At 34.6% G+C, this 72,089-nt stretch overlaps 3 protein-coding genes and 1 non-coding gene across 5 annotated transcripts; 2 read left to right on the top strand and 2 right to left on the bottom strand.

The window, feature by feature from the left end:
* Window positions 1-2,022: 2,022 nt before the first annotated feature.
* On the bottom strand, window positions 2,023-2,129 carry LOC141722869 (small nucleolar RNA R71). The gene has a single exon (XR_012575868.1). It is a non-coding gene; the product is annotated as a small nucleolar RNA R71 (small nucleolar RNA).
* Window positions 2,130-32,160: 30,031 nt separating this feature from the next.
* Window positions 32,161-37,551, top strand: LOC141719366 (protein MRG1). The gene is made up of 11 exons (XM_074521739.1): window positions 32,161-32,375; window positions 33,568-33,621; window positions 33,753-33,766; window positions 34,341-34,486; window positions 34,699-34,734; window positions 34,854-34,894; window positions 35,332-35,436; window positions 36,269-36,357; window positions 36,480-36,649; window positions 36,808-36,892; window positions 37,218-37,551. The coding sequence occupies exons 1-11, from the start codon at window positions 32,235-32,237 to the stop codon at window positions 37,306-37,308; spliced, it is 972 nt and encodes a 323-aa protein (XP_074377840.1). The 5' UTR covers window positions 32,161-32,234; the 3' UTR covers window positions 37,309-37,551.
* A 681-nt stretch (window positions 37,552-38,232) lies between these two features.
* Window positions 38,233-48,418, top strand: LOC141719365 (putative cadmium/zinc-transporting ATPase HMA1, chloroplastic). 2 transcript variants are annotated; one of them, XM_074521738.1, is made up of 14 exons: window positions 38,233-38,927; window positions 39,909-40,059; window positions 40,156-40,340; window positions 41,686-41,832; window positions 41,992-42,187; window positions 42,608-42,720; window positions 43,192-43,430; window positions 44,287-44,392; window positions 44,924-45,091; window positions 45,870-46,086; window positions 46,398-46,585; window positions 46,662-46,748; window positions 47,936-48,133; window positions 48,229-48,418. In XM_074521738.1, the coding sequence occupies exons 1-13, from the start codon at window positions 38,436-38,438 to the stop codon at window positions 48,113-48,115; spliced, it is 2,469 nt and encodes an 822-aa protein (XP_074377839.1). In that variant the 5' UTR covers window positions 38,233-38,435; the 3' UTR covers window positions 48,116-48,133; window positions 48,229-48,418. The 2 variants fall into 2 exon arrangements, with proteins under 2 accessions (XP_074377839.1, XP_074377838.1); XM_074521737.1 differs by having other exon boundaries at window positions 38,234-38,927; window positions 47,936-48,417.
* An 806-nt stretch (window positions 48,419-49,224) lies between these two features.
* Window positions 49,225-50,495, bottom strand: LOC141719363 (transcription factor MYB44-like). Its single transcript, XM_074521735.1, has one exon. The coding sequence runs from the start codon at window positions 50,391-50,393 to the stop codon at window positions 49,458-49,460; it is 936 nt and encodes a 311-aa protein (XP_074377836.1). The 5' UTR covers window positions 50,394-50,495; the 3' UTR covers window positions 49,225-49,457.
* Window positions 50,496-72,089: the final 21,594 nt, after the last annotated feature.

Genomic DNA, 72,089 nt, shown 5'->3' with positions numbered 1-72,089 from the left:
TCTTATTGTAAGTACATTAGATTAGTTTTTATTTTTCATTAGTTTAATTGATAAGTGGATTTTATATCTACTTGGAATGCTTCATTACAAGCTTAAGTTGGTGTTTTGGACACAAGTTGTTGGTATTTTTGACATGTTTTTGTGTTATTACATTTTAGGCATTAGTTAAATGAAGAAAGAATTTTTTCAAAGAAATATGCTGAAAAGAGATCATAATTGGAATCCTAGGCCATTCTAAAGTTATATGGAATCTCGTTAGCTTCGCGTGGGCAGTTGAATCGCCTAATTCTGACGAGCAGAACTCAAGATATGGCCAAAAGAAGATTTGTCAGAAAAAGTCCAGAATGTCAGCGCGGCCGCGCCAGAAGGCAGCGCCCGCGCCGCTAAAACACTATTTCAGCACGGCCGCGCCCGAAGGCCGCGCGCTCGCGCCCGGTTTCTGCACCAGAATCCTGATTTTAGTCGAAATTGAAGATTTTGAGAGTGCTGGTCATCCTGGAGCCTATATATACCCATAAAAAGACGTTTTCAACAACAAGGAGGCCTGGGAGAGCAATAAGAAGACCTAGAGAGCATGAGATGGCTACGGAGAAGAAGACTTTTATTTTCTTTGATTTAGGCGATACTTGGATGCTTGTTTTCGATTTGTCTTTGAACCCTAGTACTCTTATATTATTTATTATCATGCTTTCATTCGAACCCATGGTGACGATGAGTTCGATTATGAACTAATCGTTATCGTGGGGTTCTAACGAATTTACTTATGTAATTCTATAGTTAATTTGTTCTAATATCTTGGTATGTGGTGATTGATTGATATCCTAGTAGTGGTTGTGCTTTTTCGTCTTATGTGTGTAGCTAACATATAAGATAGCGTGTTAATCTCTATTGAAGCGACAATGAATGTAGAGATTTAGAACTTTCCATGCTAGCATAGGTTCATGTGTTATTGTTATGCATGATTCGTAGGTAATTTTAACCATCTTACTTGCCATATGTAATCGCGAGAGATAACTTGTGCATTAAACCGTTATGTTGTCAAATTCTATAGACATATAGGGTCCCAACATAATTGGTGTCTATTCAGCTTCTATCTCTTTTGTGGATGTCTGGTGGTAGGGTATTCGTGCAACGAAAGTTGGCGTTTACTAGTTTCGTGTTATCTGATTAGTGTCATCACCATCACATGTTAAGGTTAAGAACAATGACTTTGAATGAAGTAGTAATGAAGTTAGAATCCCATGTTTGTCTCATATAAGTAATTTAACCTCAATTCTCTTAGTTAATGTTAATTAGTATAATCTCTTAGTTTAATTAAAACCTAATTTGTTATTTGTCTTAGCATTGAACGATAGCCATATCATTATTGCATAGGTGCATAATCTATAATTAACCTAAACCAGTCTCTGTAGGAACGAATTTGATTTATATCTTATACTACTTGTGAACACGTATACTTGCGTGTAATTTTAGCGCGTGTTTTCTCCCTAACAAGTTTTTCGCGCCGCTACCGGGGACTCGGTGTTGTTAATTTTTCATTTATGTGCTTGTCATCAGGGGTCGTTAAAGTTCACTGACTCGGATTCTTTTACTTTCACGGTTTATTTGTTTATTTTTTAGGTACTCATTATAATGAGAGATTCAGCAGCACGAACGAAAGCCTTGATGGATTTTTCTCAACCCAAGATCAATGACATTCAATCTAGCATTGTCAAGCCAGCTATCACAACTAATACCTTTGAGATCAAGCCTGGCATAATTCAATGAGTGCAGAATTCAATCCAGTTTGAGGGTTCTTCAACGGAAGATCCCAATATGCACATTAGGGATTTCATTGAGATCTGCGACACCTTCAAGTTCAACTGTGTTTCTGAAGATGTTGTGAAGCTGAGATTATTCCCATTCTCTCTGAGGGATAAGGCTAAGAGCTGGTTACACTCTTTACCAGCTGGTTCGATTACTACTTGGGAAGATCTTGCTCAAAAGTTTCTCACAAAATTCTTCCCTATGGCAAAGACAACTGCAATCAGGAATGCTCTTACTCAATTTGCGCATCAAATGGGAGAATCTTTTTGTGAAGCTTGGGAGCGCTACAAGGAGATGCTTAGGAAGTGTCCTCATCATGGAATGCCTAATTGGATGATCATCAATGGCTTCTATAACGGTTTGGGAGCACAGTCAAGACCCATGATCCATGCGACATCAGGTGGAGCATTATGGGCAAAAAGCTATGAGGAAGCTTATGATCTAATTGAACTGATGGATGCTAATGAATATCAGTATCCAGCCCAGAGATTGACACAGGGCAAGGTAGCAGGAGTTCTTGAAGTGGATACAGCTACGGCTATCACTGCTCAACTAAAGGCGTTATCTATGAAGATCGATTCTCTGGCTAACTATGGTGTTAATCAGATAACCAGAGTTTGTGAGTTGTGTGCAGGTTCGCATGCGACGGAGCAATGCGCTATATCTAGTGAATCAGCTCAGTTTGTGAGCAACTTTCAAAGATCGCAGCAACCAGTTCCAGACACTTATCATCTTGACAACTGGAATCGTCCTAACTTCAGCTGGAGCAACAATCAGAATGCGGTACAACAGCCTTATCAGCAGTTTGGGTCCAATCAATTCAATCCTCCTGGTTTTCAGCAACGATTTGCACCAAGACAACAACTCCAACTTCAACAACAAACTCATGATGCAAGTCAATCTTCGAATGAAAAATCTGAATTGGAGGAGTTGAGGCTTATGTGCAAAAACCAGGCTCTTATATGCCAAAGCCAGGCTGTTTTTATCAAGACTTTGGAGAACCAGATACGACAAATCGTTAACGTCTTATTGAATCAACTACCAGGAATACTTTCTAGTGATGCAAAAGTTTCAGGCAAGAGGGAAGCAGAAGAGCAAGTTAAGGCAATTACATTAAGGTCTGGGAAGGTTGCAAGCCCTGAAAAATCTCAAGTTCCAGAATCTGAAGTTTTGGCTGAAGAAGATGTGTAGAAGGAAGCAGAAGTGGAATCAAGGAAGAAAACTATGGAACGCACTCCTCCTGAGGGTAATATAGGGGAGAAACGGGTCTATCCTCCACCTCCTTTTCCTAAAAGGCTGTAGAAGCAGAAGTTGGATAAGCAATTTGCTAAGTTTCTGGAGGTGTTCAAGAAACTTCATATCAACATACCTTTCGCTGAAGCTCTTGAATAGATGCCTAGGTATGCGAGGTTTATGAAAGGTATTCTCTCTCAGACAGTGAAGCTCGATGACTTCGAGACCGTTGCTCTTACGGAAGAATGCAGTGATGTGCTGCAATAGAAGTTGCCTCCAAAGCTTAAAGATCCTGGAAGCTTCACTATTCCTTGCACCATCGGAAACTTGTCATTCGACAAGTGTTTATGTGATTTGGGAGCTAGCATCAATCTGATGCCCTTGTCTATCTTCTAAAATCTTGGTCTACCTGATCTGAAACCGACATACATGTCATTGCAACTAGCTGATCGTTCCATCGCTTATCCGCGAGGAATAGTGGAGGATGTCTTGGTTAAGGTGGACAAACTCGTCTTCTATGCTGATTTTGTAATTCTATATTTTAAGGAAGATAAGAAGATTCCCATCATCTTGGGAAGACCATTCTTGGCTACAGGCCGAACTATGATCGATGTGCAAAAAGGAGAGCTTACGATGAAGGTTCATGATCAAAAGGTCACTTTTAATGTGTTCAAAGCAATAAAGTTTCCCACAGATAAAGAGCAGTGCTTTAAAGTAGAATGGGTCGACTATGTCGTGAATTCGGAACTTGAGCAATTGCCAAAGTCAGATACCTTAGAGAGAACCTTAATAGGGAAATCAGTTATTGAAGATGAAGAAGGAGTAGAACAACAGCAGGTTTTGAATGCACCACTGTGGAAGAGGAAGTTGGATATACCATTCGATTCTCTTCGGTTAGCAGAGCTGAAAATTTCTCAGGAGCGTTTTGAACCATCTATTGGAGAAGCTCCCATACTTGAGCTCAACCAACTGCCAGATCACTTGAGTTATTCATTCTTAGGTGCACCCAATGATAAGAGGTTGGGATATATTTTTGATGATGTAGAGAGTGGCTGGACGGATCTTCCCGTGCCTATAGAGGGTTCTTCTCATGTGCAGCCGGTAGTTGATAGGACTGGTGTTGGTGGTGAGCAGTACAGGAGAGTGACTAGGCGTATGGAGGCCATGCACGACATTCACCGTCGTTTTGCTGCAGATTTGACACAGGCTTTGGGCAATATTTTCCGAGCCACTGGTGTCGAGGTTGATTGGCCATTTGATCCTCCACCCGAGGAGGGTGATCTTTCCAACGACTAGGTATGCTTGGAATCCTTATTATTACCTTCAATGAGGACATTGAAAATTTTAAGTTTGGGGTGATAATGTAAGGATTAGTTTGTGTGTGTCCATATAGTTCATATAGATTCATGATTGCATATAGTTGTATTTCATTCATAGTATTGCATGATTGTCGTATAGGACATATTTGTTTTTTTATGTGATTTCATATAGTTGCATTTGCATGCATATTTAGCATGATCCCTTAAGATGAACTATGTTATTTGATAATTTGATGTTGATTTGAGTATGGTGATGACGAATAGAGGGATGTTTAAGTCCTAATGAATTGATTTGTATGCAAGAAACAAATATTTTCACAAAGTCTTATAGGGTTGCTTTTGATCTAGATCATGATCATACTTGTTTGTTGTTGAGATTTAATCACTTGGTTATATTTAGAATTTCTGGTATTCTCGTAATGACGTAAAAAACTGATTTTTTTTATCTGGAGAAAAACTTGGATTTCATTACTAGTTGTGAATAAGGCTAGGCGTCAAATGGCTAGTAGCCGGCTCATATTTTTATGAGTAGTCTAAGGTTGAATGAGATGGAGCGAAACGCACTCATTCAGAAATTGTTGAAAAAAAGAAAAAAAAGAAAAGAAAAAAAGAAAAGAAAAAAAAGGTATGTGTTTATGCATAATTGATCAAGAGTGAGCTCTTTAATACTCGAGTTATTAAGTTTTAGGTGACTTTGTGCCTAGTGACCTAAGGCTTTTATAGTCTGGGATCTATTAACCTAACGCTCGCTACATGGGTATTATTGCAGAGTCTTTTGAGACCTCACTCATTGCACGGTCAAATAAGCATCTTTGTTATGTGTTCAATAATAGCGTGAATCATTGTATAACTCTAGTAGGAAGGAGGTGTTGCGAGTCATTATGCGTTTAACGTCTATTCTATTTATAAGCTTGTGATTTTTTTGATGAAAGATAAGTTATGGTTATTGATCTAGTATCGAGAGTATATATGTTAAGCATCCACACACGCACGTTTCCGGTTTGTGAGTTGGTTTATGGGATTTATTCGAGCTCTATTTTGAGTCATTACATTCTTAGAGGCATTGGCTTATTCATTTGGTTATGGTTATTCTGAGGGGATCGATTTATCATTTAGTTACATTCACGTAGTTGCATTCATGCATTATGATTGTTTTGTAGTTTTGAGTCTGTTTATGCTTGAGGACAAGCATCGATTCAAGTTTGGGGGTGTGATAAGTGGATTTTATATCTACTTGGAATGCTTCATTACAAGCTTAAGTTGGTGTTTTGGACTCAAGTTGTTGGTATTTTTGATGTGTTTTTGTGTTATTGCATTTCAGGCATTAGTTAAATGAAGAAGAAGATTTTCAAAGAAATATGCTGAAAAGAGATCAGAATTGGAAGACTAGGACATTCTAAAGTTGTAGAGAATCTCGTTAGCTTCACGTGGGCAGTTGAATCGCCTAATTCTGACGAGCAGAACTCAAGATATGGCCAAAAGAAGATTTGTCAGAAAAAGTCCAGAATGTCAGCGCGCCCGCGCCGCTGAAACACTATTTCAGCGCGGCTGCGCGGCCGAAGGCCGCACTCCCGCGCCCGGTTTCTGCACCAGAATCCTGATTTTAGTCGAAATTGAAGATTTTGAGAGTCCTGGTCATCCTGGAGCCTATATATACCCATAAAAAGGCGTTTTCAACAACAAGGAGGCATGTGAGAGCAATAAGAAGACCTAGAGAGCATGAGACGGCTACGGAGAAGAAGACTTTTATTTTCTTTGATTTAGGAGATACTTTGATGCTTGTTTTCGATTTGTCTTTGAACCCTAGTACTCTTATATTGTTTATTATCATGCTTTCATTGGAACCCATGGTGACGATGAGTTCGATTATGAACTAAACGTTATCGTGGGGTTCTAACGGATTTACTTATGGATTTCTATAGTTAATTTGTTTCAATATATTGGTGTGTGGTGATTGATTGATATCCTAGTATTGGTTGTGCTTATTCGTCTTATGTGCGTAGCTAACATATAAGATAGTGTGTTAATCTCTATTGAAACGACAGTGAATATAGAGATTTAGAACTTGCCATGCTAGCATAGGTTCATGTGTTATTGTTATGCATGATTCGTAGGTAATTTTAACCATCTTTACTTGCCATATGTAATCGCGAGAGATAACTTGTGCATTAAACCGTTATGTTGTCAAATTCTATAGACATATAGGGTTCCAACATAATTGGTGTCTATTCAACTTCTATCTCTTTTGTGGATGTCTGGTGGTAGGGTATTCGTGCAACGAAAGTTGGCGTTTACTAGTTTCGTGTTATCTGATTAGTGTCATCACCATCACATGTTAAGGTTAAGAACAATGACTTTGAATGAAGTAGTAATGAAGTTAGAATCCCTTGTTTGTCTCATATAAGTAATTTAACCTCAATTCTCTTAGTTAATGTTAATTAGTATAATCTCTTAGTTTAATTAAAACCCAATTTGTTATTTGTCTTAGCATTGAACGATAGCCATATCATTGTTGCATAGGTGCATAATCTATAATTAACCTAAACCAGTCTATGTGGGAACGAATCTGATTTATATCTTATACTACTTGCGAACGCGTATACTTGCGTGTAATTTTAGCGCGTGTTTTCGCCCTAATAGTAATGTAAATGAAGACTTGAAGATTTGAAGATCAAGGAAGGGTAATCTCACATGGAGGCCATCCAAGGAAGCAATACAAGAAAGAAGGCATGTAATAGTTAGCTTGTATTTATTTTTCACCTTAGATTGACCTAGATCTTTGTCATTAGCTTGATGAAGATCACATAGGATGAAGCCATAACCAACTACGTTTATTAATTGCACTTTACATATATATGCGCATATGATGAATGTATGTGATGAGTAAAGATGCATGCTTAATTAGATTAAGGATGTATGTATTAAATACGACACCCATGTCATACTTGCTAAACAAGATAAAATCTGTAATGACTCAAGATTTTAAAATGAACAAACGATTATGAGATTCTCGTGTTTATGAAACACAGAATAAAATACAAATTTTCTTTGTTTCTGACATGGGGCGATTTTTTCAAAAGCGAGTTCATTGAACTTGTAAGGTTATGGGTTTTAAGCGAGACCGTTGTGACTCCCTCACTACCTGGAAATCAAACCATTGACGAATATTGTTTTGAAGTATTTTATTCAAGGAAAAATTGGGAATCTCTTTATGATGGGATCATGATCGTTTTAAAATTAACAAAATCCTAAAGTTAATACTAAGTTAATCAGTTGCCTTCCAATGAGTCCAATAGGTTAACCCCTAGATCGACAAGGAGTGGGTTCGCCAAAGCGAAGTACGCCCATCTATCATGGGAGATGTGTTGAAGTATATTGATACTTTTGACTATTGGGTTTGACTTAACTAAGTTACCACAATAGGATTGTGAACTTTGAGGCATAGAGTTTGGCGAGATTTATTAGATAAATATGAACAAATGTAATTCCATCAAGCTATCCAAGAGTTATATAGTTGATATAATTGACAAATGTTGTATACCTAAATAATCATATTTTAGGAGAAAAGCCAAAGCTAACCTAACGCATGGTGAAATATGGATCTTGGCTCACTAAAAAGTATATAGAAGATATTCTTTCCGAATTAATAGTTAGGGCTATTAATTTGATAAAAATTGTGGGAGATATATATTGTGAATATATATGAATAATCACTTGAACATAATATAATGATCATCTGTAGACTAAGTCATCTTATGCACTTTAATATTGTAGATATCAAATGACAAATAACACAAATAACTTCTCTATGTAATAGTCCTTGAGAAGGACAAGCTGACATAAAATAATTTCCTTAATTGACATGGGAACTTGAGGATTATCCTCAGGTTCAAGGATGTCACTCAAACCTCTCCCTTATTTCTTCTAGCTGAGAATGAAACATGTGCTGAACAAAATGCTTACCAGAAGCAAATTGATTATGTAACTGATGTTTCATATCTCATGCTTGTAATTATGAGTGCTGAGCTTTAGAAGCAACAAGAGTATAATGATGCTTATGATATGATTGAGCATCTTCAAAAGATGTTTGAAGGATAGGCTCGTCAGAAAGATTTGACAATTATAAGGCACCATACTTTTGCATCAATGGGAGAATGATATCCGGTTGGACCATATATTCTAAAGATGATAGGTATATGTACCTTGACATTTTTGGGTTTCAAGAATGGTCTACAGACTCAGCTTGATTTGATCAAACAATCTTTGAACAACTTCTATTCTCGGTTTGTTAAGAACAAAAGGAATGAGATAGATAGAACACTCACTGAGTTGTTAGGCATGTTTAGAACTGCCGAAAATAACATGGTAAAGGCATGAATTACGTCCATATTGATGGTGTTTACATGGAATGCAAATGGGAAAGCAAAGTGGACAGGCAAGGTGAAAATTTGATCTTATTCGGTGCTAAACCAAAGTTCAATCCCAAAGGGCCTTTGAAGCCTGATAGTGGTGTTGCTAAAGGAGATGATTGTCATTTCTATGGAAATAACTGGATGATTGGAAGTTAAATTATCGAGCTTGTTTGGAAGATCTAAAGAAGAAGACTAGCAATGGTCAAGCTTCAGGTATCGGGTTAGAATTGGAGCAAAAGTTGTTGCTCTAGTTGAAGGAACTTGATACCTAATTTTGCCCATAGAGGCGAGATTGAGAACTTGATAAATTGTTATTACGTGCCTGCCTTTAGGGGATACATTAAATCAATTTCTTATCAGGACAAGAAAGGTTTTTATTTTAATTAAATAAACAATAGTTGTTTATTTTATTTTTATGATAAGGCTTATAATGTTGCACAATTAGTTAACAATTTATATGTTCTAAGATGACTCAAATCAAACATTACCTCTACCGTTGTCGTTAAGCCATATTAATAAGAAACGCATTTCTGAGTTACGTATAGATGGATACTTGGATAAGTTTGATTTTGAATCATACGCAAGATGCGAACTTTGTTTCATTGGAAAAATGACTAAAGTTTCTTTTACCTGATCAGGTGAAAGGGCCACCGAACGATTATGACTTATACATAATGATGTATGTGGTCGAATGCGTATGATGGCAAGGGATGGCTTATACTACTTTATAACATTTACTGATGATTTTAGTATATATATGGATATGTGGTTCTTATGAAGAACAAATCCGATTCTTTTGAAATGTTCAAAGAATATAAGGCCGAAGTAGAAAAGCAAATAAGGGAAAAGTATAAAAGTTTTACGATCAGATCGTGGAGGAGAATACTTAAACCTCAATTTCAAGAGTTTCTTGAAGGAGTGTGATAGTGTATCATAACTAACTCCTTCTGGAACACCTCAATGGAATAGAGATTTTGAGAGGAGAAATTGTACCTTGTTGGACATAATACGATCTATGATGAGTCAAGCAGATCTTCCATTCAGTTTTTAGGGTTATGCTCTAGAAACGGTTGCATATACATTTAACCAAGTTCCGACTAAAGCGGTTCATGAAAGAGATATGTCCTAAGTCCAATCATGTATGAGGATTTAGGAATAACTTTTATGTAATCTGTTTTGATTTCATTGATATTAATAAAAGACTTGTTTTGTTTTTTATTGCGGGCTCTATCTATTTAAATATTTAAATAAGATATACCACAGTTTAGAGTAAAGCTTTTTATGGATTGTGATGAGATCATAATAATGAGACCTAAAAGATGATAACTTTAAACTTAAATAGTTCCTGGTCGTAGGATTTCTAACTGGTAATTAATAATCCGCAAAGATCGGTACATACTATGCTTGCTTCATTATGAAGGATGTTTGTTCTCATAGACATTTGTGTGGTGACACTATAGTTAGTATGTAGGTGCTTATTATAGAATAAGTTCACTGAACATGACTTACACAGCTGAACAACTGATGAAGTTCACTCACGTGTCAGCAGTTGTTCACATAGTGATAGTTGTACAAGTATCCTTGGACTTGAGGTCATCATAGTCATCTTGTGTACACTGAACTATGCTTTGGTTTAGTTCTTAGTCTCAAGGGACAATTATAAGGGATCTACTGGGTATAGGAATTTGTACACGAAGATAGTGTATGATCAATAAAGGATCTACCCCTTCCAGTGTAGGAAGAGAATGTTCAATGCTGATCCACTTATGTTAGTTTAGGAATCTCTGTCCAGAGTGAATGAAATTAGAAAGGAGTTTCTAATTTACATTAAATAGAACTAAGCATAGTGAATGGGAAAGCAAGTGATTAAATAAGATAGGCTTGACACAAGTTCCATGCCTTGTATTTAATCGTTACATTGCAGGGTAGAAGGAATTAATTGTACGGTAACTACTCACTGAATAGGTTCTTGGTATTCTAAGCAGTGAATTCGTATTATCCGGATAGTCGCGATATGCTGAGAAGTATCCCTCACGATGTAGAATAAATATGATTAATTAATTAATCATATTTAATGAATTAGAGAATTTATATATAAATAATGATAAAATAGTTTTATTATTATTTATTTCTACTACCGGCTTAATATTGAACCTACAGGGTCACACCATAAAAGAGAATGATTTAATGGTGGAGGAATTAATTAATAATGGCTGATAATTATTTATTTATGAAATAAATAAATAATTGGAAAATTTAATAATTGATTAAATGAGATTTAATTGATTATAAATTAATTAAGAAAAGGTTCTTAATATTATTAATTAAGAATTTAATTTTTGGAAATTAAATCAAGTGAGAGAATTATTTCTAAAGAGTTTAGAAAAAGGATTAATAATTAAAAGGTGTTTTAATTATTAGTGAGAATAATAAAGGGTTAATACTAATAATATTTTATGGGAAAATTTTCAGCTGAAAATTTTGCCTGTAAATATACTATTATAAGCCCTATTTTTGTCTCAAACCAAAAAGATTTACAAAACCCTAATTCTCTCAATCTCCTCCTCCTTCATTACATCGTTTTCTTGGTGGATACCGGTGGAGTGCTTCACACTTGAGGAGCAGCCGCTAAGGATCTTCGTTCATCGTTTTTGGATCGCCATTAAAGACCTCCATCTTTCCATTAATAAAAAGCTTCTTAAGGTAAACATACTGAACTACGAATTAAATATAATTTTTCGCATGGATCCTGCAGAGGGTTTCTATTTTTTAAGATTTAAATTTACGTTTTCGCTGCGTTTATGTGCTAAAAACCCTTCAATGGCATCAGAGCTACTTGCGAAAGGTTTTGAATTCATTTATGTGTTTAACTGTTTTCGATATATGAGCCTGTACGTGATTCGCCATGATTTGATGTTGATATAATATGCTTATATATGTATGGTTTTGAATATATGATATTCATGTGAGTTGTATAATCATAAGATGATTATGTAATCAGTATATATACTGCTATATACATGATTTATATTTGTTCTAATTATGAGAATCATATTAGATACGGATTCTGAATTGGCTGCTGTAGATTTGCTGAAATCTGGGTCTGGTGTCCGATTTACGCAAACGAATATCCTATTCCATAGGTAAACGAGCGTCTGAACAAAACTGATAGCTAAAACTATCAACGACTCGTCTGTAAGGCGTTTGACGTCGTTTACTGCCCGTAAACAGTGATTCTTGTTTTTCTGATTTGATTCTGATTTTTCTGATTTTGTCATATTTCCTTTTTATGATTAGATCATGGATAATATGATATGTTAAGATCAGATTATGTGTTTTAACATGCTTTTATGTGTTGTATGAGCATGGTTGATGGTTATGGCCTTTCGACCTTAGTGTAATGGTTTTGGTTTTAAATACGACTTGCATGTCGTCAATCTTTGTAATCATAAATCTCGAATGTAACTCGAGTTATTCTTGTAAGTTCATTAGATTAGTTTTACTTTCAATCATGTAATATAATTGAAGACTCAAGAAGGTTATCCAATGGAGGTGATACAAAGAAGAAGACGAGTCATACAAGAAGACTTATGTAATAAGTAGTTGTATTTATTTCCATCACCATATTAGATTGACCTTGATCTTTATCATGAGCTTGATAAATATCACATAGGATGGGGCCATAACCAAATACATTTACTTTATTGCACTTTACATTTACTTGTTTATTTAATTTTATATATGAGATATATGTCTATGTTTACCATGTGATGATAGATTTAGGTGAACTTAAATCAATATAAGGCGTGCTCTAGAAAATCTAGAATAGGAATCGTTTCTTGCCTTAACAATAAATATTATGAATACGATCATGAGATTCTTGTGTTTATGAAACATGTAATTGAATATGAATTTTCAATATTGAGAGAAAGGATGATTCTATCCATATATTTCTATCTGTAAGAAAGGGTTATTAAGTGACGCCTCTTGACAATGCTCCACCCGATCTGGGAATCATCTGATTATCGATTATTGATTTGAAATATTTAATTTAAAAGGAAGAATCTCTTTATAATATGATTATGATTGTAACGTAATATAATCCCTCTAAAATTAAATAATATCAAGTAGTAATTGGCCAATGACACAACGGGCTTGTGTCGGTCATAGTCTTCCAACATGGTAGAAAGTGGTTCTTATTTTTTAAATCATTGTCGTTTCGTGCTACAGCCGAGGGCTTTGATTTCGAAATAAGAAATACTTGTCTATTACATAGAGATGTGTACATTGAATTAGAATCTAAAGGTCGGTATATGCCACAGCTGTGGGCCGTTGGAGACTGATTCAATTGTACGAAATGTTGGGTTAGACTTGACTTAGAATATTGAGTTTGTCGTGCCACAGCCGTGACTCGATTATTCAAGAGGCTAAAGTTATATTAGGGAATAACATAAGATGTAATTGATAAGAGTTGTCTGCCTATTGAACATCACATGACGTTTCGTGCCACAACCGAGGTTGTGTGATGGAATGTAGGATCCCTATTCCCACTAGCATTATGAATGCTTAATTTTCACTTAGGGGGTTGAAAAAATTAGATAAACTGGTGGGAGACGCTTATGAATAAAGACCTAATTCATATAGTGTTTTGAAATGAAATTGAATATTTGCTAAGTGCTGTTATGTGTTTATCATTTACAGATTTACTATATTCGTCATGTCTTCTGTACTATCACTCCGGAGCATACTAGATGCTCACAAGTTGACTGGTCCTAATTTAGCTGTTTGTTTTCACTGTAACAAGTTGGGGCACTGGAAGAGGAACTGCAAGGTTTACCTTGCAGAATTGAAGAAGAGGAAGGGTAGTAAGACTACCGCTTCTGATTCAGGCATGTTCATGATCGAAGTTAATATGTCACTAGGTCAAATTTCTACTTGGGTATTAGATACCGCCTGTGGTTCTCATATTTGCAATTCGTTACAAGGACTAAAGGGAAGTAGGACTCTTGAAAAAGATGAGGTGATTCTACGTATGGGCAATGGAGCAAGGGTTGCGGCCATATCTGTAGGATCATTTAGTTTACATATGCCTACGGGCAAGACTATTATTTTGAATAATTATTATTACGTTCCCTCTATTGTGAGGAATATTGTTTCTATTCCTATGTTGGATGTGGATGGTTTTTCATTTATTATTAAGAATAATGAATGTTCTATCCTTAGAGATAATGTTTTTTTTTGACATGGCATTTTAAATAATGGTCTGTATGTATGTGACGTAGAGCATGATTTACTTCAGATTGAACAAACTAATAAAAGAAAACGAGATGATGAAAATCTGACCTATTTATGGCACTGTAGGCTAGGTCATATTAGTGAAAATAGACTGCGGACATTGCATAAGGAAGGGTTACTTGACCCCTTTGATTTTGAATCATATCCTATATGCGAGTCTTGTCTATTGGGTAAAATGACCAAATCTCCATTTAGTGGACATGGAGAGAGGGCTGCAGATTTGCTAGGATTGGTACACACAGATGTATGTGGACCAATGTCTACGCAAGCCATGGGTGGATTTTCGTACTTCATTACTTTCATAGATGATAGATCTAGATTCGGATATGTGTATTTGATGAAACACAAGTTTGAAGCCTTTGAAAAGTTCAAAGAATATAAACATGAAGTGGAGAAACAAACCAAACACAGTATTATAACTCTTCGATCAGATCGAGGTGGTGAATACTTGAATGGAGAGTTTCTAGATTATCTCAAAGAAAATGGTATAGTCTCCCAGTGGACTCGTCCATATACTCCACAGTTAAATGGGGTATCTGAAAGGAGAAATCAAACTTTGTTAGACATGGTTCGGTCCATAATGAGCTATGCGAATCTTCCAGTATTCCTATGGGGTTATGCATTGGAAACCTCAGCATATTTACTGAATAAGGTGCCTTCCAAATCTGTTCCTCAAACACCATATGAGATATGGAAAGAAAGGAAACCGAGTCTTAAACACGTTAAGATTTGGGGATGTCCAGCTTATGTCAAGAAAGTTGACCCAGATAAGCTGGAATCTCGATCCGTAAAATGTAATTTTGTGGGATATCCTAAAGAGACTTTGGGGTATTACTTTTATACCGATCATCGGGTGTTTGTCTCCAGACATGCTTCCTTCTTGGAAAAGGAGTTTATCCTTGAAGGAAACAGTGGGAGCAAAATTGAACTTGATGAAGTTCAAGAAGCACAAACTACTACGGATCAAGTGGAAACACCTATTCAGACTGAACAACCTTCTGTGGAACAGCCCATTCGTAGGACAGGGAGAGTGTCTCGCCAACCTGAGAGGTATTATGGCCTTGTCATTGAGAATGACAATGAGTTGTCAATCATTGATGATGACAACCCTGTGACCTATAATGAGACTATAAGTAGTGTTGACTCAGAGAAATGGCATAGGGCCATGAAATCCGAAATGGAATCTATGTATACCAACCAAGTATGGACTCTGGTTGAGGCGCCTGAAGGTGTTAAGCCTATTGGGTACAAGTGGGTATACAAAAGAAAGATTGGAGCAGATGGCCAGGTGGAGACCTATAAGGCCAGGCTCGTGGCAAAAGGATTCAAACAAAGGCAAGGGATTGACTTTGATGAAACTTTTTCGCCTGTAGCCCTGTTATAATCAATTCGGATTTTGCTTGCGATTGCTGCTTACTACGACTATGAGATCTGGCAAATGGACGTGAAAACGGCCTTCCTCAATGGGGAACTTGAGGAGGAAGTGTATATGACACAGCCAGAGGGTTTTCTTTCCAAGGGAAATGAACACCTAGTGTGTAAGCTGCTGCGAACCATATATGGTTTAAGGCAAGCTTCTCGTAGATGGAACATCCGTTTTGATGAGACAATCAAAGAGTTTGGTTTTATCAAAAACATAGATGAACCATGTGTCTACAAGAAGGTTAGTGGAAGCGCGATAACATTTCTTGTATTGTATGTGGATGACATACTTCTTATAGGAAACGATATACCGATGCTACAATCAGTCAAAGTATGGATATCAAAGAACTTTACCATGAAGGACTTGGGAGAAGCATCCTACATTCTCGGTATGAAGATCTATAGAGATAGATCTAGAAGAATGATAGGTCTTACCCATGGTACATACATCCAGAAAGTGCTTAAAAGGTTTAGCATGGAAAACTCCAAAAGAGGTCTCATACCGATGAGCCATTGAGTGTCCCTTTCCGAAAAAATGTCTCCTAAGACACCTGAGGAAAGAGAGCGTATGAGTAAGATTCCTTATGCTTCAGCAATAGGATGTATCATGTACGCGATATTGTGTACAAGGCCTGATGTTGCTTATTCAATTAGTGTGACGAGCAGATATCAGTCCAATCCAGGTGAAGACCACTAGAAAGCAGTGAAAAATATCCTTAAGTACTTGCGAAGGACTCAGGACATTTTTCTTGTTTTTGGTGGTGAATCTGAGTTAAAAATAGAGGAGATGTCAACGTCGAGAGAGTTGACACACATAACAACGTAGCAGACCCACTCACAAAGCCACTTTCTGAGAGTCACTTTGATCGTCATAAAGACAAGATGGGTATTAGATACCAGAGTGATTGGCTTTAGTACAAGTGGGAGATTGAAAGAGATATGTCCTAAGTCCAATCATGTATGAGGATTTAGGAATAACTTTTATATAATCTGTTTTGATTTCATTGATATTAATAAAAGACTTGTTTTATTTTTTATTGTGGGCTCTATCTATATAAATGTTTATATAAGATATACCACAGTTTAGAGTAAAGCTTTTTATGGATTGTGATGAGATCATAATAATGAGACCTAAAAGATGATAACTCTAAACTTAAATAGTTCCTGGTCGTAGGATTACTAACTGGTAATTAATAATCCGCAAAGATCGGTACATACTATGCTTGCTTCATTATGAAGGATGGCTGTTCTCATAGACATTTGTGTGGTGACAATATAGCTAGTATGTAGGTGCTTATTATAGAATAAGTTCATTGAACATGACTCACACAGCTGAACAACTGATGAAGTTCACTCATGTGTCAGCAGTTGTTCACATAGTGATAGTTGTACAAGTATCCTTAGACTTGAAGTCATCATAGTCATCTTGTGTACACTGAACTATGTTTTGGTTTAGCTCTTAGTCTCAAGGGACAATTATAAGGGATCTACTGGGTATAGGAATTTGTACACGAAGATAGTGTATGATCAATAAAGGATCTACCCCTTCCAGTGTAGGAAGAGAATGTTCAATGCTGATCCACTTATGTTAGTTCAGGAATCTCTGGTCAGAGTGAATGAAATTAGAAAGGAGTTTCTAATTTACATTAAATAGAACTAAATATAGTGAATGGGAAAGCAAGTGATTAAATAAGATAGGCTTGACACAAGTTCCATGCCTTGTATTTAATCGTTACATTGCAGGGTAGAAAGAATTAATTGTACGGTAACTACTCACTGAATAGGTTCTTGGTATTCTAAGCAGTGAATTCGTAACCGGATAATCGCGATATGCTGATAAGTATCCCTCACGATGTAGAATAAATATGATTAATTAATTAATCATATTTAATGAATTAGAGAATTTATATATAAATAATGATAAAATAGTTTTATTATTATTTATTTCTACTACCGGCTTAATATTGAACCTACAGGGTCACACCATAAAAGAGAATGATTTAATGGTGGAGGAATTAATTAATAATGGCTGATAATTATTTATTTATGAAATAAATAATTAATTGGCAAATTTAATAATTGATTAAATGAGATTTAATTGATTATAAATTAATTAAGAAAAGGTTCCTAATATTATTAATTAAGAATTTAATTTTTGGAAATTAAATCAAGTGAGAGAATTATTTCTAAAGTGTTTAGAAAAAGGATTAATAATTAAAAGGTGTTTTAATTATTAGTGAGAATAATAAAGGGTTAATAGTAATAATATTTTTTGGAAAAATTTTCAGCTGAAAATTTTGCCTATAAATATACTATTATAAACCCTATTTTTGTCTCAAACCAAAAAGATTTACAAAATCCTAATTCTCTCCATCTCCTCCTCCTTCATTACATCGTTTTCTTGGTGGATACCGGTGGAGTGCTTCACACTTGAGGAGCAGCTGCTAATGATCTCCGTTCATCGTTTTTGGATCGCCATTAAAGACCTCCATATTTCCATTAACGTAAAGCTTCTTAAGGTAAACATACTGAACTACGAATTAAATATTATTTTTCGCATGGATCCTGCGGAGGGTTTCGGTTTTTTAAGATTTAAATTTACGTTTTCGCTGCGTTTATGTGCTAAAAACCCTTCAGTTCAAAATACTCCGTATGAGATATAGAGTGACAAATGTCATAGCATATCATTTATGAAAATTTGGGGACGTGAAGCGTTTGTAAAACGTTTAGCCTCTGACAAGCTTGGACCAAAATTAGATTGATGTTATTTTATGGGATACCCAAGTGAAAATTGGGTATAGTTTTTATAATCCTTCCGAGAATAAAGTATTTGTTGCTCGGGCCGCTATATTTCTTGAGGGAGAACTACTTTCTAAGAAAATCAGTGGGAGGATAATACATCTCGATGAAGATCAAGAACCACATAATAATATTGAACCAGATTTGGAATAAGATCAGGATGTACATCAAAATGTTGAAAGTAATCATATCCAAGAAACACAGGATATTCATAGATCTAGTAGGATTCACTATGAGCCCGGGAAAAATTATGAATTTCTTTTGACTCAAGATGGTGATGTGATGCTTACGGATAACGATAAGCCTCTCACCTACCAAGATGCTATGAACAGTTCAAACTCCGAGAGATGGCTAGAGGCCATGAAATTCGAGATGGAATCCATGTATCAAAATAAAGTATTGACTTTAGTTGATCCACTCGAAGGGTTAAAACCTATAGGGTGCAAGTGGGTTTTTAAAAAAAACTGACATGGATGGTAAAGTACAGACCTATAAGACACGACTAGTGGCAAAAAAAAAAGATTCAAACAAATTCGTGGTATAGACTATGATGAGACTTTTTCACCGGTTACTATGGTCAAGTCCATCAGGATTTTGTTAGCAATAGTTGTTTACTTTGACTATGGGATTTGGCAAATGGATGTTAAAACTGCTTTCTTATATGGGAGCCTTGAAGAGGATGTATATACGGTACAACTTGAGGGTTTTGTCGATCCAAAGTTTGCTAAGATAGTTTATAAGTTGCTTCTATCTATTTATAGATTGAAGAAAGCCTCAAGGAGAATGAATATTCATTTTGATGAATAGGTCAAAGAGTTTGGATTTATTCAAAATGAAGATGAACCATGTGTTTACAAGAAGGTTAGTGGGAGCCATGTGACATTCCTAGTATTATATGTAGATGACATATAACAAATAAGGAATGGCATACCTTCTCTACAGGCTGTTAAGACTTGGTTGAGAAATAGTTTCTCGGTAAAAGACTTAGGCGATGCTACCTATATATTAGGGATCAATATCTATAGAGATAGATTGAAAAGATTAATCGACCTAGTCGGAGTACATACATTGATAAAATATTGCATCATTTTAGGATGCAAGAGATAAAGAAAGGATATATTTCGATGTCTCGTGGGATAGTGATCTCAAAAGATAATTTCCTCTAAATCATTAGATGATAAGGGCCGTTTGAGAAAGCTTCATATGCTTTAACAATAGGATCTATAAAGTGTATAATGATATGTATTTATCCTGATGTTTCATATGCTTTGAGCATGACGAGCAGATACCAGTCTAATCTAGGTGAGGGTCACTGGATAATTTTCAAGAATATTCTTAAGTACTTAAAGAGGACTAAAGATTTATTTTTGTTGTATGGAGAAGATAGGGAACTGGTTGTAAAGGGTTACACTGATACTAGTTTCTTAACCTAATTTATGGATAGACAAGGATGATTATGTGTCTATGTCTGGTTTATGTTTTGTCTAAATATAAGTTATGTTAGCTGAAATTGTTCACAGTAATACCATTGATGATTCTATAATGGAAGCTGAATATATTGATACTTTTGAAACATCCAAGGAGACTATTTAGGCATGTCCTTAGGCGATATCACCTTATTAATGAGATTAATGATCAAAAAGATATAAATATAAAGTGCATAGTAGTGATAGTGTTGTAACACTGACTAAGGCTTTGTCGCAGTAGAAGCACGATGGTCATACTAGTTCCATAAGTATTAGATACATGAGTGATTGGCTCTAGTGCAAGTGGGAGATTGTTATTGTTTGTGCCCTAGAAATAACACTATGATGTTTTTTGTTTAAGACATAAGGATTATTAATGTTTATATTCTATCGATTATTCCCTTTATAATTTATTAATTCTTAATTTACTACGATATAAATGTTAGATTAATAAATGTCCTAGGAATATGATATGCAATTCTATATCTCTAAGTACGTGACTTAGAAATGAGATTATTAGAATAGTATCAATATTCCTAAAGGTCCCTAATCAAGTATTATTATTAAGGGACAATAATATTGCATTAACACTGGTGTGTTTATTGACTGATGATCACATCTCATTGATCATAGGTATGATGATACTAAAATCAAAAACACAGGTAGATGTATATGTACATGGTACTGGACAGACCCAATGTGAGATTCTACATGTCTGTTGTGTCATAAGTAATTCTCATAGTGATAATGATGTAATGGTCCTTAGACCTGAAGTCATTATATTTCTATACGAGAATTAATATACATTGATTCCATTAAAAGTTGTCCTTGACCGAGTAATGATAAAAGTGGACATTGGGTATATTATGAATCGTACGAGAAATATGAAAGATCTAGATAAGATTTAGCCCTCCTATTTTAGGAGTGATATTATTGGCCTCTTGTGTGAGCTAGACTATGAAATGCATGGCCACGCTCAAATATTGATTTGATATGATAGTCTATTCATTGATCAAGAAAACTTGGATTAAACTATGATGAGGATGACACATTACATGCCTCTAGTTTAATCTATAATATTTGGTTAAAGGGAATATATTACATTGTACATTATTCACGAAAGGTTTAATCGATCACCGATTTAATTATTATTACTTGGGTAACAATGATGTATTACTAGATGCCGCTCATTGTTTACGATTTTAAATTAGATTTAAATTTTGTTATCAATGTAATAATAACCTATAGGGTCACATACAAAGAATGCTTGAAGGATTATTTAATTTAATTTGGAATTAAATTAAATTAAAGTAATTTGAATTATTTATAATATTAATTTAGTTTGACTTAATTAATTAGATAAATAATAATATTCAAATTTACTAATATTAATTATAAAATTTATTTGTTAAATAAATTAAGTGAGACTTAATTATAATACAAATAGTAATTTCGAATTAATAATAACTCCTAATTAGTTAAGAGTTATAATTCATTTTTCTACTCTCTATATAATATCTCTTGTTTTACTAAAACCCTGGCCACCAAGAGAGAAGATGGAGAGAGCAAGAAGAAACGGGTTTGTGCTAGTACAGTACACATCCAATCCTTGAGTTCAAGCATTCGTGTGGACACCGATAGAGCGTAGATCGCGAGTGCGAGATGTATGGTGATTGAACAAGCTCTGGATCTCCATTAGTCAACCAATTTGTAAAGCTTCTTAAGGTAAACAATCTGATTTACGAATTAAATATCTATTTTTCGCATGGATCCTGCGGTGGATTTCGAAAATTCTGATTTTTCACGTTTTTAATTACTGTTTTCGTTGCGTTTATGTGCTCGAAACCCAACAGGGACCTAGTAGTAGCTCTACTCCTAAGGAGGTAGAGGAACCGAGGAGAAGTAAGCATGCAAAGGTAGTTAAGTATTTTGGAGGTGATTTTATCACTTACAATGTTGAGGACGAACCTTTAACTTTCCGACAAGCAATGGATTCTTCGGAGTCTAGGCATTGGAAGGGCGTTGTGAAGAGTGAAATTGACTCTATTATTTCTAATGGAACATGGGAGTTGATTGATCTCCCTATTGGGTGTTCTACTATAGGGTGCAAGTGGGTCTTTAAAAGGAAGTTGATCCCTGACGACTCAATAGATAAGTACAAAGCTTGACTGGTAGCTAGGGGTTTTAAGCAAAAGGAAGGAATTGATTACTTTGATACATACTCTCCGGTTGCAAGGATGGTAACAATCCAAATGCTTATAACATTGGCTTCCGTCCATGGTCTTATCATCCATTAGATGGATGTAAAGTGTTAGGAGCAATTGCTAATATCAACATAAACTACAGAAGCATCACCGGATGATGACTACATCGACAGATGATAATGCATCGACGGATGATGACTACAAGCATCGGCAAATGATGACTACATCGACGGATAATGATGACATCGACGGATGTTGATAATCGACGGATAATGATATCAACGGATGATGATGACAACGGATGATGAAATCGGTATTTGTCTCATCAGTTGAACTTTGAGGAGGAAAAGGAAATAAGAACTCAAGTCGGTGAAAGACTTTATCTCAGAAGCAATTGTATAGGTTTCCTTGTTGTTAATAGAATAGGATTCCTTATACATTGGGGGCGTTACACTCTCATTCAAGATTCTATTCATGCGCTCTGCAACGCCATTCTGCTATGGTGTCTCTGGAATAATTTTGTTCATTCTAATTCCAAATTTTGCACAATAGCTTTTAAATTTATCACTACTATATTCACCACCATTATCTTACATCAAACTCTTCACCTTTAAATCAGTTTGATTTTCAATTTCAGTCTTTCATTTATTAAAAGTAGCAAACATAATTGATTTATTCTTCAAAAAATAAACCCATACCTTTCTAGTGGAATCATCAATGAAAGTGACATAATAGCGAGATCCGCCTAATAACGCAACTGTTTTTGGACCATATACATCTGTATGAACTAGATTCAACTTCTTAGCCTTGGGAGTCCTTCCTGATTTTGTAAAAGCAACACATTTCTCCTTTCTCAGAATACATGGCTCATAAAACCCAATTTTCACATTCTTCAATTCTGGAATCTTTCCCTTCGAAATTAACATTTTCATACCCTTTTCACTCATATGACCAAATATTTGGTGCCACAAAGTTGAAGACCCAATCTCATTGGAAACTGCCTTTGCTTCATAACTAGATTGTTCAACAATTTACAAAGTCCCCTTTTTCTTTTCACGAGCAATAACTAGATTCCCTTTTGTATCCTTCCAATGTCCGTCTTCGAAAGTAACTCAATACCCTTCGTTATCTAACTGACCTACAAATATCAACATCTTCTTAAGTCCAGGAATGTACCTTACATCTTTTAATGCCCAGCTAGTACCAAAAGAGGTTCTGAGATTAATATCTCCCATGCTTGCAATATCCAAACTCATCATCAGCGAGATGGACTTTACCAAAAATTTCAACTCTGAAATTTGATATCAAATACTTGCAAGAAGAAGCATGAAATAATGCACCCGAATCCTTAACCCATGATTTAACCGAACATTCAACACAACAAATCAAAGCATCGTCATCCATCATTTCTTCAACTACGTTAGCGGAATTATCCTCTTTACTCTTTCCTTTAGGAGCGGCGAGAGCTGTGGCGCCCTCCAAACGCGGGTCAGAAGTTTGGGGTCCACACACACACACACCTTATTTTTAACCTGCTTATAACATTAATAAAGATGATAATAATATGCAGTGACCCTACTTACCAACTACCACAGACCGCAACAGGTTAAAGTATGTACACAAGCCACACACACACTTTATATTACAAACGTCCAAATCCCAACTATTCAAACTCAGAACTGGGTATTTAACATTATTACAAACTTTTACAAACTTAAATTATCCCAAAAGATGCCTGCTAGCTTAACTCGATCAACCTGGACCCCTAGCTCTCACACTGGATTGGGGATCCTCGCTACCAACTGGTTCCTTCTTAACTGGAAAAGAACATAAACAACATCGCACAAATGAGCTAACTAGCTCAGCAAGTCTCAATGACAAGATTGAGAATAATGATCATCAAATGGAAAGGGTTATGATATCAAGTGAACAATGAATTATGATTTAGAATTGGATATTATATTTTTATTTTAAAAACCAAGGTTAGGCTGCTGATCAGTCATGCACTAACCCCGAGCAAAGCACATAACACTGCTCTAACTACTGGATCTAAGGCACACATTGGCCTAACTTGACCATTAATATGGTCTGACCACGAATCTAGTCCACAATTTTATAAAAACAATCCAATTCTAACATGATAACAGAATAAACAATGTAAAGCAATAAACAGAATCATAAATAGCAATGGATGTTTGATAATAAAATGATTTCAATCTTCACAAATGATCAATGTGGCAATTTCAGAGCTTGGTTGTTAAGTAATGAAAGAATTGGATAACAAAGGAATCAACGTTTCAAGGTTTCAAGGATTTGGTCTCTCAAAGCGTAAGGTACAATGGTTTGAATATGTAAGTAATCTGGTTCAGTGTTTGGTACTTAGTTTGTATGTATTTGTGGAGTAGTATCGTATATTTATGGTTCATATTTGGGTATACAACAATCGATGGTTTAAAAAGTGTAAGTCATATGTCATAGCCTATTTGTATATTCGAGGATTCAACTCAACTCAAATAAGAATGTAATAAGTAAATAGTGGATCTACCGTTAGAGAGATCTCGCAAAGTAACATATGTCAGAGGATTCAGAAACAAGGTTCATCTACAGACTTGAGGAGTTAATTCACTGGAAGAAGTTCAAGAAATTGATCAAGCCTCAGTGATATAAATCAAGATCGTGGATTTAATCAAGTGACAGAGATCTCGTCAGAGTATCATTAATTACAAGGATTTAATCTGAAGAAAATCAAAGTGTCAAAGTCAAGACATGAAGAAACGTCACGGAAGTTAGTCACTCATGAACCAGACAGTACATCGAGTGTCAACATTGAAGTGGTGGAATTGATTCATATATTTCAGTGATTTTCAGAAGATATACAGAAGAATAGATGCTGCTCAAGATTAGTATTAATTCTCTATTAATTAATTAAGTCATATAATTTAATTAAGAAAATAAATTATATCTGCAAAAGATTAATTTATTTGATTAATTAAATTAATTGATTAATTAATTCTGAATTAATATTAAGAATTTTCAGAATTTAAATTGGTTTAAAAATCTGTTTTAATTCAACAAGACAACTGATTGTATTAGTATGACAATCGGTATGACAATCAATAGTCATACCGAAAGTCATGCTAATTCAGTTGATTGTCTTACCAGAATTATTATTAGATTAAAATCACTTATTAATTCAGCAAAAACAATCTGTTTGAACTACTATGACAATCGGTATGACAATTGATTGTCATACCGAAAGTCTTGCTAGTTCATTCTGATTGTCTTGCTAGCTCTAAAGATAGTCCTACCGATTGTCTTACTGAGCCAAATGATTGTCATGCCAGCTCTATTTTCATTCGGATGAATTGATTAAAAGAAGCAGAAGCATTCATTCACATATCCAATACAGAACACAAAAAAAACAAGAACACAGAAAGCAAAAGCAGCCGCCTCTGAAACATTCCATTTTTCATCTGCTTACTTCAAGATCAATTTCTAGATTGTAAAGTTAAATCTAATCAACTAGAAATCTTTATCTTGTTCTTGTGTAACAATCTAGCGGATCAAAATCCCTAGAACTTAATCTCAAATTGCGTTTAGCATTTGATTCTAATTATTGCAAAAATAGAAAAAGTTCATGTCGAATTTATTCTAAATTTGTGATAATTAATTTGAGATTAATTCCTTGTAATCGATACAGTTGTTGTAACACATTTCAAGTTTAATAATATTCTTATTTAACTTGAATTTTGTTTCACATTTTTTATTCCGCATTTATTCGATTATTCGGTACCGTTTGTATTCAACCCCCCTTCTACAAACGCATTGGGACCTAACAAAAAGAATAAGGTTTACGACTCAAGATCAATAACTGGAATCAGGGTTTAGGGTTCAGTGCTTCAAAGCACTTGCAATATAAAACAAGACTATCAAGCAACTACAATATATTTCGAGAAAGTTCAGAACACTTGCCTGGTACTAGCTTGCTATACTGCACTAACTTCCAATTACAACCGTCTATTCCTTGACTATCTGTTTCCCTTTTCTACGCCTTGCCTCTTCTGCTCACATATCATAAGCATCTATCAATATTCAACTCATACGATTCTATTCGATACACACTTCTATCTACCCTTTGTTTTACCCAAATCCGATTAACGGATTGAAAGTTACGCAATAAACAAGTAAACACCGAAAATATAGACCGATAATCAATCAACAAGTCACATATAACATGTAACACGTCAAACAATCAATGATATATTATTTATAAAGGAGTCTCAGGTTGTAAATAGGCTTTCGGGTATTTAAAATGATTTTTAAAATATTTTTCGGAATTAAAATGGGTCGTTGGATAAATTTTAAAGCAATAAACAGGGTTCGGTTGGCCAAATCTGGCTCCAAAACAATTTTATAATAATTATCGAGCCTTGAAAATAATTTAAAATAATATTTTAAACCTCGAAACTATTTTTCAAAATTTTTAAATCATTTTTAAATAATTAAATCTAATTAAATAATTAATTAAAATCAATTAATAATTAATTAAATCAATTAATCAATTAATTTTCTAATTAATTGACCAATTAATGAATTAATTATTAACTAAAATTAATTAACTAATTAATTCATACTTATTTTTGAATTAAAAATAAATTTTGGAATTAAAATAATAATTTTTTTGGAATTTTCAGAAATTAAAAACGAATTTTTATAAGTAAAATAAATAGGAAATATGATTTTTAAACATTTTTAAAACATGAATCCTATTTTTGCAAATTCTGGAAACTTCAGGGACCAAACTGCATCGTCCCCAAAAGTTTAGGTATCAAACTGTAATTTTACAGGGGGTCGCCGAAAAATGCCCTGTTTCGCCGGAGAAGACGATTCAGGGATGTTCAGGCCACCACCACCTCCAGATATGATCTACACCACACCAGGAATCTAACCATGCCATCAAATCACACAACCTATCCCTGAGTTGGCCGAATTTGGCCGAGAAGTTCGCCGGTTTCCTGCGAACTCGACGTGAACTTAAAATCACAACTCCCTTCGATTCACGAATCCTCTGTTAACGAGCTATATACCAATCGATTGCAAATTTCATAAGGAACACAACCCACTATATATCAACAGCTAATAACCCCTAGATCAAAAAGCCCTAAGTTTCAATTAAGAACATTCATACGGGTTATAAACCCTAATTTCAAAATTCGAAAATTAAACTCAATTTTGAACATGTTATTGAACTCTAAACCAGTCATATAATATATCAAAATCATCAGGAAAACAAGCTCTACAACATGCAATCATCAAATCATTTAAACAATCATCCGAACAAAAATTCATATTTTTAATTAAAATAATTCGAAAATAATAAAAATTATAGAAAAATAACCTTGATTTCTGCAGGTGTATGGATCACAGATTCTGAAAGTACTCCTCAAGACCTTGGATTTGGTTACTTGAGCTTTCCAAACAGAGATCACTAACACCTCGATTTGTTGGTTTGATTTTCAGAAAGGTTTATGAATATATGAATTTTCTCTGTAAAAACTATATAATTACTGTTTGCAAATGATTTTCGGTACGAAATAAAATACGGTAAAAGCTATTTATAATTACGGAAAATTAGTATCCCGTTGGATCATTCCGGATATAAAATGGTACGTTTATTTATAAAAACTGATCCAAACGGTAGCGGTTTTCGGGATAATTATCCAAATCAGTACAATTTGTACTGCAGTCTTGGTCTCAGCGCCTGGTTACACGTATTACGAGGTGATAATTGTGATAGTTTAATAAAAAGACCCCGTTTATCAAAAATAGGAGTTTTATTGATTTACCGTAACGAATAATGTATCGAAAATATTGCGCCGGGACCCGCACAGGACAAACCGTACTCCGGATCGAAAAAGTCGAAACATGGAAAATGCTCGGAATATTGCAATTAGGTTAGGAAGGAGTTCTCGGAAGAGTTTCGGGTTATAAAAACGTAAAAACGGATGACGTTGGTTGGTTCCCGATTGTATAAAATAGTTTTTAAATACTCGAAAAAAGATTTTATAAAATCTATATATTTCCAATAAAATCATAAATCAACATAAAAATAAATAGGAAGATATGACAATTATTTATATTTTATTTTGGACGTACAAAAATTAAAATACTCAATTAATATAATTTTTAAACATCCAAACACATTTAACACTTAACAAATAATTCACAGAATAAATATTAAACATACATAATAATTATTTATTAGCAAAATAATTATACGGTATATCCCAGATATTACAAGAGCTGTGCACTGATTTCTAAATTGACCCTTTTTCTGACAATTTGAACAAACAATATATGTGCAATCTTTGGATTGTCATCTCTTCTGTGACTTTGATCTGTTACGCCCCTTATTCTGCATTCTTTCAAACTTTCTGCCTCTACTCTCAGTACTCAACAAGGAACCCGACGACTCTCCTGAATTTCTTCTATGAATATCTTCTCCAAGAATCGAATCTCGAACTCCATCAAAAGGCATCTTACGGCTCCCAGATGAATTACTTGTAGCAAGAACAAAACATGACCAACTGTTTGGTAATGAGGACGCCAACAATAAGGTTTGTACTTCATCATCAAATTTAATATTCACCGATGTCAATCTTTCCAGGATAAAAGTAAATTCGTTCACGTGATAATCAACACAATCGCCTTCATTTAATCTCGTGCCAACTAACAAGCGAATCAAATGCACTTTATTTGAAGCAAACAACTTCTCATACATATTTGACAAAGCCTTGATCAAAACATAAGTTGTCGCTTCCTTGACGATATTGTAAGTAATGTTCTTCGCCAAAGTCAATCTAACAACCCCTAGAGCCTGCCGGCCCAAGAGCTTCCAGTCTTCATCCTTCATTGAAGCTGATTTCTTCCCTTCCAACGATTCGTGTAGTTTTTTTAGATACAAATAATCTTCAATTTTGCATCTTCCAAAACCCATAATCTTTATTATCAAAATTTTCGATCTTTACCTTTCCATCTTCTGCCATCGCTTCCACTTGCCTGAAAACCCGACTCTGATACCAGTTGTGAGTATACAACAACGAAAATAAAAACCAAAGTTAATAAATAAGAATAAGAAAATAAATGATAATCACAGAAGACAAAAATTACGTGGTTTGAAAATTTCTACTCCAGAAACCGCACTAATTTTGTATTAATATCGTACAATTGTGTTGTATTGTTATTTTATATTTAGTGAGAATATTTATAAGAGAATAAACTGAGTATAAATCAAAATATAGTTCAAATCTAAAAAATAAACTAACCCATAAATTAATTTAAATCTAAACAGTGTATTTTTATGAATTTAATTAATAAATTTTGAAACAACAACTATATTAATCATCATGATTAGTAATTACTATCGATACAAACCATCATAAAAGTTTAGTTGCAATAGTAGCTCAATTATTTTAGTCGTCAGATACATATTATGGTGGCTTTTTTATGTAGCCCTTTATAAATTTCATGTCATATGCATTATCAAACCCGTTACATTATTTGCTTTTTTGAATATTTATTTTGTTTCAAAATTTCGGCGGCTCTTACTTCACAAGTTCAAATGACACAAAATTACCTACATACAAATGCGATAGTATATAATTAAAAAAAGCAATACATTGTCATACTTCATAAATAAAACGGTAAAAATAGGTGATTAGGACATTGAATATAAGAATTATGTAAACTTCTAACATTTTTTTTAGAAAAAAAAATGTCCTTGAAATGAATTATATTTCAAAAAATAACAGAATAATTAGAAATTGCACAAATTATGTGTATTGAGTTAAATAAATGCTAAAAAATAAATATTCAGAGTATTTTTTGGTGAAATATATAGAAACTAGTTTTTAATGAAAATTATCTTGTATGTTTTCCAAAATTCCATCCAACAGTTTATTTATATGGTACTATATTTTACATAAGTATAACTTTTGAGGGCATGGATAGCAATATAGCATGCAAGATTTACATCCTTCTTCTATTCTTAATTTCTATTTTGAAAAGTTAGGGGGAATGAATTAGAAATGTAACCTATTTTATGACAAAAAAACATAACTGTTATTTTCTAGTCACCGTGCATATAGTCGATAGTCCATTAGTCGTGGTCCTCGAAATAACTTAGGAATCTAGCCACCATTTTTCAGTGGCCGCCTGTTGAACCTAGATACTTGCACATTACACTAGAAACTCAAACTTTGAAACTTATAATTCTGCATCAAGTATTATCCCAATTAAATACAACAATTATACAAACGGATGCGCAGCGCGACTGCATATTAGGTACATTTGTATTGTATTTTCAGAAGCCAAGAACCTCCCTCGTTAGTTCCTTTATAGTCCAACACTAAATTTTTTCTCCACGTTTCATTTCAAACTTGAATGGTATACATCACTCTCCGTTTACAAGTCAATAAATCTAACCAATGTTTTCCATATGGATCATCTCCATGCTGTGTATAAATAGTTGCCAAGAACCGTCCCTTATTTTCCATCTCAACAAACAAACACAATTAACCATCTTCTTCCTAGTATACTACATTTATATCTTTTTCCTCCCTCTCCCTTCAAGCTTGTACTCAAAATCAAACCAAACACACTCGATATTATGGCCAGATCACTTATGAGCTTCCGCTTTGCTTTACTAGTACTAGTACTTATAAACATTGTTGTAAATGTCGTAAATGCACGCCCTTTGAATCCGAATCCGGTGAAGGTGGACACAGATGCAAATGCAGACGTGGGAAGTGTCTTTGAAGGATTAGCTCTTGGTAGCATGAAGCTATCAGGTGGTTTTAGCCCTGGCGCACAACATAAATTTACTGTTAGTTCTCAAACTCTTGGAGGAATTAAAGATTCAGGTCCAAGTCCAGGGGTGGGACACAGTTATGCTACAGACACAAAGAACTAGAACTCCACCAATAAAATTTATTGTTTCATTGTTTCATACCTTCTATTTATTCTGTGCTTGATACTTGGTTTGTAATAGTACTTAGAATCATTGGCAACCATTAATTTACATGGTTGCATGTACGAATGCATATGGAATACTAGTAATGCAGTTTTTACCCTGGAACTATGCTACTTTGAATTTTTTTTTTTTTTTTGCCATAAGCTGCTTTGAATTTTTTATAGTGCAATATTTCCAACAATATCATACGTATGACTTATGAGGCATTTTAACGGGGATTCTGTCTCTGACCTTTTGCCCTTGTAAAGTCGTAATTATGTACTCCCTCCGTCCCAAAATAAGTGTCGTTTTGACTTTTGACACGTATTTTGAGGTGTTAAAAAAAGGTACTTGTATATATTTTTTTTATAAATTTTTTTTTCTAAATAAAAATATAAATGTAAAATTTTAATTCAGGAAAAAAAAATTTGAAAAAAATATATACAAATATCTTTTTTTAATACCTTAAAAAACGTGTCAAAAGTCAAAGCGACACTTATTTTGAAACAGAGGGAGTAATTTTTGTCTGCTTCGTATCATAAGTTGTACGGAATATAAAGAATATCCCTTTGTTTTTTAAATATTAAATTGTAAAAATTAAATATGAATTCAACAACAACAATAACAGCAATAATAATAATAATAAGTGTTAAAAAGAATCACATGGACAATAAATTTGAAATTACTTATATTTATACGCCTTTAAGTAACAAACGATTTTGAAATAGCGAGAATATATTTATAATTATATAGAGATTTCTCGATGTCATCGAAATTGAAATTGTAATCCTGCATTATAACTTTTACTTGTTTTTCAAAAAATTATCTGAAATATGTAGATGTTATATTTTATTAAAACAACGTTCATAATAAATTTGAAATTACTTAGGATGAAATATCTTTCTATAACAAAAAAATATTGTAGATATCAAGAAGATTTGCATAATTATATCGAGATTTCTCCAATGTTCTCGAAATAGTGATCGAATCCGGTAATTTTCATTCGTTTTATAAAAAAATAGGTAAAAATATGTAAATATTATATTTTATTGCACACAAATGCCTATAAACATAAAAATTATCATATTTTTTTTATTAAATTCATAAATCTTTATAAAAGGAGGAAACTAAAATTATATAAAAAAATTTAAAAAAATTAGTAAAAACAGGGCATTTAACAGAAAAAACAGGCTCATTCCCATTTTCCAGAGAGCTCAGTTCTCCACTCCTCAAACAAACAAAAAGAATCATTATTTGTTGTTTGAGCAATGGGAGGGAGCGTAAAAGATGACGATTCAGCCACTGACAGTGACGATTTCAAGGGAGACTTGCCGGACTCTACTTCTGGTCTCTTCGTCGAAGGCGAGAAAGTCCTCGCTTATCACGGCCCTCGCATCTACGAAGCCAAAGTAATCTCTCTCTCTCTCTCTCTCTCTCTCTCTCTCTCTCTCTCTCTCTCTCTCTCTCTCCCTCTCTCTCTCTCTCTCCCTCTCTCTCTCTCTCTCTCTCTCTCTTCCTCTCCCTATCTCTCTCTGGAAATCATTTAGTTTTGCTATAATCTATACTAATATGACGTATATGTTGCTTTTGAATTATTTTTGCTTTTTAATTGGCTTAATTGGATTGTTCGTTTAGTGGATGTAGTGTAATTACATGACAATTCTTGCTGTTTAATTAGGTTTTACTCGTTTTAGTTTACCGTGATTGTGTTTTTTTTGTGTAGTGTGCAATTCTATTTGCGTAATTTTGTTAATAATTGTGAATTGTGTGTGTGTCATATGCGAAGATGTGAGGTTCGGAAAGTGTTGATTGCTGATAGTGCAGTGTTTTTTACTTTTTTGTTTTTGTTTTTAAGTGAATAGAACTGAAAACAATGTGATGTTAAATGTTACCTTATGGCATACCTGTTGATTTTATTGACGAATGTATATTCTATTTTGAGATTTGATGTCATTTCTTGATTCAACATGATGATTTTGTTATGTCCGAAGCAAAGTAATAGAATGCTATTGATTTGGTTTTGTTGTATAGTCATTTGTCAAATTTTTAACTTTGATTTTGCCTACATTTTTCTCCATTCTTTGTAATAACTTTTGTTTTCAGTCAATTCACTAAAATTTGAGATTAGACTAGATAAGTGTAATGTATAGGTTTGTTGCACTGGACTCGTTTTATGTTTCTGAGCTGTATAAAGAGACTGCAATTCTTGTGCTGCAGGCACATTCTTGGTTTTTTGTTGTTTTAGTGAGTAAAAGCATCGAATATAGAGCTAATAGCTTTACTTGTGAATTTGCTTATAAGATTTTGATGTGAATTAGTATTTTTTAATATATTAATGTAACTAAACATTCTTTTCTTTTCTAAAGATCTAGCATCCCTGTTTGGTGGTTTTGTTTGTATATTTTCTTTCTGAATAACTGTATAGGACCTTGATCTTGTACTTTTTCATCTTATTTTGAAGCATAGATGCGTTAGCCCTCATGTTTTTTCTTGTAAACTTTGCAGGCTGTTTCGGCAATCATTAATATTTTTTACAAATTATCAAAACCAATTTGACCCTTAATGAAATTTGTGTTGTGTTTATCATTTTTCTTTGGAAAGGTTCAAAAAGCTGAAATTCGGAAGAACGAGTGGAAATACTTCGTTCATTACCTTGTAAGTACTATAATTTAAGTTATGTCCCTCCCTAGGCAAACAGTTCATATTGGAGACATGGTTTTTACACATTAGACAGCTTCTTAACCAGATGTAAAGGGATTGACATGTATTTTCTTTTTGATTTGCAGGGTTGGAATAAAAAGTGAGTATAAATTTCTTTTGAATCCTTACATTGAAGAACATTGCTTGGTCTAAATGGTTCAGAAGTTTCTTATGGCCTATCTTTTGGCTTTGTGAATATGAAAGTCTTTGAAGTTTTTTGTTAGTTATACTTCCCTCTAATTTCATGTTATGCCAGTACATCTGTTTCCCCATTCCCGTGTTCCTTTACGCTTCTGCTTCGTAGACCTAAAAGCATATGTACATCAAATTACTGTTGTATACTAACAAACCTAGCAATATCCTGGGAAAGCCACCAGGGATTGGAGTGTAGAAACATAGGTGGACAGGAAGGATTATTTCCGCCCCTTTTTGAATCCGGAAAATTTCTATTAAGCGGAGGAAAAGTGTCACTAATCGTGGAACATACGTCTTGACAGTTTTGATATCCATCTTAATAAGCTATTGCTTTAAATCTGTAGTACTGCTGGTCATAGACCAGCGTCACTGTGAAAACAACATATGTCAGAATGGTGACAATCCTAGTCTTACAGGTTTTTTACTATAATTTTTGAGCTCGATTTAAATTTTCTGAACCTTGGATATCTTGCCAACAGTTGGGATGAATGGGTTGGTAAGGACCGCCTAATGAAATATACAGAAGAAAATGTTCTGAAGCAGCAGGCTCTTGACAAAAAGCAGGGTGTAGACAAGAATCAGAAGTCAGCACGTGCAGGACACACTAAGCCAAAAGTCTCGACTGGTACCTCTTTGACTTGATGTATATAATTAGATAGGTAGCTCAATGTGTGATTTTGCTATTTCTAAGTTTCCCGATTTTGCAAAGAGTTCACTTTGTTTACAGGAACAAAATATCATCTCTTTAACATAATTTTAAAATAAAAAAAGGTACATTTCTTAGTATTAATCTTACTTTGTTTTCTTTTCTCTTTGCTCCTGATGTGTCTTATGCAGAAGCAAAATTGGAAAAAGAAGATTCACGAAATACTGGTATTGTAGTTTTTCATCCTTCTGTTAATCAATTCTTTATGCATAACACCTTAGCTTCCTCTGAGCATTTTGATATATTTCTTTCATCACTTCAGTTTACCTACCTGTTTTTTTTGCAGGAACTAAAGGAAAGAGGAGAAAGAGTGATGTAGAAGTTGAGGTTTGTTCTGAAATGTGATAGCATGTAATGCCTTCTTTTTTCCCCCGGTTTTCTGCACACTGTAATTCTTTCTTGAATGGTCAGTCTACGTTTATCAAACACTTTAAAAAGTTTCATCTATTCATTTCTACTTGAATAAAATATAACTGGATGAATTGTACTTAAAGCATTAATTTGATTGTGTGCATCAATGACTATGTAGATTGCGCCAATGCAGGAACCTCAATCTCCGTGTCTATGAATATTTAAAATGTCAGCTTAAGCTGATTATTCTTTTGTCGCGTTATTGTTATGGAGCCATTTTAATTTCACACATGCTAACATGCTTTTGATCGGAAAAACTATTAAATAAGTCAGTGCGAAGACTGATGATTGTAGCCTATGATGATTAATGATAAATAGTACTAATCGAGCAAAATGGGTTTTGTTATCGGTAGAAAGAAGATGATGCCCAAGTAGGAAAGCCCGTCAAGATTCAGATTCCTCCAACTCTAAAGAAGCAATTAGTCGACGATTGGGAATCCATCAATCAGCAAGACAAGGTACTTCTGCTTCGAGCTGTTTTGAGTGTTTTAAATTGTCAATATTTCTCACAATATAATACCAGATTCTGGTGAGGGACTATAAAGTTGTTACATTTGATTGACAATGGTTTTGGTTATTAATTATTTAGTGAGACATGCAATTATTGCTCACGTGTCTAAGAGTTCTGTTGAGAATTTGTGTCTAATTTTTAATTTAATATTGTTGATCAAGATGGACAAACTTGTCCAGTATACCAAAGATACCCCCCATTCATCATATTCTATTGTCGTAATTACATATATTAATTTTGTTTAATTCTTAAATTATATACAGTTTTAATTAGGTAATCATTACAGATTAATTAGAAGTAATTAACAACCCTCTAAAATTTGTTGTCCATCCAGTTTGTATTCTACTTGGCGGAGTTCTTGTTTCCTTTCAATGTCATTAAAATACTAAAAAATATTTTCTGCAAAGTAGATGATTTTTTTCAGAATATTGATGAATTATTAGTTTTATGCAAAATAGATATTCCTTGTATTTGTTGATTTATTTTTTTTAACAAAAGTCCAAAAATTTGACCTGCACTTTTTTGGAAAGATATATACTCTAATTTGATCTACACTTCTATTTTTTAATCTTTCTTCCACTTATTCTGCTGGTCAGAAATTCCTGTTGTCACTTCCATATTAACTTCTAAAGTTTCATATTTTTTATCAGTACTGCATGATTTCATGAAATGATGAGAAGTCTGTGCTAAATCTAAAAGAAGTCGGCCATTTCTAGTATGTTTTTATTGGGACTAAAGAGTTTTGCAGGACTAAACTTATACGAACCCCGTTCCTGCAGCTTATTAAACTTCCTCGTTCACCTAATGTTGATACTATACTTTCAAAGTACATGGAATACAACTCTTTAAAAGACGGAAGCCATGGAATGTAAGTTTAGTCGATTGATCTTCACTTCACTGTCTAGTTACCAGCTGAAACATATTTTCAATATAACTTTTTTTAGTTTGTTTATCTGTGTACTTCCTTTCTAATTTTATAACTACACATAGGACGACAGATCAGTCTCAGGAAATTGTGAATGGCATACTGTGTTACTTTAACAAAGCTTTGCCGGTTCTGCTTCTGTACAATAAAGAACGTCAACAATATATTGAGGCAGTTGTAGGTGATGTCTCCCCATCCGCTACATATGGTGCCGAGCATCTGTTACGCCTCTTTGGTATGCTCCCTGATATTTTGATTTTGCTATTTGTCTTCTATTTATCACCTGTCATCATGTGTGAAACCTGTAGACGTTATTGCAATTGAAAAGAAATTTAGTCATATAATGCCAAAAAAGAATATTTTACAATTGAGATATGTATGTTGTCTTTTCAGTGAAGTTGCCTGACTTGTTGGGAAAAGTCAAAATGGAAGAGGAGACGCATATCCGCTTGAAGCAGAAATTGAACGACTTTCTCAAGTAAGAGCACGTTTATAGTATTACATTATATGCAGTCTTCACCAGATTTTTATCAGTGTATGATGCTAAGGAATGTGATGATGATCTCACTGGTTATCATTCTTTTAATCTTTTGGATGTGAGAATTATTTATGAAGATTTACAGCTTAATTGAAGTATTGCCCCTGTACGAACTAGGTCGTGATCATATTAAGTGCTGTTTTTACCCTTTGTCTGCTGTAAAGTGTTGTATGCTTGTAACCATTGTGGCCTAAACTTTCATGGAATGTCAATGGATTAGAGAATCATTTTTATTATAGGTTGACAATGCGCTTCCGTGATGCAGGTTTATGCAGAGGAACCAGAGTACCTTTTTCCTTTCTAGATATGATGAATCTAAAGTTTCTAAAGGAATTGACAAAGAGGAAGATAAGTGAAGGGCTATTGCGTGTCATTAGCAACTGTTGTGAGATGGAAAAAGCTTGCGATTATTTCTCCATCGTACTGGCATATCAAATATTGTCTTAAGGATCCTTTTAGAGAGAAGCCAGTACGATGTTGTAACTGTAACATGTAACAGTAGTTCAAATGTTCTATCATCTTTCCGCAACTCCTGAGTAACTAAATTTTTGGAAATTGCAATAATTATTGGATTAATAACTTTTAGTGAATTACAATTACTCATCATTGTGAATTCATTGAGATTCAGTACTCTGAAAATGATGTCACCCGTTAGTCCAGTGTCTGCAAATTGGATATACAGGTCATTGGTCTGTCACGTTGTGCCAGTATTACGGTATTACCTACCTCTACAGAAGTTGCAAATCTGTTATGATATTTATGTGCATACAAGACTTTTTGCTTTTCCTCAATAAAAGATTTTATCATAATTGAGAATATAACTAGCTACTTTTGTAGGGGGTTTTTTTTCTGGATAGGAGAAAACTTGGGCGTGTGGTTTGATCACTCATCTTGGACTATCTTATTTGTGGTGTAGAGTCCCCTCTTGCGTGTGATAAACCAGTCATCCTTTCAACACAATTTTTCCATGTAAATCACAGCGGTAAAATATCTTAAAACCCAAACAGGTTCCATATCACAATATACTTGAGCTAGGAGCGTCACAATTCACGAGCAAACTATTTACTCTGAAATTTTTCATATTCAGTTTTTGCTTATAGATAAATCCTTCTTTTTCCTAAATTAAAAGGAATCAATACACCATGCTTGCGAGATTGACCTCGAGACCCGAGGTTGATAGATTTTTTTATAATGTAATTTTCCTAGGTCAATCACATTGACTGAAAAAAATATACAGTTAAGTATTAATAGAAATTAAATTTTTGAGATTATAATGAATGAATTAAACCGTACCTCAGACGGGAAAGAGTAGCATGAAACATGAAATAATTGGGGGAAATGAGGACATGATGTGCATAGCAGCAGCAAGCAAGTGAATGAATATGTAAATTGGCGGCTAATAACTGAATCAGATTCCCAATGAACCAAGCTTCACCACCACCTCCACTACTCTGAAATCAAAACTCCTGTAATTAGTGAAGTAATGGAAACACTCGCTCTCTCCTCAACTTCAATCACCACCACACTCTCCATTTCATCTAATCCCAGACTCACAACCCTAACAACACCTTCAAGACCAATCAAACTCAATTCATTCAATTCTATTCACCACCACTCACTTTTTCCAACCCTACCTCTTAAATCATCACACTCTCTTCTCAATTTCACTCGCTCTCGTCGCCAATTCGTCGTCTATTCCTCCGATTCGCACCATCACCACCACCACGATGATCACCATCACCACGGCCACCACCACGGTGGCGGTGAGCTTACGGAGTCGCAAAAGACGTTTTTTAGGTTTGCGAAGACGATTAAGTGGACCGATGCGGCTAATTTCTTAAGAGAGAATTTGGAGCTGTGTTGTTGCTCTGCGCTGTTGTTTGTTGCTGCTGCTGTTTGTCCTTACCTGGTTGCCAAGCACCATGTCAAGTCTCTTCAGCTCCTTTTTACTTCCGTCGCGTTTCCTCTTGTTGCGGTAACACTCCTTCTTCCTATTCTTTTTTGTATGTTTGTGAATTGTTTTATTGTTTATGTATGTATCACATTGGTTGTCAAACAGTAGGGCTGGTTTTTGTAATGTAACTATATGTTAATAATTTGTGAATTGTGACTGTATGAGGTGTGCTAGAGAATTAGACCTTTAATTTCTATGAGTCTGACCTTTGTAATTCAAAGCTGTATCAAGCAGTTTAGGATGCATATATGAGTAACCAATAAGAAATTAGAAAAGGTAAAAAATACTTATAACAGAACACGTTGAGTATTTCGGACTTGTATTGTGTGTAGAACATTTCAAATTCATAACCATAATATAGCTGCATAAGATAGCTGTTGCTCGTAAAGTAATATTTACAAGACTTGATATACGTGAGGGAAGCTGTGAATCTGAAGTTAAAAGGTCAAAATGTCAAAGTACTGATTAAAAAATGTTATAATTTAGGATACTTCTTTTTGCATTACAAATTCAGACTTGCCAAACAGGAAAATTACAATTTGGGGATGTGATAAATGATAGCTCAAATTAATAATCAAAATATAACATGATTGATCCTTTTAATAGAGTTAAAATATACGAAAATTATAAACTATGTCAGGAAAGATACCCTAAATACAAAAGGAATAGTATGAAGAGAAACCAAACAGGAAATGGTTCTTAAGAAGTAAATCCTTTACAAAAAAGTGATTCTCAGAATCATGACTCCAGTATGAGAGTGCCTTGTGAGGAGGTTGATTACTCTGCTCTTCAATCATTTTTGGCATCTCTGCTCTTCACTTTGGTTCATGCTTCTTATTTCTCTGTTTTTTATCTTTTATAGTTCATTTATTGTTTCTGTTGTCATTGATCTTACATGCCCATGTCTGGGCATCGTGATTGAATTAAAATATAGGTCGCTTAATCTTTTAGTGGATATCTCTGTCAACTGATGTAATATATTTGGGACATCCTACATCTCAGGTATCAGCATCATTCGATGCTCTAATAGATATAGCTGGTGGGAAGATTAATATCCATGTACTTATGGCTCTTGCAGCCTTTGCATCAGTGTTTATGGGTAACTCGTTAGAAGGTGGCTTGCTTCTTGCAATGTTTAATTTGTCTCACATTGGTATGTAACAAAACCCAACTCTTTGCAAAGGCAGCTTCTTTTTATGACGAAAGAGTAAAGCATTTTCCTGATGTGTTATGTATTTAATGGTCACAGCTGAAGAGTATTTTACCAGCCGCTCAAAGGTTGATGTAAGGGAGTTGAAAGAAAATTATCCGGATGTTGCACTTGTGCTGGACTTGAACAATGAAAACACGTTTAATTTTTCTGATCTGACATACCACGAAATCCCTGTGAATAACTTAGAAGTTGGTTCATACATATTGGTCAAAGCTGGTGAGGTCCGTAATTGTGTTTCTTCAGTAATCATGTGAACAATATAGTATTATATGATATGTTCCTATTGATTATCTTGTCGCAGCATCAAAATTCATCCATCTTGTTTTTTTTTGCATCTCATACAAAGTTATGTAGTCTCTTTGGTGACACTTGAACAGGATAATATTAAAAAAAAAAAAGGTGACTAGGCCACTTTTAATCTGTTGAGTGATATAAATTGTTACTGTTAAGAATATCTTTGCTATCAGTAGTAGGATCCAGGAATATAGAATTAGGAAATTAAAGTTGACACTGCCTACTTATAATGTGATGATTGTGGTAACTAAAATATAAGAAACAGATATGAATTCGGGTTCAAGGTTTACAAGCCAATAATGGTTGAGGATTTACCAAGTATAGATTGCCTAGCAGAACCTATGTAATTTCAATCTAAGGCCCCGTTGAGTCAATCAGGACTAGTAGTTGGCAGTTTATGAAGAAATAATTTTGGGTCGTTCTTAGAATGTAAAATACAATTGTCACATAATTCTTTCATCGCATTCAAGTAAAACAGAAAAGTCGAGAAACCAGAAGTATGAACATCTTCAAACTCGAAGTATCCCTAGGTTATGGCCAACATAGTATGCTCTCCACAATGACGTTTGCCCATGCTACTGTTATTATTATTTACTTATTTTTTTTCTAAAAACACTGTATTTCAGTACAGAGTTTCATAAATAGCAATAACAAATATAAAATCAATTAAATATTATATGTAGATAATAAAATAAAATAAAGTTAATTTGTAAAATATCCTTTGGGTTTTGAATTAGAGAGGTTAAATTTGCGGTTACGAAGAGTTTCTTTTGTTATCCTCAACATAGGTTATGTACTTATTATATATTATGTGTTTGTATAATGTTATCACATCTGAGCAAAAAATACAGAAATTAAATCTATTGACTATGAAAATAGAGCCACTTTAAATGCCTAAACCAAGATAAATCCCACATTTATCATTCATCAATATATAAAATTAAATTATACATTTATTCCCCATGGATGGTAAAAGAAATTAAAGGCAAACCAGTTGAAGGTATAAATAACGACCAAATTTGAAACTAGGGTATATTAATTTGGTCGATTCAGAAAATTCATGGTTCAGTTGCCACATTTAACTAACTTAAAGGTTTAAAATCCATTTCAGTTATGATGTTACTAGGTATTCAAAAAAAGTATTTACTTACTTACTAACAGTATGTTTGTTTTAACTTTGTTATAATTATATTTATTTCATATTATGAAACCTTGTACGTTACACTTCTATATAGGAGTCTCTGCTTAATGTTAATTTCGTATTATGAACAGTCGGTGCCAGTAGATTGTGAAGTTTTCAGAGGAAGATCAACAATTACTATTGAGCACTTGACTGGTGAAGTAAAACCGGTGGAAAGGAAGGTTGGGGACAGCATCCCTGGCGGTGCTAGAAATTTAGATGGTATGCTAATTTTAAAGGTATATGGCTTGCTTCGGTTATCTTCAATCTTATTGTTTCCCTCAGAAAATGGTTGTGCATATGATAATGGATGTGGCTTAAAGTTTAATAAATTAATTAATCAATCCTTATATTTATTATTTTCTCAAGAACCGGTGTTACTTGCTTATGATAATTAGGCAAAAAAGACCTGGAAAGACTCGATGTTGAATAAAATTGTGCAATTGACAGAGGAAGCTCAATTGAGAAAGCCACAGCTCCAAAGGTGGTTGGATAAATTTGGAGAGGGTTACAGCAAAACAGTTGTATTTCTGTCAGTAGCTATTGCTCTTGTTGGGCCATTTCTTTGTAAGTGGCCATTTATTGGCACAACAGGTATTACTGAGTTTGGAATATACTTTTACTGACACTCATGCAACTTGCATTATGACAAATCTTTCTGGTATTTGAATAAGGAAACTCACCCCTACCCAAGTTTCTATGCTAAACTACAGATATAATCTACTGTTATGATATTCTGACATGATGTTTTGTTAGCAAGGGATTAGTGTTACACCTTTAAACTGACAAGGGTCAGTGATTTGTTTTTCAAGATTTGTTTCATTGCCAATTGTAATTCAGAAAATTGTTTCTCTTCATTAAACATAAAAAGCACTAGAATAATCACCTGGTAGAATTCTGGTAGACCCCCTACATTGTTGCATATCTATCAACTCATTCTAAGCTTCTCAAGTTCTTTGGTGGAAGTTGGACTTGATATCTTTTAGCTTTTGTAATGTTCGCTTCATCATGTAGCTTGCCGAGGGTCAGTCTATAGAGCATTAGGGCTTATGGTGGCGGCATCACCTTGTGCATTGGCTGTTGCTCCATTGGCATATGCTACTGCAATCAGTGCCTGTGCTAAAAAGGTACTCTATATCTTCTTTTTATATAGATTGCAATCTTTTAACCTAAATATTATGCTCTAGTTTAGTTATGTTTCTCCTAAAAGTTTCTTGTACGTTAGTACGCTTCAACCAAGTATGACTTGAAGCATTCCTGAAAAAGACTTGTTCATCACACTTTTCCTTCCCCTAAAGAGGTTCATGACTCATTCAAATTCTTGTCGTATGATGACCTTATAGTAAATCTTCAAGATTAACCCCCCCCCCCGGCCCCCTTTTTCTAATGTAAAGTGTGCATCAGATATTTAGACGTATAATAAATTGAGAGTCTGTAGATTGCTTATGTGTCATCCTATGCTTGCAACTTCATCTTGTTGATCTAGCCGATCATTATATCAGCAAAAAAGCTGCATCAATATGTCTTATTGAGCGTGAAGGAGTTCTAATGCGACATACTGTGTAGTGCTCTATTAATTGACATGTACTGTTTTTTAGGGCTTATTACTGAAAGGAGGGCATGTTTTAGATGCTCTAGCTTCATGCCAGACTGTTGCATTTGATAAGACTGGTACTCTGACTACTGGAGAATTCACCTGCAAAGCAATTGAACCAGTACATGGACATGTTGGTGGGAATAAAAAAAACTATGTTTCTTGTTGTGTCCCCAGCTGTGAGAAAGAAGCTCTTGCGGTGGCAGCTGCTATGGAAAAGGGTACAACTCACCCTATTGGAAGGTAATACTGTTATAAATTTCAATTTACTTGCTTTATTTGTAAGACTGTTATTTTAAAGTACAGATTTTGAGACCTATTCTGCCAGATCTAGATCTTTTGATCCTGTGGAGATGTTACCTTCTTTTGATAATGATTACAGTTTCCAGCATCTTCCATTAAGTTCGGTCAAGATAGTTTATTTACTTAGTCTCGGACTGCAAACCAAAAATATGTTGGAATAAATATTCACATGTTGGTTTATGGACCTGGGTACATACCCTAGACTGTGCTCCAGAATTTAACTACTATATCACGTTTCCACTTGGATATCAGCTTTGTGGAAACAAGGTTCACGTACTTCTGAATTCTATAATAGACGCTCTTTTAGAGGCCACTTCGTGTGAAGGATATTCTTAAATTAATAAGTGCATAGTAAAAACATAAAATATATCAACTTGGCTAAAGTTGAAGCTTCAATATAAGCGTTTTTTGGCAGGTAATGAACCGAAAATTGTCAGAAAGACCAGCAGACTGAGATTGATGTTAGCCTAGTAGCATCATAAGTAGTCAATGTTTTTCTTCATTAGTCATTCAGCTCAATTTAACAAGTCATTACCCTACAACATTTGAGATGGGTTGAAAATGTTTTGATGGTAAAAGTTGAGAAGCGGATAGCACACACAATTAAGCAATCACACCAAAAAGGGGATTGTTTTTTAAAAATTAATATTCTTTCCAGTATTGCCCATGTCAGACCTGGATCCTTTCTATATCTAATAAATCAAAAAGCATTCAAATATTCAATTACTTGTCAAATGTCTGTTCTTTTTTGTATTTATTGCCAAAAAATTAGTAGTTTTATTTTTTGCTTCCACAGAGCTGTTGTAAATCACAGTGCTGGGCAAGACCTTCCTTTTGTTTCAGTGGAAAGCTTTGTAAATTTGCCTGGTAGAGGTCTTTCTGCAACATTGTCAAGAATTGAGGTAAGTTTCTGTGAATTGGTTGTATATATGCAAGAACTTCGTTTTTGTGAATTAGCGTACAAAATGAAGAACTTATATCTGTCACCAAGTTTTCTTAAACACTGCATATGTTTTACTTAAACGGGACAAACAGTGAATGTCCTCTTTCATTGTTACGTGTCTTCAAATTATGAATCATTTATGCTGCATTGTTCTGTTGCTGTTTTATTTATAATCTGTTTATTTCTGTCTCTGTGATATGATGTTGTAGTCATCTCATAAGTAGATAAAAAAACATCTTTGCAGCATGTGTTAATAGTTTGTAATTTGTATGCCTATGATCACTCCCAAGTTGAGATAAAAAGTCGGCTGTATTAGTGACAGCATCAATCTATTTAGAAACAGTTGTAATATACTTCTTCCATATGCATACTATTTAAGAAACCCTGTCCCATGATAAACATATTAATACTCTTTTAATCTGATTTTTCTTTATACATCTTATTTGTTTTCCATGTAAGAAGTTTACATTTATCTTTTATTATGTTGTAGCCAGCACTTGAAGGTGGTGAATTAGTAAAAGCATCACTTGGTTCTGTAGAATATGTTGCTTCACTGTTTAACTCCGACGATGAATCAAGAAAGATCAAGGAGGCTGTGACCACTTCTGCCTACGGAAGTGATCTTGTACGAGCTGCTCTGTCCATTAATAACAGGAAGGTAAAATAAGTTCCGGAATAAAAAAATGGTTGAACCCATACAAATTTGCTTATTTTCTTGAAAATGTGTACGTCCATTTTACCCTTTGTTATTGTGTGTCATTGTTTACATTAAATTACTTGTGCTTCTCAGCATTCTGTTATATGCAAAAGAGTACCCTGTAGTGAAGTGTTTTACTTGGTGCATGTTTGCTTATAATCGCAAGTAATTAATTGCTTATAATCGCAAGTAATTAATTGCTTATAATCGCAAGTAATTAATTGAGGCTTATGTCTCTGGAGAAACATAACTAATATGGAATTCCTTAATTCTTTTTGTAAGACTCCTGGACTGTCTTAAAAATATTGAAGGAGAATTTTCGTTCATATTTATTGTATCGAGTTCCACAGTTGACAACTTGTGAGTACGGCAACTGCTGAATATATTGACATGCAAATTATTATCTGCAGTAAGCAACAGAACAATCATATATAAATGGAAGTTTGTTACATTGTTTCAAATAAAGTCAGTGGTGATGTGTGATGACACATACTCTTAAACCAAAAGATGTGGAGCAGGAAATGAGATTGCCCTTTCCAATTGCAAAAAAAAACATTGTTTTTCACAAATAGCGACTAATAGTTCCAGTACGGAAATTTAAATTGATGAAAGTGGAATTTCAAAGTAAAACACATATGGTTCAGTTACCGACTTTTCATACTAATTAAAATAATATTCAACATTTTCATGTAGTTTTGTTTAAATTTTCCCAGTATATTTATTATTAACATCTATGCAGGTGACAATATTTCACTTTGAGGACAAGCCTCGTCATGGGGCTGTAGATGTTATTACAGAACTTAAAGATAGAGCAAAACTGCACGTGATGATGTTAACTGGTGACCATGAGTCAAGTGCTTGGCGAGTTGCCAAAGCTGTTGGAATCGATGAAGTTCATTGTAGCTTAAAGCCTGAAGATAAACTGAATCATGTGACTAGTATCTCAAGAGATACAGGTATAGAACATTTGTGTTTTTAGCGACACTCTGAACTGTTAACACTCAATGTTTTGACACAGTGCCATGATATGACAGACTAATCTAATTGATCCCAAAGAAATTGTTAATATTCCTTTTTAAAGGTCCATGTGGTATATACAGCAAAAACATTTGTACCACAAACATTGTAGAAATTTTACACCAACTTCGCAAGCTTTTCGGTTCCGTCAATGTTGCCTTAAGTCTATCACTGAATATGTAACTAGGAGCCTAAAAACTAAATACCTTCGCACGTTGCAGTAACCAATTTTCTGCATTATGGGTTGCAGGGGGGGGTCTTATAATGGTCGGCGATGGTATCAATGATGCTCCAGCCCTTGCTGCTGCTACCGTGGGGATTGTTCTAGCTCAACGTGCTAGTGCAACTGCTATTGCTGTCGCAGATGTACTTTTACTGCAGGACAATATTTCTGCTGTTCCGTTCTGTATAGCCAAGTCCCATCAAACAGCCTCCCTGGTATGTTTATAATTAATCATTTTGATCAATTTTCGTTTTCCTTCCACTCATTAATATCAAAGGTTCCACCTTGCAGGTGAAACAAAATGTAGCACTTGCGTTGTTTAGCATTGGTCTGGCCTCTCTTACATCAGTGATGGGATTTCTTCCTCTGTGGCTAACGGTAAAAAAATTGCATCGACTATTTTATACCACTTTAACCAATCTGTCTCTGCACATAAACTTAATCTGTCTCCAGTTAAATTTGTAAATGTCCTATATCTGATTTCAACAGTTCTTTCTGTGTTATAACATCATATTTCTTTTGGTAATCTCTTTGAAACTGTAATTGTGCATTACTGCATTTGTAATTTCCATCTTAGACAAAATTAAATATCAATGAAATTAGTGCTGAATATAAATAGAGAAGGAAGTATAACTGATGACATATTAGAAATGATTACTTAATTAATTGGTAATTTAAAAAGCAAAATTATGCTATGTTACTCGGACTCTTCATTTTACCATCAAGTACCCGTGTCGGACACTTGATACCCCGACATGGACACTCGGACTTGGACACTTAATGAAGGGCAAAAACATGTATATTTTTTGAAATGTTGCCGAGTTCGATACTTGGACACGTATCTATCTATGTTGGACACTTCTAGCGGAGTCCGAGTAACATAGAAATTATGTAGCTGGTGACATATTAGATATAAGTTACTTTTCTAATTGTAACTGGTGATTAAATGTTGGAAGATTTTGTTTACATTTGCGAGGAGAGCGTCAAAATAAATTAGGAATTTTAGTTTGTGATGAGTATAAACATAAGTAGGCTGCACTGCAGCCTGGATGCTTTCCATTCTCTTCTTGATTTATATGGAGGTAACTTAGTTATCTTAAAATAGTTGTATAAATCTGTTATCTTAATTAGGTTTATTACTTCCCACTAAGATAAGCTTACAAGCTGGAAAAGATGCTCTTAAAAGGTTTTTTGGTTATTATGAGACTGTATTGAGACAGGATGCTTGAGAGTTGAGAGTTCTAAACCAAGTTGTATGGCCAACAGTTTATACACAGAAATGATCAAACTTATCAGTTCATATTAATCCAGCATAATTTACAAAACAGTTACACCTTCATCGTAAACTGAACACACATATTTTAATGAGCTATGGTGTAACCATCTCGCCATGTTTTAGTGAACGCACGTACTACCAGCTGAAGCATTTCTAAGTTCCCTATGTTTCTGTTTAATGTATAGGTTCTGTTTTCAAGTCATATATTGATCTTGAGCCAAAAAAACTGTAGCTTTTCTTGCACAGTTCCATTGCTTTCTCAAAGGTGTCTCAATTATTGTTATAATAGGTACTGTTGCATGAAGGTGGGACTCTTCTAGTTTGTCTTAATTCTATTCGTGCTTTAAATGACCCGACATGGTCATGGAAGGATGATATCATGCATCATGTACAAAAATTGAAGTCTGTAATTATGGGCCTAAGGAAACAGGACAACAATGAGAGTAACATCCAGGCTGTATCCCTATAGCTAACATGAATTCAAATTGTAAGCTCTTGTACACTGTTTTATTCCATACAGTAATAGGTCTTTTCAGTTTTTGGAATAATGGTCACGGCGAGTTGTAGCTTCAATTTCAACAGGCAGTACCAGTACATTTATTGGCTGGAAATAAGTATTCTGGAGTTTCGAGGTAACACTATGTAAATCTTACCTGTAAATTAGTCTCTACCTTGGAATATTGTATTTTTTTTCTTAAAGAAATTTGTACACCATCTTGTATTCCAGAAACGCTGAAAATGTATATCAGTTTAGTTACCTGTTAAGTCAGAAGTTATTATTATGTTTAGCTGAGTGCTTTTAAGGCTGAGGTGGTAGTTATCATTCAATTGAAAACTTTACTGCAAAATGAGGGAGTGATCTGGAAGTAGTTAGAAAAATCATATGAAAATCTTGAAGATTTGATTAGTTAGTAGTTAATTTGTTAGTTGGGTAGGTGTTGATGGTCATTTAGGAAAAAAAAAACTTTTAGACAGTTGAGAACATCATTTTCACCGAAAGCCTAAACACAACCTACCATTGACTGCCTGAAACGTTTGATTAGAGTTCCGATCTGGACTTAATTTTCGAGGAGTTGGGTAGTTAGGCATCTGGTATGACAATGTATCAATTATTAGGGATAGGCTTAGTAGCTATTTCTGATAACGAGGGGGCAGGTAACATTGTTAGGGGTTTGAATGGACGATAATTGTTTAGAAGTAGAGGAGCATATGTTACAATCTACAAGTCAGGCTACTAAATTAGAGGATCAAGATTTAAGATGGTCATTTGTCTGTCCTTAATAATTCCTATTCCTATATGTTTACAGCAACTCCAACCTTGATTTTGGTTACTCCATAAGCCAGTTCTTTGATTGGTTAATCACTTCAAATACCAGTTCTTTGTCCTCAGTTACATTCAAAAAATCAGCTGCTATACTTGAGCAGATGGAGTAATGTTAGTCACTCGAGGGCTGAATGTCATCCTTATTAGTTTCATAGTCAGGGTGGCGATTATTCACTTATATATTATCAGGGAATAACTTTTTAACAGAATTCCAGATTGATTAGAATTTAGAACCCTATTGTAAAGAAAAAGATAAAAAAGAAAAGATTTTAACTTTAAACATGGCTTCTTGCTTGCTTATAGATATAAAGATTGCATTGAATGTTCAAAATTTTCTCCATTTTGGCCTTTCTTGGAATTTTGTTTCCATATTTGCTTCCCTTCCTTCTTCCTGAGATGCTAAGGGATCAAGCACTGGTCATTCCCCCCTCCTCTCATCTGTACATTGAGAATTAGAAAACAATAACTACTTCTTTGTTGCCCATTCTCACTCACCGCGCATTCCAATTCCAATAGCAGTTTGATGCTGCTGACCTGCCATGTAATTCCTCACTTCCTTCCTAATCATCTCCTGCATAACCCCCATAAACTCCGAATTAAACGCCACAAATGGCTTGTCCTTGTCTTCCCCTGTTGTCTCCTTGACAAACTCAGCCTTCTCACTCCTTGTAGGAGCATGACTCAAAGGCGGTTTTTTCAGCAACGAAAACGGATTCTGTTTCTGTTGCACAGCCATCACAGGCGATGGAGTAGCTACTACCTCCATCGGCTCAATTACACGAGGCGACTCAGAAACACGGTTAGAATGCTCACTCGAATCCATTCCAATTCCTGGCAGAGAAAGCGATAGAGAAGTCGGAGGATCATTAGCGCAGACAGGCGTGGTTTCCACCTGAGTCCCAAAAACCCCGCCAGTTCTAGGCACAGGACGGTACAAAAGAGACAACCCCGAATCACTAACATCAGATCCTGAAGGACTACCAGGGCTCAAGTAAAGCCCAGAAACCGGCACACCAGACCCAGCACTAACAGACCTCTTCAACGGCTGGTGAAAATGAGCAAAATCATCAGACCCCATAGAAGAGCTCTTCCTTTTGAGAGTAGAGTTCCAGTGATTCTTAATAGCGTTATCAGTACGACCCGAAAGAAGTCTAGCAATAGTAGCCCATTTATTACCAAAACGAGCATGAGCCCTGATGATAGTATCATCTTCTTCAGGCGTAAAAGCCCGATGCTCAACCTGAGGAGAAAGCTGATTACACCACCTGAGCCGGCAGGATTTACCGGATCTACCAGAAATAGATTTGCTGATGAGAGACCAGTTTCTTGGACCATGTTTGTGAACTAGTTGCTGTAACAGATCATCCTCTTCAGGACTCCAAGGACCTTTGATCCGATCCACATCTCTCTTTGTGTTAGACATGCTGTTTAAACAAAGGATAGTGTAGTCTTGTGTAGTTGGTAATAAAACACTCTGGTATGTGTATGAGATTTGTGTTGTGTGTTATATATATGTGAGAAAACAACAGTGAGGGGTATGTGGTGTATATATAGGGGGGAGATGGGTAACCGGTAGAGCAGGTAAAAAAACAAGGGAAGGGGGGGCGTTACGGAAAAGAAAAAGGAAACGGGGGGTTAGTGGTTAGTTCCAGGAAAGCGGTTGTGTTATAGAAGGATGGGAAACAGCTGGAAAAAGGATACGTGTCACATCAGAATCATGTCAGATTTTTATTATTATATTTTAATCCAACTTCCCCTCCTCCTTTGTTTTCTGTTACTCATGAATCAACGTCCTGCGTCATTTTTCTCCATTTCCATCTCTACCCATTCCGTTTTCTATTTTTAACTTCTTCTTTTTTTGTTTAGAGATATTTTTTAGTTTTTGTCTTTTGTCGTATTGTTGAACCCAGCTGTTTAAATCGATTGCATATAATTGCTGTTATGCCATCATCACATTAGGATTCCGGTGTTACCCTATTGACTTGTAGACATACTGATTACGTCCCTTTCTATTAATAAATATATATTATTTTTTAATTCTAAAGAAATTGTAAAAGTATTAAAACTGATTTAAAACTGATTTTTTATTTCAAGTACGTAACGGGAGAAATCAAAAGCCAAAAGGTCGTACGTTTAGGAGAAGATAAGAAGGGGGAGCGTTAGGACAAAGGCTCTCTCATCCCGTTGAAGGAGCCTATAATATTGCCCCATGATCTCAAATTAATCATTTCGAAATTTAGTTTTTTAAAGTTGTGTTTCATTTTTTCAAATTTTATAGCTCTAGTAGACTGGTACTGCGAGTAATAGTGAATTGTAAGCCTACGAGTTTAAACGGAAAATTGTGTAACTATGACGCTGCCACAGTGTGGCTAGACATATAATCTATTTTCCCTATTTATTTACTGTCCAGTAAACAGTGTAAGTTGCCCATAACTGCATTATCTGTTATTTTATTTCGAAAAAAAAAACATAATACTATATTATTAACTGAATTTAGATATCATTTTAGGACTGAAAAACAAAAACTTTTTTATTTTCTATATTTGGACGAATAATGATGCATCTCTTAAATTTGGGTGGAGTACGAATGTACTGGTGGGTATATATATAATAATAAAACGAAACATAAAAATTTAAGTGGAAAGAGGAGGTGGCATAACAAGACAAAGTACGGTCGCCGAATCAGTTAGGGGAAATAATAATAATCATAAAATAAGCTAACTAGTCAGTGTCAGAACAGCCTGTAATTTAGTATGCTATTACTATAATAACCTCCCTTCACAATTCGTGTATATCCGGTTGAGGGTTTGAATGTGCACGGAGCACCACCTGGTTTGGGGCGTACGGACTGGAATTATAATTACAGAAGAGCATATTATTATTAAGAATTAAATTAAATAACCTTCTCCGATCCTTCCTTAATAGATCTACCGGTAGTAGTTTAAGTTTGAATAAAAATGGAGTATACAAGCAGTATGTATAACTAACGCGAATAAAGAGGGGAGATAAGACTAACAAGAAAAGATGAGTCGTTGGGGGACATGAACTGGCAGCAGCGACATTTAACAATAGTATTCAAAGTATGTTAGAGATATGGACCAAGTTACATTTAATTATTCAAGGTTTTTTAAAGATACCGTATCCCCTCCTTTTCTTTTCTTATTTACTCGTACGTCGTACCACCCAGGCCACCCATCCCTCATTATTCTCCTCCTCCCTGCATTATTGACATATTATCCGTTTCAAAAATTTTAAAATAAGTAATTTATGATATTAAATAAATAAATTTTTAGAGGTCGTTTGGTTTAAGATGTGTTATCGGATTAGAATCAGGGATCAGATTAAAGTGATACGGGGTTGAGTGGTATGTGGTTGAGGTATCATATCTGATATCATGTATTTGGTTCAGTGTTGGAATGCACATTTTTAATTTAAAATATTTTAAGTTAATAATTTTAATTTAATTAAATATATTATTTTATTATTATTTTAATATATTTTTGGTTCATGTATTTATTTTGGTATTAAACCATTACATTTAAATGTTTAAATAGAAATTAAAATAGTAGTTATAAAATTGATTCTCATACCGCCCTCTCATACCCACCTCTCCACTTGGGTATGAAAAACCCGTACCTTCGGGGTTTGAAGAATGAGTATTAATTACTGAAACTCATACCTGATTCCAGAATTTGGCGAACCAAACGACCCCTTAAAGGTGGTGAAAAATAGATTAATATTTATAAGTTATTTAAGTGTTTGGATAAGTTTACTTATAAGTCAGAATTTTGTTACATAAATGAACAAAAATAAAAAATATATATAATTATCTTATGTTGTGAATTTTAAATTTATATCAACATTTTAAAGCAACTATCTTAAATCTGAAACTAATAAAAAAGCAAAAAATCTTAATAAGTTAAGAAAGAGTACGTCGTTACTAGCATACAACTTATCAGTTTATAAGTTATAAATTCGACTTATAAGTTGGATCGACAAAAACTCGTCTATAAGTTATTACGGGCTTATAAGCCGTAAGTGACTTATAAGTCAGTAAACAAAGAGGTCCATAGTCTTCGTCCATCATAATAGTAAAACAACCGATTTCCAAAATTTACTAATAAGTTGGATAAAAATATTTGACCAATCTGATAAAATATCAATAAATTATTTAACTTTTTAAAGTTACATATAAATTATAAAGTGATGATCAGAGAAATCTTGGTTACAAAATCGTTACGATTATAGTCATTATCAGAAGATTTCTTAATGTGTATGTCTTTTTTTTTCTTGTGATTAGAGTAAGTGATAAGGATTAGCTAGGGGACAGATGTATCGTTTTCCGGAAATTTCTCGGTGACGGGAGGGAAGCAGATGATAGAATGGGTGTGTGATTCCAGACACCGGAAGAAGGTATTAAGCCGGAAGGGGTGAATGCTGTGGAGAAGAGCCGTAGGGGTGGTTGTTATGAAAAAAATTCGGCCATAAGTACCTCTAATGATTAATTACAATTTACGAGATTTTAATCATATCTCTGTCTCCTAATTTAATTTCTTTTTAAAATTTTACATTGTTAAAAAAAACTAAATTTAATGATGTATTTTTCCTTACATCCGTTGTATATTTATTTATTTTATAAGAATATAATATAATATAAATTGTTAGGAACCAATTCTAAATTCTTATAATAAACAAATCACATTGCATATTTATGTTAAGACAACTTATAACCTTTTATGACCAACCATCCTAAGTGATAGTCATTGAAGGAGTAACACGTAAATTGTTAGGATTGTTATAACATTTTCAATGAGACTCATGTAAACATATAGTAATGCAATTATTCATTCAGAAGTCATGTTGACTCAATTGATAATCTAGAATAAGGTGGTTAAGTGTAAATATTTGATGACATGCAATTCAGATTAAGTGAAGTGAGTCATCAACTGCTAAGTGAAGGAAAAACATCAACTGCTATCTATATTGGCCCAATAACTTCTAAAACATGACTATCAATGGATAAGGAATGTCGTAACAAAAGACTTCCAATGCTAAGAAATTTCGTAGCTAGTGGCTATCAATGACTAAAATGATACATAGTTACTGATAGTGACGTGACCGTGGTCAAAACCTAGGACTGCCACATCACATGGGTTGATAGGAATCTCAGAAAAGAAAATGAGAAGCCTAGACAAACTTTGCATGTGATCTTGGATGCTGAAGAATAAGAAACATTCCATTTTCATGCAAGACAAATTTGAGAGATATTCAAAGCAATATATCATTATACAATCTGGCCTCATTTGTCAAGCGTCACGAGAAAGAGAACGAAGAATCAACCTTGCTGGACCTCAAACACCGCGTTATGTATTGTCTAGCAAGCATTCTAACTTGGTGATATATATACCAAGTAGTAGCAGATATTTCACTTAATAAATAGGTTTTACATTTTCAGAAAATTTGAGAGAGAGATATCTTCCTTTGAGTGACACACTGTAAATCAGATCTGTAAGATTACATTTGTAATTGTAACAGATTATTTTTTCAAATAAACCTCAGGTGGCAAGTTGAAAATAAATCACCTAAAAATTCAAAATATCTGTATTCATGTTTCATCTCTCAAATACAGATTAATTTAAAAATCAACCCCCCTCTACAAATTAACCTAAATTGATTGTTAGTGAATAACAATTGGTATCAGAGAAAACCTTCATCAAACATAAGGTTTAAAGATTTTGAAGCCGATTCAATCAAACATGGTGAAGAAGGAGGTAGAAGCCCAGATTTTAGGCTTAAACAAAGAATTTCTAGATTTGTCTTTCATGATCAAGGATAATGACTTAGAGATATCCTCATGCAGCAGTCAGAGAAAAGAAATTCTAAAGAGGCAATTAAATCCTAAACAAGAATTAATTTTCAAATGGAAGATATCCAGGGATGTAACAATCAAGTTCACAGATTTTAAAAATGTTGAATCTTTCAGTGAAGAAGCTTGGAAAAGGGAGAAAAGGGATCTTGAACAATATTTTACCATTGATGACTTACCTCAACAAATAATCTTTATCCATTAAAGAAAGAAAAATCAAGAAATAAAGATTATTTGTTAATTGAGAGTATTAACACTTGCAAACTGGACATGTTAAATGAAAGAAGTGAACCAGTAAGTAAGAACTCTATAAAAAGAGAGATAAGCAAAACCAAACAAAGTAACATATGTTATTGGTTCAGCAGAAAACTGAAGGAAAAGTTGAAAGATGAGGATCAAAAGGAAAAATCGCAGAAATGGAAAAGTAGGGATTAGCCAGCACAACCTCTATAATCCTGATAAATGTGCCTCAAGAAAAGCATGTGTCAATTGTGGTAATGTTAATCACTCATCTACAATTATAGAACTGTGTTTATGATTTCCATGTATGGACCTTCTATACCTATGAAAGTCATGTCAAGTATGTTAAAAGACCTTAGTCAGAATAGTAGTAACATGTCAATCTTGCCTAATTCTTACTATCCTGCATTAAGTATGCCGTGAAAAATGTCATGTGCTTAAATCAGGTTGAACTAATTTTGATGTGTGTAGAGAAAAAGGAGAAATGTCTAGTATGTTGACAGTGGTTCTTCATGTCACATGACTAGAGATTCATACCTGCTCACTAAGTTTGGAGAGAAAGATGGCCCAAGTATTATCTTTGGAGATGACAGCAAAAGTCACATTGTGGGATATGGCTTGATTTCAGTAATATTTGTCATCATAGATGATGTAGCACTAGTGGAGGGACTTAGCACAACTTGCTAAGTGTCAGCCCACTATGTGACAATGACTCCAAAACCATTTTTAATAAAGAAGCCTGTTTTGTCTATTACAAAAATGATAACAATGTCCTTTTATCTGGAAAGAGAAAAGAAAATTTGTATGTAGCTGATTTCACCTCAACAGATGTTGAATCAGTGATTTGTCTGCTCAGCAAGATAAATAAGGATGAAGAATGGCTAGAACATAAGAAGTTATCTCACTCGAATCTTTCAATATAGACAAATTCTAAAGGATAATTATTAGAATAGGAAGTGTCCAAGAATGGTCCCCATGATACTTATCAATTTGATAAGAAGAAGAGGATTATTTATAAGAAGAAGACAGAGTCATTATTTGACAACCACATGCATTTTCTACATGAGGATCCTTATAGATTAGATCATGTTTTTCATCCGAAGATATTCTATCATGTGATCACTAACAGTATTTCAAAATTTTCTTGGAGATACTTCTGGATTTCAGAAATTGAAGCTATTGAAATCATCATCAATCACATCAAGAAATTCTGTGTAGAGAAATGAATAACTCATGAGTTCTCTGATTCAAGGACTCCACTGCAGAATGAAGCAGCTGAAAGGAACATGGGATTACTCAGAGATGCAGGAAAATCAGTACTTGGAGAATCAAAGATATCTTCATATCTCTGAAATGAAGTCATCTACAACAAAGGCTCTACTCAGAATATATTTTTGATCAATCAAGTATCTGAAAAGAAATCAAACTAGAAATTTCTTCATTACTTTGACTATAGATGTCTCATCTTAAATCAAGGGGAAATCATTGCCAAACTTGAAGGTAAAGCAGTAAGAAGAATTCCAGTTACATGCTCAGTAGGAAAGAACTACAAGATCTACAATCTGGAAGTCCAAAGGAATGTTATAGAATTAATCCATAATACACCTGATGAGAAGAAAATTCAAGAATTGAAATATCAAATTGTTGAAGATGGTCTCAAATCAGATGACAAGAAGATTGACTGACAAGTTGATGTTTTCAGAGAACTCGTCATATCAAATGCTAATCCAAAACATGTGGAAATAGCAGTTGCACAACAAAATGGAATAGCTATTGATCAATTCAGTAAGACAACTATTTATCGAAAAGAGCTAGCCATTGATAAGCTATCAATTGATAGAGAAACTAAAGTGATATCAAGTGCTGATAAAGCTGAAGTCTCTTACTTAGGGGGGGTTTCAAGAAATTTTAGTTATCACTCTCTGCAACTCAAAAATGTCTCATTATCAACATCAAACTTGCTCCATCAAGGAAGATTGACAAGTAGTCATATTCTCAACCCATATTTTGAAGACACGTCTATCAAAGATGGAATCAGATCAATCATTTTAGAGAAATGCTTGCACAACAACTTTCTACCCAAGAAAGAACCCAAGAAAGTGAAAGAAGTTCTTCTGGAATAAACTTGGTTTGCATTTAATCAACAAATGTCAAATAAACTTGAAACAACAAAGTTAAGGAGCTGGTGCCTAGATCAGAAGACAGTATAGTCAAAGGAATCAATTGGGTACTCAGACGCAAGGAGGATAAAATTGGCATGATTTCAAGGAATAAGTCCAATTCAGCTGAAGACTATCTGCATAAAGTCAAGATTTATAGTGACAGTTTCACTGGTAACAAAGACAGAGGTAATCAAAATCTTTCATGTATGTCCAGCTCATAACAAATTCAAAATCTATCAACTGGAACATGCAGTGCTTTTCAAACTGAAGATCTAAAGGAAAAAACATATGTACCCCAATCTAAGGATCTTGATGATTCAAGAATTGCAGATTGTGTGGATTAGCTTTTGAAAGCATTATATGGATTAATACAATTATCTAGAGCATGGTATGACTATTGCTATCAGTATTTACCCAAGGGATATTTCTACGAGAGGTACAAAAGCTAAATCTCTTCTCTTTTAGAAATACATATGTCTCTAGTATAATTTTATGTTTTTGTGTGAATAATATAATTCATGACTTTACTATTGATAAATCTTGAAAAAGGAATATCAATGTCAATGAATGATTAAATATAAAATGAGTATTGTAAGTCATATGTCATAGACCTATTTGTATATTCGAGGATTCAACTCAACTCAAATAAGAATGTAATAAGTAAATAGTGGATCTACCGTCAGAGAGATCTCGCAAAGTAATATCTGTCAAAGGATTCAAAGACAATGTTCATCTACAGACTTGAGGAGTTAATTCACTGGAAGAAGTTCAAGAAGTTGATCATGCCTCAGTGATATAAATCAAGATCGTGGATTTAATCAAGTGACAGAGATCTCGTCAGGGTATCAATAAATTACAAGGATTTAATCTGAAGAAAATCAAAGTGTCAAAGTCAAGACATGAAGAAACGTCACGGAAGTTAGTCACTCATGAACCAGACAGTACATCGAGTGTCAGCATTGAAGTGGTGGAATTGATTCATAATTTTCAGTGATTTTCAGAAGATTTGCAGAAGAATGGTTGCTGCTCAAGACTAGAATTAATTCTCTATTAATTAATTAAGTCATCTAATTTAATTAAGAAAATAAATTATATCTGCGAAGAATAATTTATTTATTAATTGAATTAATTGATTAATTAATTCTGAATTAATTCTAGGAATTTTAGGAATTTTCAGAAGTTTAATTGGATTAAATTCAAGCATTAAATCAGCAAGACAATTGAAAATGAACTAGCATGACAATCAGGATTGTCATACCGATTGTCATGCTAGGCCATATTCAATTGTCACACCGAAAGTTACTCTAGGAGGATGATTGTCTTGCTAGTTCATTCTGATTGTCATGCTAGTTCATTCTGATTGTCATGCTAGTTCATTCAGATTGTCTTGCTAGTTCATTCAATTGTCCTACCGAAAGTCTTGCCAGCTATAGGATTGTCATGCCAATTCAATTCTATTGGTTTTGTTGATTAAAAAGAAGCAGAAGACCCTCTTTCAATTATCATCCAACACACAAGTCAAGAACAAAAGAGCAGCCGCCTTGAAATATAAAATCATCTTCTCTGCAGAAATTCAAGATCAATTTCTAGTTTGTTAATGTTAAATCCAAACCACTAGAATTATTTATCTTGTTCTTGTGTAACAATCTAGCGGATCAAAATCCCTAGAACTTAATCTCAAATTGCGTTTAGCATTTGAATCTTTTTATTACAAAAATAGAAAAAGTTCATGTCGAATTTATTCTAAATTTGTGATAATTAATTTGAGATTAATTCCTTGTAATCGATACAGTTGTTGTAACACCTTTCAAGTTTAATAATATTTTTATTTAACTTGAATTTTGTTTCACATTTTTTATTCCGCATTTAATTCGATTATTCGGTACTGTTTGTATTCAACCCCCCCTTCTACAAACACATTGGGACCTAACAATTGGTATCAGAGCCTTCTGATTAACGAACAAATCAAGATCCTAGACTTTTGTGATTTTTCAACTCCTTGAATTTTTATTTATTCAAAAATTCATAATGACTTCACATAAAGTTGGAACCGTTAAAATTCCACAATTTGATAAAGAGAATTATATCATGTGGAAGAAGAAGATGCTATTATTTTTACAAGTTGCAAATCCCAAATATTCAAACTTGTTAAAGAAGGGTATAAAAACTCCGATGGTTATTGAACCGGAGGTAATAATAGATGGTGTGGTGACTACTGAAGCTAGAACCTATCCAAAAGAGCCTGAAGATTTTACTCCTGCTGAGAAGGAAGAAGCCTCCTTGGATGCCAGCCTTCAATTAATATTAATTGATTCCCTTGATCCCTTGATGAACAGACATGTGATGAACTGTAAAAATTCCAAACACATGTGGGAAACTATTGAGGTGATTAATGAAGGCACAGAGGAAGTTAGGGAGAACAAGTTGGAAATCCTAACCTCTGAATATGAACATTTCAAATCAAATCCAGGAGAAGGAATTACTGAAGTGTTTGAGAGGTACAATGCGTTGATCAACAACCTGAACATCAATGGAAAGTATTATTCAATCAGGGAGGTCAACAAAAAGTTCCTTTTAACACTGCCAGCTCATCTTGAACATAGAATCACTGCCATTAGAGAAGCTAGAGATCTGAGTGAGATTTCTTTGGACAGGCTCTATGGAGTGTTAAAAACCTATGAGTTGGAGCAGATTCAACAGAAGGAAGTCTACGGGAAGGATAGAATGGTCAGCACATCTACTGCACTTGTAGCTGAAGGTCAACAACAACAACAATCTCAACAGTTAGAAAGAATGGTACAGTTTTCCAAGGGTGAGGAAAATGAGTTAGTAGCAGAATATGATCCTCCTACTACAAATCAATCAAGTGATGATTTTTATTCCTTGGAAGAGCTGGAGCAATTGGAAGATGAATCAGTGGCCCAAATTGTCAAGAGATTCTCCCATGTCAGATTCAGGAGGAATCCCAAGCTTAAGTACAAGTCCAACTACAACAAATTCCAGAAAGGTGGATCTTCATCCTCTAACACCAGCAGTGGTGGGTACAAAACAGGGATGGTTGATCGAAGCACCATTAGATGCTATAACTGCAATGAGTTGGGACACTTTGCCACAAAATGTAGGAAGCCAAAGCAAGTAAGAAAGAACTCTGAAAGGGCTTATCTGGCAAAGGGAAGAAGCTGGGATGATACTGACAGTGAAGATGAAGATGAAGGAAATCTTGCTCTTATGGCTATTGATGGAAAAGCTTCATCGTCAAGAATAGAGGTAAAACTTTCTGATGCTGAAATGGTTTATCATCTAAGAGGTAACTTAGATTGTGCACGTCGTGATAATGAACTGTTAAGTTTAAAGATCACAGACCTTGAGAAAGAGGTCAATGAATTAAGACTTGTGCATATTAATCAAGACAAATTAAAAGAACAGGTATCTTTTCTAGAGAATAGAGTTGACTGTTATAGAAAACTCGAAACTATTCTCAAAGACAAGATCACCGGTCTTGAGACTAAGGTTAGAGCCTACTTCAATTCTTGTTCGAAGGCTAAAGAGTTCTACAGTAAGCAAGCTGTTAATCAAACATCTGGAATAGGATATGATTACAATGCTGCTATTGGAGAATTAGGCATAAACTCCCCTCCTCATGTCTGTGCTAAAGGGAGGGAAGTACCACATGTGCTTAAGGGTGTTGATGAACCCCTCTATAAAGCATCAATTGCTGAACCATTTGATGCGACCTCTTCTATTATTCAAGAAGAAATACGTGCTGAGGATCATGCTAATGAGAAGATTATTTCCAAGTCAAGTGAGTCGAAAGTTCCAGTCAAAGTTGTGAAAGCAACTGAGACTAACTCAGACACACATGAGTTGGATAACAATAATGCCATGTCTACCATGCATAAATTGCCTGCTGTTAATCACTCTCATAAAGCATGTGGTGTTGCTAATTGTATGTCTTGTGCTTTTAATATGATGTATGCTTATTTTAATGGTAAGTATGTGTCTAATGATAAGACTACTCCTCGTCAGCATGTGAATAACAAGAAGCATGATAGGTCTAAGACTGATAGTCCTTCTAAGGCTAGAAAGGAGACATTTGTGCCTAAGCTTAAACAGAAATTTGTTAAGGCTATTTACAAGGTCAAATGTTCAGTCATTGAGAAAGTTGAGACAATTAAAATTAAAAATGTTGTTTTGCCTGATAAAGGACAGTTCTACAAGTATGCCGGGCCCAACCAAGTTTGGGTTCCGAAGAAGGTCTAATCCATTTGTAGTGCAGGGCATTAAACAAGTATAACCGGTAGTGTGGATTCTTGACAGTGGATCATCAAGATATATGACCGGAGATAGAGCCCTGCTATCAAATGTGGATTGAGAAAGCTGGCCCCCTGGTTACCTTTGGAGATAACAGCAAAGGTTTATCTGAGGGATATGGCTGTTTGCAAGCTGGGAATGTTATCATTGTAATTTTGTATATTGTGCTAGGTTATTATCAGGAAGCAGTATCTAACATATAGCACCAGTGACGAGACTTGAGAATATTACGACATATCAGGCACTTGCTGCACATTACACTTGGAATTGTACTCTAGTAAGATGTGTACAAGTGTACTCCTGATTGGTGAGTCAAAAGAGGAAGTCAGTGCACCACAGTTCATGGACTTTGCAGTTGCAGATCTATTGGACTATGCAATCTCTTCTTCACAATCTCAATTCAGGTTGGTATGAACTAGTATACTGCTCAAGCAATCGTCAACGACATGGTATGGCACTCTAACAGAAGTTATAATTTTATATGAACTAGTAGAGTCGTCATATTTATAACTATTTTATCACTAGGCACAAACATATTGTTTTATATGTGTAGTGGTATATTGATAATGCAACATAACAATTAGTATCTAAAGTACTTGACAAGTATCAGTCAATGATATGTTGTTAACATTATGTTGCAGATATTTGTAAGCTTTTGACATGAATGAGAATTACTTAGACTTTACCCTAAGTGATCAATGTTTTAACAAAAACTCATTCATATTGAAAAATAAAATTAAACTTCTTTCTACATTAGTGATTTCGTATTTCATGTAAAATCTTTTGAAATCACTATTGTAAATCATTTTCTCTCTATTGCCATATGTTCTATGATACAGGTTCAGTCTCCAATGACTTTCTTTCATTAACAGTCATGAGGTTGAAAACCCACAACGTCTATCCCAGACTGTAAAGACAAACATAAAAACAGAACCAACCAACACTCTCTTACCACTAAATGTAGTATGAATGAGCGTGAGGGAGATAGTGCCTAGTGCACCACATAAGGAAGGTTCTGTAGTCAACCCAGTAGCTCTGTCTCCTACATAAATGAGTAGTATTTAAACCGAGACAACTGCTAGCCCCCATACATCTTCTCAAAAAGATGTAATGGCTGAAAAGGCACAAAAACAGTTACTAGATTCATTCTCTCAACAGGGTGAGTCTATTGAATTTTGCCTGTCGGCCAAGGTATCCGATGTAGTGTCGCCACTTCAAACATAATCAATTCTTGATGCACAAGGAGAGGTTACACACACAAAGGATGAGTTGACGGAAACAAGAGTTTCGACCATTTTAAGGTCAGATTCGATTGTTCAAGGTTCGTTAGTGGACCAATTGCCTTTACAGGTGTTAGGAGAGGATACTGATCCAAAAGCCATATGTCAGTGGTCAGTATCTACCTCCCCAGGCTTAAATCCCCTGGATGCATCTGCGGATAGTGGATCTGACATAGGTGCAGATCGGCAACTTGTTGACAATGATTCAGATATTACCTGATAAGTCACAAGGAAATGTCTTCACAGACATTAGAAGGGAACTTTGATCTTTATGCTAAATTCTTTGGATCATTGTTTACCTTCCCAGAATTCAAATCTGGAACCCTAAAAGGGAAACTAGCAACTTGTAAATTATGACTCAGATTCATCTGACGAGTTTAACAAGGATGGGGATTTGTGAACTCCCATTGCACCACCTGTGACCTCCTTTAAGGATGGCTAAGGTGATTTTCCTTGCAGGTACAGCTGGATTATGGAGCTATGAGAGGAGTGATACACTTGTGAGAATGAGTGTAAACACGAGTGGAGAGAAGAGTGAAACACATGTGAGGTACACTAAACAGAATCACACACTCACAGTGAGGTAGAAAGAGAAACTACTTGTTATTTCTTTTCCAACCAAGTGAAATATGAGAACTCCTTCAGACGACGGCATACATTCCTTCTTTAAGGGGGAGATAGAAGCTTAAGTAATAGTTTGGAGGATTCCTCAACTAAGGGGGAGAAATAGCAGGGAGTAAGAAAAAGATCCTACTTGTACACTACACCACACCATTGTTGTTTGTAACTACGGATCCTATTGTACGGGAGAGGTGGTAAACACAAGGTGATTTCCTAGTAAGGGAAGAAGCTGTTAGGGGAGTACCATTGGTTTTTATCTGCGGATCCTATTGTACGGGAGAGGTGGTAAAACGAAGGTAATCTTCTTTAATCAGTTGATTCTCATAGGGGGAGAAGCAAGAGATATGGGCTTCTTAACAGGAAATGTGGTTGTACAAATGAAGATGGAACTACTTGAAGATATGTTCAGTCTAGAGGAACATCTACTTGGAATCTGGAAAATGTTAAATCTCATCCAGAAATTTTCTGCTATTTACTTTGCATGTATGTTTATATCTTTTTCTTATTTGTTAGTTGAGTTATCCTCTAGGTATTTGTGTGTTATTGTCTAACAAACAAATAGGGGGAGATTGTAAGTCATATGTCATAGACCTATTTGTATATTCGAGGATTCAACTCAACTCAAATAAGAATGTAATAAGTAAATAGTGGATCTACCGTCAGAGAGATCTCGCAAAGTAATATCTGTCAAAGGATTCAAAGACAATGTTCATCTACAGACTTGAGGAGTTAATTCACTGGAAGAAGTTCAAGAAGTTGATCATGCCTCAGTGATATAAATCAAGATCGTGGATTTAATCAAGTGACAGAGATCTCGTCAGGGTATCAATAAATTACAAGGATTTAATCTGAAGAAAATCAAAGTGTCAAAGTCAAGACATGAAGAAACGTCACGGAAGTTAGTCACTCATGAACCAGACAGTACATCGAGTGTCAGCGTTGAAGTGGTGGAATTGATTCATAATTTTCAGTGATTTTCAGAAGATTTGCAGAAGAATGGTTGCTGCTCAAGACTAGAATTAATTCTCTATTAATTAATTAAGTCATCTAATTTAATTAAGAAAATAAATTATATCTGCGAAGAATAATTTATTTATTAATTGAATTAATTGATTAATTAATTCTGAATTAATTCTAGGAATTTTAGGAATTTTTAGAAGTTTAATTGGATTAAATTCAAGCATTAAATCAGCAAGACAATTGAAAATGAACTAGCATGACAATCAGGATTGTCATACCGATTGTCATGCTAGGCCATATTCAATTGTCACACCGAAAGTTACTCTAGGAGGATGATTGTCTTGCTAGTTCATTCTGATTGTCATGCTAGTTCATTCTGATTGTCATGCTAGTTCATTCAGATTGTCTTGCTAGTTCATTCAATTGTCCTACCGAAAGTCTTGCCAGCTATAGGATTGTCATGCCAATTCAATTCTATTGGTTTTGTTGATTAAAAAGAAGCAGAAGACCCTCTTTCAATTATCATCCAACACACAAGTCAAGAACAAAAGAGCAGCCGCCTTGAAATATAAAATCATCTTCTCTGCAGAAATTCAAGATCAATTTCTAGTTTGTTAATGTTAAATCCAAACCACTAGAATTATTTATCTTGTTCTTGTGTAACAATCTAGCGGATCAAAATCCCTAGAACTTAATCTCAAATTGCGTTTAACATTTGAATCTTTTTATTACAAAAATAGAAAAAGTTCATGTCGAATTTATTCTAAATTTGTGATAATTAATTTGAGATTAATTCCTTGTAATCGATACAGTTGTTGTAACACCTTTCAAGTTTAATAATATTTTTATTTAACTTGAATTTTGTTTCACATTTTTTATTCCGCATTTAATTCGATTATTCGGTACTGTTTGTATTCAACCCCCCTTCTACAAACACATTGGGACCTAACAAGTATGATGAGTGAACTCACTTATTTTCTTGATGCTCAAAAAAATAAAAAGAGTGATAAAATCTTTATAAGTCAAACATTGTTTATACATGTTCTTCTTTAGATGTTTGACTTAATCAGTTATATATCTAAAAATTAACACATACCAACCTTTGTCCTGTCTGAAATGAATACTAGTATGAACATTTCAAGACACTAGAGCTAAGTTAGTTCTCTATATATTTAAACTTACGGTAGATCAAAGATTATATTTATCACAAGTTAGGTGCCCACTTCTTAGTTTATCTCCAGTTTATTCTTACTCAGAAACTTTAAAGTAATTATTCAAATATCTCAAAGGATCATCAATTCTTGAAAATTGATAACCTAGAGACTCTGAGTTTGAGCTACTGGTTTTCTAGATGTAGACTATGCAGTTTACTAAAATGATAGAAAAGAATCAACAAGGAGTTGTCATTGTCTAGAAGACAAACTAAACTCTTGGTAGTGTAATAAAGCTAAACTATGTGTCAATCTCTACTGCTGAGAATAAAGATACTGCAACTGGAGGTTATTGTTCATAGTTCTCATAGTCAACGAGTCAATTTGTTGACTATGGCTTGTAGTTGAAATGAACTTCATACTACTGTGACAACACCAGAGCTTTCGTATAGCTGAATTTTCAGTTCAAGAGTGAAGAATCAAGAACATCAACACAAGCAGATATCTTTACCAAGCAGAATCCACTTTCATAAAGTTGGTAAGTAATCTAGGTATGCCAAAATTCTCTTTAATATTTGTCAGATATATGCTTTAAGTAGCCAAATTGTATGCTATGAACTTTGATAAAATCTATTCTTCAATCAGTTTGATGCTTGTGAATTTCCAAGATCAATTTATGCTTATTTGTCTAGCAGTCATAGCACATAATCTGGATGTTTGTTGTAAAGTCTTTTACATGCCACGATTTCTGATGATTTATCTTTATATCAATGGATGAAATCGTGTTGCATGTTAGTCAGTAGTTAAGTGTTCAGATATGGTCCCTATTTAATATCCAATGTCAGAGATAGGACAGTTACGAGTCTAATTAACTATGCTCTAACTTCTTCAATGGATAGCTTCAGCCATTGACAATCAACATGAACACTTGGAGTCTGCATATGTTATCAAGCAATTGATGAACAAGTTATATATAAACTGTTTTATTCCCAAACAATCTAACAAAGAATTACAGAAGGGGGGTTGAATGCAATTCTAGCTACTTTTTGGATTTTAAAAACTATTCTGCTTTGAATATATAACTGTGTTTGATTTAGTTAAAGTGCGAAATGAAAGTATTGAAGAAATCAAACACAAAATAATCAAATACAAGTATTTAAAAACTTTCTGGTGGATTGAACTTTTCCACCAGAGTTATATATAAATTCGAGAACTTTTTGATGCAAGATTTGCATACAGCTGCTTACAAGTTGAACTTACAAAGAACAGAGAAATTCTTTACATATATAACTTTATCTATTTCTCTAGTAATTGCTTACTAACTTCTATATTGTTCTACTTGCTACCCTTGGTTTATATATCACCAAGTTACATAATAAAAAGACAAACAAATAAGACAAAATTTTTCTTAGTCTAATTATATGCTTCTTCATTTCTCTATCCAACATCTTTGAATATCTTCAGTTTAGCATAGAAATGGAAATGCTTCTTTGTTTTCCGAAAACCTGTAAACTCTAGTTGATCATCCGTTGAGAGTCTAGCTGAACATCCGTTGAAACTCTAGTTGATCATCAGTTGAAACCTTGTGGAACATCCGTTGAGAGCATCTTCATAGTAGTTAACTCTATTTCACTTATACAAGATTACAAGGCATCCAATATTTACAATTAACCAACCTCTCTTGCATATCATTCTAGTAGTCAACATGACTTAAAACATTCTAAAACATCTAGTTCTCTAAGGCATTACAATATGCAGAAAAGTGTTACTAAATTTATTAATACATAAGCTATCCTTTCAACGAATGTTAAAGTGATCATCCGTTGAAAACTACAGATTCTAAGGTGTTTTATTTAACTTATCATCATGTACACAACATATTCCTAACAATCTCCCCCAATTTATGTCTACTGGAATTGTAGACATAAATTAAGAGAAACTTGATGATAACAAAACACCTTATGAATACAGACTGATTTATAGTAGATAAAATTAACAAGTGCTGCAGTTTATTGAAAATTATGTAGAGGAAGGTTTACAGAGAATCTCACAAGCCATTTATAAGGTGCTCCTTTAGACTGAGCAAATATAACTCATTTCCTTGACTGTTTGAACTTCTTTCCCAATTTCTCATTTTTTCTTCAATCTGGTGTTAAAGTTGCCTGTAGAATTCAGATTCATCTTCATTTGTCTGATCCAGCATTTCTTGAATCTCCATGAGAGTTTCATTTCTTGAATTTTTTAGCTGATCTTCCAGTGTGGAGAATCTTCTGGTGCATTTTTCATCCTTGTACTCCATCAACCAGTAAGGTCTCAAATGCACTCTATTTCCTGTGTATGAATTAGAACTCTTGGGAGTGCATTTAGTCCTCTCCAGCTATTCCTTATCTCCTCAATTTTATTCAGTACCATTTTCTTGGCAACAATGGTGAATCCAAAGTTCTTCTTTATTGAGGAGAAAATTTTCACTGAAACAGAATAGCTTTCATTGAGAATTCTGTGAAGAGGCCAAGTTAGCTCTCGTCCACCCTTGTACCTGAAGACCAATCTCTCTGGAAGATGCTTGTAAGAATCAATAGCCCTTACTTCTTCTAGCTCATCCAGATAGAGATTTATATCTGAAAATTCCTTGATGTCACAAATAAAGAGTTGATCTCCCTTGTTGACAGTTGGTATGGGTTTGACTAAGGCCTTGGATTGAAGTTTGACAGGCTTGGACTTTTTGATTGCTTTCTTCTTTGTTTTTCTTGATTTGGTTTGGATTGGAATGTTTAGATCAGGAAGTGGCAAGCTATCCCAATCTTTAGGTTCAACCTTAGAAATTATGGGTTCACCATGGAAGTTTGTGTCAGAATAAACCTTGAATTCATCATGCTCCATTGAGGGCATGGCTGGTTGACTTAAAGTAGTAGATTGGGTAGGCATGAATTCTTTCTTATCTTCATTAAATCCAGTTTCCTCTTTGGTCTGCATTTGTATCGTGGTTTCTTTGTCTGCTTTGGTTCTTCTTGCTTCTCTTCAATCAGAGTCTCAGCTGTCACGGTAGGCATTACAGAATCTGTGGTTGTAGGCTTCTTAGCTTGTTCTTGGCATCTAAAGCAGCTTACTTTTGTAGTTATTTGAGCCTCACCTTTTCTTCTTTCTTAGCTTCTGCAAACTGTGGATGTCCAACCATCACACAAATAAATTTTCCATTCCTGTAGATTTTGGCAATCCTTTTCTTTAAGACTGATTCTCTGGGATCTTTGAAGAAAACAATATACCTACCAAGCAGCTTCTTCTTATCAGGCTTGAGGTTTCATAAATTAGATCTAATGGATTTTTGTCTGAATTTTTTGGATAGTTTCTCTTTGGTTGAAAAATCACATTGGTCTTTGGAGATTTTATTGCTGAGGGTTGACCCCTTTCCATGTTCCCTAAGCTCATGTCATTGGCTGAAATTGGTCTTAATTGAGAGAAATGAGAGAAGGCTTTGTCTTGTTTCTCAATTGGACCAAACTTCTTTTCAATCTTGTCATCAATCTTCTTCCATTTTTCTGTCAACTCTAGTTCAGCTGCTGCTATTTTGATTAAGTCAATGTTGTCTAGCATTGGTGGCTTTGTGAAGGAAATTGCTGGAACTATTACCTTGATGACATTTATGGTGATCACTTTCTCCCCCTCACTAACTGGCTCCCCCTGACTAACTGGAATGATAGAATCTACTAGAATGATAGAATCTTTCTCCCCCTTTTTGTTAGCATCAAGTTTAGTGGAGGTTGAGGTTTGTGCAACCACCAATTTTTGAAGAAGCAATGTCTAATGAGCTTGATGGAGTTGGATTTTGATGATAGAAGTTTTTAGGACTTTCAGCCTTGTGTCCAAAGAATCAACCTTGCTACTAAGATCAAAATCCTTCCTGAGTTGCCTGTTTACATCTCTCATTGTAGTGTCAGGAAGAAGATATTCCAATCTTTCATTGATGTCCTTCTTGACTTGTCCAATTTCTGTCTTGATCTCAGACGCATCTTGATTATGCTTGAGAAATTGGACTTTGTGTAAGTGAAGAGACTCAAGGTGAGCTTGGAAAAGACTCTTGGTATTGGAATCTGTAGTAGCTTGAAGAGCTGTCTGAGTCTGGTGGATTATGTTGAAGAGAGTTGATTTGAAGTGGTGCTCACTGCATTCTTTGCTAAACATCCATTATGGAGTGTTTGTGCTTGAGCTAGGTCCTGCCTCTCCCTCTATGTCCATAAAATCTCCTTCATCATCCTCACCATCATCCCCAAAATTTTCTTCAGAACCACTAGTTGGATATTCAAAATCATCATCAGCTGTGGAGGGCATGGCAGTGATTGCATCCTTGGCCCTCTGCATTGAAGCTGTTGTGTGCACCAAGTTGAGAATTCTTTCAGCAGCCTCATTGTCCTGTTCAGCCAAAGTTTGATAAGTTGGAACAGGGTGAGTAAATGCCTCAGCTTCATAAAAAACAGAGTCTATGACAACTTGATACTCTTATTGAAATAGCTGCTTCTTTTCAGCCTCATTGACATCCCTTAACTCACTAACGATGGGCTCTTCCCATTCTTCAGTACCTGCCTTTCTCTCATTTTCTCTTTTTTCTTGCGTCAAGGGCTCCCCTTGTCTTCCTACCCTCACACCCTCACCTTCACCTTCTAAGGTGGGACTTCTCTCACTTACTTTTTCCAAACTGAAAGAAATAGCTTGCAGTTGTTCACTTATTTCCTCTCCTTTTGCCTGAGAGCAACTCAGCCTCTCACTCTGTTCAGTCCCTTCCCTCAATCCTAGAAGTAATTGTATAACTACTAAATCATCTACACTTGTAATAATATTTAAGATTTCAAGTGGTGCAGTGATAGTCAACAGATGAGAAATATCCGTCGAGGTAGTAGTTGAGAATATGAGCGGATGACTGCTGTTAAGCACATCCGTCAAAATACAATCACTAGTTAACGGATGAAGAATATCCGTCAAGATAGTAGAAATGACAGAGTTTGGAGTGAAAACTACTGTAGAATCTGTGGTGATTGATTTGAGATTTTGCACAGACTTCTCTGTAGCAGAAAGAAATGGCAAGTGAGCCAACAAATCATCCAAAATATGATGCTCACTTGCTTGAGATTTTGGCTTCCCCATAAGAGTTAGAGATGGAAAATCAGAAATTCATGTGTGAATCATATCCACATTCAAAAAATTTGTGGGTGAGTTTTGTGTGTGAAGTGCTTCTATTATAAGAGATTTTGGCTGTGACTCCACATTTATAGGAGCCACATCAAACTGACTTTGAGAAGGTGCTGTAACTGAATCTTTGACTGTAGTTTGCACAGTGTGTGCACCATGTGTATCCCCAAGTGTTTTAGATTTCTTCTTTCTTGTGTAAGTTTGGGGTGAGTCTGTGTCCCTAACCCTTTTGGCTTGTGCTCTTGGCTGAGAGTTTTGTTCAATAGTTACATCCTTTTGGGAGGATGCAGCTAGTAATGAGCTAGAATCCTTATTAAGCACTACAGTTTGTTGGGAAACTGCAGTGTGGCTAGATTGGATTACACACACCTCTCCCTCCTTATCCTTGGGGTTTCTTTGATTTTCACCCTGTCCCTCACCATGCTCACTTCCCTTCACACTCCCCTCTTGGTTTTTAGTAGATTTTAAAACTAGTTTCTTTTGAGAGAAACTAGAGTGGGTTTTCTTTGACTTGGATTTGAAAAATCTTGATTTTTTGGCTTGGGTAGGCACCTGTTTGGTCACTGTCACAGATGTCATTGCCACAGATGTTGGAAAAGAAATTTATGGTGGAGAAGTAGTAGAGACAGAAGTGTTTACCTCACTTACCTAAGTCTGCTTCATGAAGAAAGGGGGGTTTTGCTTTGGAGATGAAGAGAGTTAGAGAAATTGCTTGAGAAAGATAAAAGTAAAAATGGAAATGAAATTGGCTTTTATATTTTCTCAGAAATAAACTGTCAAAAACTAAAAAGTAAAAATAAAGTAACCAATCAAATTAGCCCAATATAGCCGTTTAAAAATAAAGTGAACTGTCAAAATTATAAGGATTATCCATCGAAGTATACTTACAGGCTGTAAGTAAATTCAACGGATAATGCCTAGAATTAACGGCTAAGATTGAGAACAATTTGACGGATAAGGATTAAAAATACCTAGAATAATATTTAATATTTCAACGGATGATACCATGAAATTCAACGAATATTCATTTTCAACGGATAATGAACATTCGTCGAGATGTAAATTCTGACTTAGCCAAAATTTCATCTTTGACAGGAAACATCAAATTTTATATCTAGGTTGCATTTCAATTTGCTTAGACATCAAAATAAATTAAGAGTAATTAAGCATACCTAACTCACTTACCAACCTAGTAAAGGTGGATTCATCAAGTGGCTTGGTAAAGATGTCTGCAAGTTGCTTCTCACTTGGAACAAAATGAAGTTCGACAGTACCATTCATAACATGCTCTCTAATGAAGTGGTACTTGATGTCAATGTGCTTGGTCCTTGAATATTGTACTGGATT

This window comes from Apium graveolens, chromosome 4 (assembly GCF_009905375.1).
Source record: "Apium graveolens cultivar Ventura chromosome 4, ASM990537v1, whole genome shotgun sequence".
In the NCBI taxonomy this organism is placed as follows: Eukaryota; Viridiplantae; Streptophyta; class Magnoliopsida; order Apiales; family Apiaceae; genus Apium; species Apium graveolens.
This window is presented reverse-complemented; position numbering and strand designations above follow the sequence as displayed.

What these genes read in the sequence shown, in the direction of transcription:
- LOC141719366 (XM_074521739.1), top strand. Translation starts at nt 32,235, where the DNA reads ATGGGAGGGAGCGTAAAAGATGACGATTCAGCCACTGACAGTGACGAT. An exon ending in CCATCAATCAGCAAGACAAG is followed by an intron (nt 35,437 to 36,268) that starts GTACTTCTGCTT and finishes CCGTTCCTGCAG; the next exon opens with CTTATTAAACTTCCTCGTTC. An exon ending in AAAGACGGAAGCCATGGAAT is followed by an intron (nt 36,358 to 36,479) that starts GTAAGTTTAGTC and finishes AACTACACATAG; the next exon opens with GACGACAGATCAGTCTCAGG.
- LOC141719365 (XM_074521738.1), top strand. Translation starts at nt 38,436, where the DNA reads ATGGAAACACTCGCTCTCTCCTCAACTTCAATCACCACCACACTCTCC. An exon ending in ACAACTCACCCTATTGGAAG is followed by an intron (nt 43,431 to 44,286) that starts GTAATACTGTTA and finishes TTGCTTCCACAG; the next exon opens with AGCTGTTGTAAATCACAGTG. An exon ending in CCCATCAAACAGCCTCCCTG is followed by an intron (nt 46,586 to 46,661) that starts GTATGTTTATAA and finishes TCCACCTTGCAG; the next exon opens with GTGAAACAAAATGTAGCACT.
- LOC141719363 (XM_074521735.1), bottom strand. Translation starts at nt 50,393, where the DNA reads ATGTCTAACACAAAGAGAGATGTGGATCGGATCAAAGGTCCTTGGAGT.